We start from the raw sequence: 72,089 nt of genomic DNA on the forward strand, positions 1-72,089 counted from the left end.
ATAATATTTACAATATTTACAATAAGGTTTATACAGAATTTTTGAATTTAGAATATAATAATAATAATAATAATAATAATAATAATAATAATAATAATAATAATAATAATAATAATAATAATTTTTTTTTTTTTTTTATAAACGACTTATTTATTTTTACAATGAAAATGATAAGGTTTACTATCACACAGAGTATCTGCACACACACAATGAAAAACATATTATCTTTTATGTACAGCACGAAAATTCGATATACAAAATGCAGAGTACATTTTATAAATATGAATATACATTTTTTTAAACTAGCTAAATATGGATTGGCACCAATGTGCACACAATTCACGATACAATGCAGTAATGCAACATACACACACAATTCAATAATAATAATAATAATTTTTTTTTACATTTTATTATGTCTCAGTATAAGTTACATACAATAATAATATTTACAGTATTTACAATAAGGATTATACATATTTTTTTTTTTTGTCTCAGATGAATTGCATACATAGTTGCTGCAGTAATTATATGTATATAATATTTATAATGCATTACAAGTGTGTATAACAGATACTTGCAAGTTAGTAATTTTCTTCCTCGAAGCTTAGCAGAGCTTATCTGAGGAAGATAATAGATGACAGAGGGTGGTGGTTTCATGGTTGTGTTCCTATAGTGGTCACAAGCCAGGTGTTGATTTTACTGTTTGTTGGTACGTGCTTGAAAGACTTCGACTGCTATTACAGTTTAACTTTTTTTTTTTTTTTTTGTGCAAATAGGGATGGATTTAGACATGGTGTGTTTGTTTCTTTGTGTTCTTGTAGTGATAGTTTTTTAGGAGGGGGGGTTGTCGTAGGTTTGTGTGAGTGTGTATGTGTGGTGGGGGAGAGAGAAACAGGAATTGCTCTAATTTTCATTCTCGCTATAATATTTATATAGTGCCTGTTTCAGCTCTCTGTATGTTCCTAGGTTTCTGTTGTCGAACGGCAGTTTGTTTATCATGTCAGGTACGTAGAAGTTTCGGGTGGCTTTGCCGTTTTGATTGTTGTACTTATATGTTATGTAGTTTGTTGACTGTGGTCTTGTTATTTGATATGTTGTTCTGGTTACTCTATATGTTGGGCTGTAGTAGTGTTTTAACATGACTGTGTAGTGGCGTAAGTGTTTCACCTTAAATATTTTGTGTTTTGCCATGCTTCCTGCATAAGAGTGGGTTGTTCCCAGAATATCAGTTTTATCATTTTATCTTGCAACCATTGTAGCCTGTTAAGTCTGTAGTCTGCGCAGAATGCGTATGATGTGATTGCATATCTTAAAATGTTTTCACATAATGCTTTATAGATTAGTATTTTTATGTGGGTTGGGGCAATATCTTTTAATCTGTATAGTTTGCTTGCTATTATCCTAAGATTGGTATGTAGGTAGTTTGTATGGCTATTCCAACTTTGATCTGCATCGAAGTGAACTCCAAGGTAGCGTGTTGTTTTCACCTGTGTGATGGTTGTGATTTTAGGTTCTGCACTTTGTGTATAGGAGGATGAATGTTTGATAGTGAGATATTTAGTTTCTATGGGCAGGGTTTGGGGGTTTTTGAATATCATTAGCTTTGTTTTTCCAGGGTTTATATATATGCCGTTTTCGGTTAACCAGTTAGTGATTTGATTGATGTCGTGTTGCATATTTTTGTAAGCGATTTTTGCAGTGTTGTGAATGGATACTATGGCAGTGTCGTCTGCATACTGGAAGATTTTACTTTTTAGGGGGAGTTGGCTTATGTCGTGTGTGTATATGTTAAATAGAATGGGAGATAGGACAGCTCCTTGCGGTACTCCACAGGTTACATGTATCTCTTGGCTGTGTGCTGATCCTATACGTGTGATGTGCTTTCTGTTTTTCGTGTATGCTTTAAACCACTGGAGTAGACGACCTCCAATTCCGATATGGGTAAGTTTCGTTAACAAGGTTTTATGTGTTAGTGTGTCAAATGCTTTTGTTAGGTCAATGAATACCACTAATGTTATTCTGTTTTTATCCAATGCAGCGTTTATTAGATCTGTGAAATCTTCCAGGAGTGTTGCTGTTCCTTTATTTTTTTGAAAGCCATATTGTGTTTTGGGTATGATTTGAAATTTTTCAACGTATGTGGAGAGTTTCTGATGTACAATGCGCTCCATGATTTGGTTGATTACAGGCAGCGTGGCGATAGATCTGTAATTACTTGTTATGTTTCTTTTTCCCTGTTTGTGTATGGGTGTGATTAATGCAGTCTTCAGTGTTTCAGGTATGTGTCCCGTTTCGAAGATTTTATTTAACAGTTTTTGTATAACTGGAAGTAGGTCGGTTGAGTGTTTTTTGATGTATTTTGGTCTGATTCCGTCTATCCCCGGTCCTTTGTTAGTATTAATTTGTTGAATAGCCAGTGATAGTTCATCTTTTGTTACTGTGGGGAACCACATCGACTGGGTTGCTCATGGACCTAGTGGAGAATGTTCGTATGTGTGAGGAAAGGTTGTTTCTTGTAGCTTTTGGACAGAGTTCACGAAGTGCTGATTGAAGTTGTTTGCCAACTGTTTGAGGAATTTGGGGTCGCAGGCAAAGCTGTGTTTTATTGTTTCTGTGGCAGTGGTTCTGTGTATATTGTCCAGCATTTCATTAATCAGGTGCCAGGTTTCCTTTATGTCATTCTGTGCTGTTGTTAATTTGTTGCTGTAATAGTTTCGTTTTGCCGTTCGAATCTGGGTTGTTAAGAGATTCCGTTTTCTTTTGTATTCAGCTTTTAAAGCGATATTGTTCGGTGACTTCTTAAGTTGTTTCCATAGGGCATCTTTTCTTTGTATGTCTGTTAGTATGTTGTCTGTTATCCATGGATTTTGTTTCGTTTGGGGGCGTATTTTTATTTTTGTTAATGCTTTGTTGTATATTTTGTTAAATGCAAGTTTAAGATTATTATATATAGCTTCAGCAGAGTCTAAAGATGCTATCTGCATCCAGTCTGTTTTTCTGATTTCATCATTCACTATTGCTTCGTTTACAATGCTATGATACTGTTTTGTAGTCTCAGTGATTTTTATGGGTTCTGGTTCAGTGTGTAACAGCAATGCTGTGAAATAATGGTCTGCTAGTTTGCATGTTATGACGGCTGCTGTGTGGCTGTTAGGAGGGGCCCTTATATTTATATGATCAATGCAGGTTGAGGTTGTTGTGTTTCCGACTATCTCTTCTCGTGTATACGACTGTATGGATGGGGTTATGTTATATGCCGATAATAGGTCTAGGTATTGTTCTGTGTTGTTATTTATGTTTCTAATGTTTATATTAATGTCTCCTATTATTATCAAGTATTTTGAGGTGCCTACTTTCGTGGCTGAAAGCCATCTTTTAGTTCTTCTAGGAATTTTGTGGTGCTTAAGTTGGGTGGTCTGTATATTGCGTTTAATATCAGGGAGTTTTCTTGTTTGATGTTTTTAATTTCGATGCATATGTTTTCTGCGTATTCTAATTTATAGTTTATTTCTGTTACTTCTAGTTTATGTTTGGTAAATATTATTATACTACCGCCTCGTTTTGTTTGTCTGCAGTGTTTGTGTTGTTGGAAGTGTGGCATTTGGTAGGAGGATGCCTCTTCGTTTGTCGTAGATACTTCAGTCAGTATTAAAATGTCTATTTCATCTATATCTTCCTTCAGATAAGCTTGCAGGGTCAGCCAGTATTTTTGAATGCTTCTGATGTTGATGTGGAGAATAGATAGTCCTTTTTTGGGGATTGTCAGTTGTTTCCATTCTGATATTGATTTCAGAATGTGGCAGTTATCATGTTCCAGGGTGATTACGTCTGCTTGATGGTGTGCGTTCATGTTGGTTGGGGTGCTGGTCCTTCTTTAAGGGTTGTCAATATTCCTTTCAATGTGTCAGCCTGTTGAGGTCATCTACGGATTTTATTTCGATTGATTTTGAGTCTTGTGTCTTTCTAAGGAATATTTTGCTGTCTCTTATCCATATAAACTGGTAATTGTTTTCTGTTTTTACTTTCCTTGCTTGGTAGAATATTTTCTGATAGTGTGGAGTAAGGTATTCAGACAAGTATATTGGGGTGTTGTCGTGGTCTCCTTTCAGATCCTTTACTACTGGATTTTTAATCCTGCTAGCTTTTATAAGTGTAGTTTTTGTTAGGCTGTTGGTGAGTCGCACTACGACGCGAGAAGGACGGGTATTATTTTCTCTTTTCCTTTTTTGTGGTAACCGATGCACTGACTGGATGTCTCTTGGTTCAATGGGGGAGCCGATTTTTTGGCTTAGTTGTATTACAATAATAATAATAATAATAATAATAATAATAATAATAATAATAATAATAATAATAATAATAATAATAATAATAATAATTTTATTAGTAATAGTAATTTAATTAATTAGTAATAGTAATTTATTGATTGCTAAAATATTTACACATACAATAGACATCTTGATTGACGTTGCAACTTATAATTTTACAGAATTCAGCTCTAAGTGCTGTATTTTCTACATCGATTTCAACTAAAATTTTAATAGTATTTTTTGCCTCTATATTATGTATTTACAACACATGTTCTTCCAATGTTAACAATGAAAATTATTCAGAATTCTTGTATAATAATTTTTAATGATAAGAATAATTTATTACATTATTTTTTCATGTTACATAAGAGCATTATATTAATGATATTATCACATAATAATCAGTATCTTCAGTATCTTCTTTATTGTTCTATACGTTACTAACCGTTTTATTACATAATCTGTTTCTTTGGTTATAAGGATTACATGTGGTTGAGTGAGACGAGTTAATCCCACCTACTTTGAAGCTTGGGTTAGCTTTTGTGAAGAGAGGCGATATAGTCTTCACTATTTATCTTGCTGCTCCTGTTAATGTATGGGATGATGGCATTGGATGTTGGTGATTTGTGATGTGTATATTAGTGTTGATGGTTTCTTAACTTTGTTGGTATATTTTCCAGAGTTCGTGTTTTAATGTTCTGTACTTATCTATGTGTTTTAAATTTCTTGATTGGTTATTGAGTTGCGTGGGTATCTGATGTGATCTCGCAAAAGAACCGTATGAATTGTAGAAGGGTGTAGGGATGTAGAGAGTTGTTGTAGGTCGTGTTATAATATGTTTATTATGTTATATTAAAATTTTATTATGTTATATGAAAACATTTATTATGTTATAATAAAATGATGGTGAAGAAGTCACGCCACGTCTGGCTGCCTGGCAAATGGTGCATCAATTGAACGGGAAAAAATTGTATATCATGGAGATAGATGGCTTGGAAATAGAATGTTTGATTTCTTTTCTTATTACTAAACCAGTTGATAGTGATAACCGCGCAGGACATTACATAAATTACACATAAAATAGTAAATAATGATCAGTAATATTAAAAACAATCTTAATGAGAAAAAATCCTTGTCTGCTGCTACCAATTTATTGATATTTGGCTCTGTCAGCAGCATTATAAAATCACCGCGATCAGCTATTTGCAGTCTGTTTCGTTTTTAGACAAAAAGATTTGTGACTGCACTGACCACACGTTTCATTAAATATGATGTTGAAATTGCGATTAGAAACATTTTTACTACAGCCCACAATCCAGGATAAAGTATGGGCATCTGCTTTTGTAACAAGAACTGTTGGTACGCGTTTAGGAATTTTAATTTCAATTACTCATTTGTTGTTACTTTTATTAGTTCTTCTTGTAATTGAAAAGCTTCGTCTGTGTTTGTACTTGAAAATGGGTCCAAAACCCAATCGGGTATTTTCATTTCAAGAATATCTTTAAATCGTTGGTTGAAATCACAATGGAGAGCTTCCAAGTACTGACAATAGCTAAGCATGTCTTCGTCATATTTTTCCACTGTGAAGATTCGAAAAATGACTGAATTTTCCTCGTCCTAAGTTTCGTTTGTATAGGAGACGTTTAGACACAAACGCAGAAATAACAGCTTTTGCTTTTATTAAATTCAGCTCATCTTCTTTGGAGTTGTAGATTTGTTTCATTAAATTTGTTAAGCAAGTCGGTCAAATAAGCTATGTCACTTTTGAAAATAATCAAGTTAGCTTGTAAAGAATGATCTCTGTTTTCTAAAACAGTAGCACTGCGTCAAAGAGTTTATAAAATCGATTCCAACAGGCACCCTTTGAAGCCAAAGAACCTGTATGGAGCAGAAAGTGATTGAATTGTTCATCGTTTTGAATACAAAGTTGTTCAAACAATCTGTAATTCAGTGAATGACTTTTGATTTCGTTGATGTTGTAATTACATAATGTAATGACTTGTGTACGCGATCACTCGGGTATTTGGCAACTAAATGTTTACGATGAATCACACAGTTTACATTGAACATATTGGGCATCGCCTCTTTGAAATATGGAATAAAACTGCAATAGCGCTCCACCATCGCAGGAGCACCATCAATAGCAACTGAAAAGATACGATTCAGAGGGATTTCTTTTAATTTAAAAAGGAACTCTTCCAATGCATGAAACATCGATTCTCCTTTAGTATCAGTTAGCAAATTTTTAGCGAATAATAATTTCTGACAACTTTTTTCTTCTGTTATGTATCGTACATATGCTAAAATTAAGGCTGCATTTCCTGGTAAAATAGACTCATCAAGTTGTATAGAGAGCTGGGTTGTTTCTAAATACTCACATGAGTCTTCATCATCCTGGGCAATTCTTCGTTGCATTCTTCTGTATTATTGCTCAAAGGAATTTTCTTGGTAATATCAGAGGCTGGCTTGTGCAGTGTACACTACGTATATGACCTCACTAACAACTGGTAGGATTAGTTCTTCAATATTATGGAGTTTTCCCGATTTAGCAATCAGTAAGGAAATGTCGTAGAGGCACCCAATCCATCATCATCTAGTTTGGATGCTGCTGAAAACACCTGCCAATGTTGGTTGCAACAAATATTTTTCTTTAAGCGGTTGAAAATACAATAAATCTTTTTATATCAGCATGAACTTTTGCCAAATGTTCTTCTAGTCTGAAAGTCTTCATAGATTCATTTGAAAAAAAAAACTTAGTGGGAAATCAGGCACATTGTAATGTTTTGTTTGTAGCTGACTGAATAAAGTCGTATCTCAAATATTCGATATTATATTGCGTAAATTTCTTCTTGAGTTCAGCCAGGATATAATCTGTTAAAAAAGTTAAATTTACAAAATTGCTAGAATGTAATTTCTCACGTACCTAAACCAAATTATTTTTACAAGAAAATGTATAAAAATACTCATGTGAAACCTGTTGTTTTAGTGGAACAACAGACATTTGCTTTGTGTGTAATCCGTGAAAGTGAGCTACCGACAAGGTATCGAATATGCACTAAAACTTTTTATGCACTACATCGATTGCTAACTGCTTGTTACACAATTCAGAAACAATCTAAAACTGATTTCGTATGTCTAACGTATTTATAGTATTATACAGTGCCAAGTCATAACATGCACATGTTCCTGCCGATTCGTATTGGAATTGTAAAATTCCGATCACTTGAAAGTGCGCGCCCGCCAACACTTTGCTTGTTAAAACCTGTCGTCGGACTTCAACGCGGATCGTCTGTAACTTGCATTTTGCACGTTTACTTGTAAAATAAAGCAACCATTACGACCTTTACTTACGTTATCCAACAGTTATATCATCAAAAGTTTTGATGATAAAATGTTTCCAGCGCTTAATTTTTTTTCTTTGTGCTTTCAACGCCCCCCTTGACTTCAATTTGACGACCCTGTTGCTCATGAGGCCATTCCCGCCCCACTAGATCGTTAAAATTAGGAATACTCTTTGCCTGTGGTGAAATTTGATTTCTTTTACAAAATGACACCCCTACTCCCCATGGGGAATAAAATGCGTTAGCGGATATATTTTTTATTTGCTATATATATATACATACCAAAACCCGTATCCAAATTCTGTAGAATCGCTGCTGGTGTACTTTTTTTATGATATTTTGTCCTTGATGGGTTTTACGAATGTTGTGCATCATGCTTCTATACCTTCAAACTAATTAATAGCGTTCAAGTTTTTCTAATCATAGATTCTTGTTAACATTATATATATATATATATATATATATATAATGTTAACAAGAATCTAAGTAATGATTATATAAAAGACAATTTCTAGAATTATTGTCTGAAGATACACTAGAACCAGATGGTATATACTATATACCACCTAGTTCTAGAGTATCTACAGACAATAATTCTCTATATTGTTATTATAATTACGGATATTATAGACTGTTTTTGTTTTGGAGTGTCTTGTTTAGTAGTAGATAGGGGCGGTGGACGTTGATTGAATTTTCATCGCATTTTATGGCAATAGTTTCGGATATTCTAAGCATTGTTTCGTTGTCTTGTTTGTCTATGATTATGGCTTTATCGATTTGGGGATATGTTTCAATTCAAGGGCGTCAGCTGCAATTTATGTCTTCCCTGTACTTTGTGTTTTATTTTTCTTTTTCATGTTGTGATGTTTTTTTGTGTTCAGATATTCCTGAATGGGAATATTCCAATCCTTGATGGGCTCTTGTAGTGTAGTCCATAAAGACCTAATTTTAGAGGCAGTGTAGGTGATATCACAGTCTTTTTGACAAGGAAATTTGTAGACTACGTTGTGGTGTTCGAATATTTCTTTGTGTGTGAGAGATTTAGTGGGTTTTAGGAGAGTTGCTAATTTTTGGTTCGTAGTGAATACTTAGCTTATAGTCCGTGTGTGTGTGAAAACGTATTTGTAGGCTTCGTATGTGTTTTGGATGTATAGCAATTTGATGACCATACGTGTAGTGCAGTCTGTTTTGGTTGTATTATGCTTATGACGGGATTTTGCCGTACAGTTCGCGTAACTTATTAAATGTGTGGGGTAGTTGCGATTTTTGAACACCTGTGTTAAATACTTCAATTCCGTATTAGGATAATTACTGTTGGTTGAGAATTTGTAAGCATTGATAAATTGTGATAGGATGATTGATTTGTTAACAGAATAGAATATGGGTGGCATGAATTGAAATAGAGGTAGTTTCCGATATGTGTGGGTTTGTGGAATATCTTCGTGGCTATTTTGTTATTGATTCTGATTAATGTCAGGTTTAAGAAATTGATAGATTTCTGGTAGCGTGGTTAATATAGATCTTTGTAATATCCCCATGCTTTCTCATCTATTTGTCGTAAAGTGAGGATCTGATCCTGACAGCCTCTATTTGGCCTGAGTCCAGTTTGTTCTTCGCCAAGCTTTTCTTCCACAATTTTTGTCAACCGTTTCTCACGTATATTTGCACAAATCATGCGAGGAACACTCAGTAGGGAAATACCTCTGTAATTCCCACAATCAGTTTTATTTCCCTTTTTATATATGGGTACTATGAGAGGTCTACTCCATTCATAGGGAATTCGTCCCTCTGTCCATGCTTTCTGAACTATGCAGTGCAACCACTGTAAGACTTTTATACCACCATACTTCAGCATTTCTGGTCGAATATCATCTACACCTGCTGCCTTTCCACATTTCAAGTCTTTGATGACTTTTTCTACTTCAAGCATTCCTGACTGTACGCCTGTTGAGTGTTTTTTACCACTGTGCTTTTACTGCTTGTTTAAAAACCTTTTTAAAGGTTTTTCAGCCTAAACTTATTTAGTCGGTAAAATAAGGAAATAATAGTTCCGTGCGCATCGGAAACTTGTGTTTTCATTTAACAAGGAAGTAGGAGAATATACGCAGTTAACAGACAAACGATTAAATCCTAGAGCCTTGGTTACTTTGGCCGTAATTTTAACTTTTACTCCAAACCGAAATCAGTAGATGTTCATAAACAAGACTACCTTACAAACTCAGTCATTTCTAATTCGATTTCAGATAGCAATGCAAGTTTAAAGTTATTACCTTTTGAAATCTAAATCTTCTTGAATACGTAGATCAGCGACTACAAACCTCGCGATAATTTTTCTTCGGTTATAGTTAATTAGGTGCAGATGAATTATGCTATTTAGCGTGTTTTTATTAAATATTGTGGTATTGTTGTAAATTTATACAATTTCTTAAATATATAAAGAAAGTTTATTTACTTTAATAAAATATAACTCTTTCACTACTTTATTTTTCTTTTTATTATTTTTTAAGTAACATATATTATTTATATAAATACTTGTATTTAGTCTATTGAAATTTCTCTCCTTTTTTTTTTACTTTTTCTTTGATATTTCAGAAACCAGAAATATCAGAGGTCCCCGTGTAGTCCTCTAGAAATGGAGGGTTTGCTTCCATAGCGCTAGACCACCAATAAAAAAACCTTTCATTCTAGTTGCCAAACTAGTGGAACTTTTCAAGGAATTTTTTCTAACAGGTTCTCGAGTTTGTTAATCTGCGGAAAGTAGGTTTTCGCAAGCAAGTAAACTCGTTTTTCTTATCTCGCAAATGAAAAAAATCGATCATAGATCGTACACTATTTGATGGAATCATACACAGTATTAGGGTTAGAGACTATGATATGGCACCAGTTATCTTCTCTCCACTCTGCTGATGTCTTTGAGAGAAAAAAAAAAGCATTCACTTTATGACCGCTTAAGCTATCTGAAACACAAAAGGGTACAGGATTGTTTACTTACTAGTCTTTAAAAAAAGTTAGTTACTGCTAAACATCCTGGAAAACCCTCTGAAAATAAAAGGCATGAGATTTATATATTTTCAGAAATATTAAAATTCTGCGATAATTCCAACATGGTGTATCAAATATTTCATTAACGACTTTTTACATATGAAGGCAGTTCTTAAAATATTCTTCTTTCATTCTTTATAAACCAGGAATACACCAGTCTGACTTTACTTAACAGATATCATCATGTTTAGTATGCGACTAGAAAAACAATAACACGTTTTCTTGATATTCTATTGCCAAGAAAGGGAGTTTCTGTTAAATTAAATACAAACAGGAAAATGTATTAACATAGAGATTTCTAATTTTATAATTATTAGACAGTATCGAATGAATTTAAACTAGATGTTTAATTTACCATCGAGATGTCAGGATGCTTGGCTTGTTGTTGTGCAGATTGACTCTTCCCATAGTGTAATTTATTAATATTGAAATGATATATACTCTCATTTCATCAGCTGCGAACATAGCTGTTGGATTCTATTATTTTATATTTCACTATTTGTATTTAATCTGAAGATATCCACGAGGATATACAATACTAGAAATTAAATATTTTTCTTTTTATTTATAAGCTGAGGGTTGCTGTTGCGTCAAAAAAAAATAAACAAAAAAAAAAGTAAAATAAAATAGGGCTATTTCATGCAACAGGAAACCTCATCTAATTGAGTTCTGTTGATACATAATATACATTCTTTACAAGAAGAGAGCTCCTCACTATGGGAAGAATAAATTCGGCGGCGAGGCAAGTATTGAATTTATTGCTAATGGCTTTATTATGCAGATTAAAATGTTTACCATTTTACCTACTTGAGAATATTTGAGTTTAAAAATTACCCTTAGCAACGAATTTTTAAGCTACCCAGATTCTGTCATTACGAGAGAGTGGAATGATGCCAAGCATGTTTATTCCACTGCATTTTAAATTTAAGGAAACAATTTATTATTATTATTATTATTATTATTATTATTATTATTATAAGAAATTAGATAAAATAATTATCATTAATATTTTTATAAATGGTTAATATTCCTTTAAACTAATAAAACTTAAAAAAAACATGCAATATTATTTTATTCATAATTGTATTTTTTTAATAATTTATGGAAATATATTGGAATAACAGAGCGCTTTCACGTTGGATTTACAAATCTTCAATTAACATTCAAACAACGGAAGTAAGTGAAGCTTTATGTTAAACGTATTCAAAATATGTGATGTATTTCTTATTGTTAATATCAGTCATAAGATATGCTTTTTAATGCTGGATTCAGGAATATTATCCTAAACTTAATTTGCTAAACGTTTTTTCATTTCAATGGAACTGTATTAAGAACAGAAAAGGCGACCAAAAGTGTCGAAAACATTTATTGCAATAAATCAATCTTGAATGCGCGCAACCTGTAATAAAAGTTGGAATTTAGGATGTACACAACGGAATTCAGTTTCTCTTTGAGTTGAAGATTTTTTCCCGACTGAATAGCATTAAATGAATATTCAGCATTTAGAAATTAATTAAAAAAATAATAAATTTATATGGTCAAATACCACGTTATTATTCCAGGAAAAGCAGCCGCCAGCCATCATGGAAGTCATGAAATAAACAACGAGATTGTTTTGGTGAACAATTACTAACTAGCTTAACTATAATTAATGCATTTCAATGATGTCTGCAATTTCTCCGAATTATAACCAATTATTCATTAACGGATACCAAATGACAGAGGGAGACTGATATTAAATCATCATATACATCATCAGAACCGCTAAATCACGATCTTTGAACTCAGGTAACTTTAGAAATTCTACACGGAGAGCTACGGCGCTCTCTTCTATCGTATTTGCTGCCACAAAGAACACGAACCACACGCTCATTCAGATTACGGGAATAATGTCTGAATAAAACGAAATATCAGAAAATTATAAACTTATTTTAAAAAACAAGACTTCTTCTATAAAAATGCCTATGACACAATTTTTATAAAATGTTATATACACCGTCTGATCAAAATTATCAGGACACCTACTCGAAACGGTAATCAGACTTTCCCTGTCACTTTCCAGTAGTGGACATTAATATTGGGTGGGTTCACCCTTTGCACTAACTCTTCCGGGGAGACTTTCTACCAGATGTAGGAACGTCTCTGGAGGAATGGCAGCCCATTCTTCCTGAAGAGCTGGAGCCAGAACAGTTCGTCATGTGGGTCATTGGGGTCAAGAGTAAAGTCGGCGTTCTAATTCATCTCAAAGGTGTTCTATGGGATTCTGGCCAGGGCTCTGGACCCCCAGTCTATTTTTGGAACGTTATTGCCCACAAACCATTCCCTCACAGACCTTGCTTTCTGGTAGGTAGCATTGTCATGCTTCGGTGAGACAATAGTCATCACCGAATTGATCTTCTACCGTAGATATTACGCAGCGGGTTAAAATGTAGTTGAACCCTTCTGCCTTTAGATTTCCGTGTAGTGTTACGAGAAGGCCAAGTCAATTCCAATAAAAACACCCCTACACTGTAACTGTACCTCCTCTAATTTTCACTGTTGGCATTACAGACACTTACAGAAATCGTTCTTCAGGCATTCGCCACACCCAGATCCTTCCATAAGCACCGCCCTGTAGTGGTATAAAGAGTGACGTCACTGGACAGTGGACAACTGGAAACGTGTGACGAATAGCGTTCACAGGAGAAATGTTTGGTTTATGGGCAGCTACTTGACCATGGAACCCGCTCCTCGTAACTCTCGACGCACAGTCATGGTGCTGGCTGGACACCTAGTAACACTGTGGAACTCACAGGTGACTGTTTCACTTGATGTCCAGCGATTTTCACGAACACCACCTTCTTCAACGCTCGATGGTCCTTGTCTGTCATTAAAGGCGGTCTACCCGACTGTGGGTTTGTTGTGGTTGGGTCTTCACGTTTCCACTTCATAATCACGTCACCAACTGTTGACTTGGGCAACTTGAGGAGGGTTGAAATGTCTCTGACAGATTCTTATTGATGTCGCAGGCAATAACTAGTCCACGTTAGAAGTAACTGAGCTCCCTTGACCTACCCATTCTGCTCGTACTTCTTATCACTGAACAATACACTGCTCCGTGCTTCCTTTTATAACTGAGGTCGTAGTGATATCTAGACGTCAGTTTACGAATTACAGAGGGTGTGTCCTGATACTTTTGTTCAGATAGTATATATATTAAAATAAGAATCTTGATATCTAAGTATTGAAAAATCGTCTGCCATTTTGAAAACAATATTCTGATCTTTGAAAATCGTCATCAGACTATTGGGGAAGTATTTGAAGAGACAAAATGATATTTCTTTTAATATGACTCAACGTATGCAGTATATAAATAATTTGATAAAAAACGGATCAGAAAAAATGAGAGTAAAAGTAAACAAATGAATAAGAATCGCATGAGATAATACAAAAGTTAAAACAGAAAACGTAACTGGAACCTCAGTAAAAGAAAGAAAAAGAAATGCGTTTTACGAAAAATACGAACTGTCAAGAAAGAAATAAAGACCGGGAAGCCTAAGGGTCAAAGCTGTATTACTTAGAGGAGACCTCCACATAAAATTTAAAGCAGTGCGGAGGACCTACCAGGGGTTCTGACCTAATGTCCAGTCCTCACCTTCTTGTGGTGAGTACTGGACATTAGGAGATCCACTATCTACTTGGATATTGAACGAATAGGAACAAGGATTGAAAGAAATAAAGATCAAAGAAAATTGTGACAAGCATCGTCCTACACAATAGCAAAAATGAAGATAGTATATATCGGGGGAGGAGGGGCAGATTCATCATTAAATAAAGTATGCTGAAGATAAAACACCAATTAAGGTGGTATGGCAAGATCATGAAATAATTAATAAATTAAATTATTGTTAAATAATTGTAGACGACACATTTGAATGGATGAAATTCTTGAGAACTAGAGAAAGTTAATGACGCCCGAAAACACATAACAAGAATCAAAGATTGTTAAAAACGCATTCAATTCTGGTTATAAAAATGAATGATACCTTAATAACATCATATTAAGCTTTTACGTAGATAATTATCCTCTGGTCTTATAACTTTATTTAGTTAAGAATATATATATATATATATATATTATAATTTTCTTTAAATTACAAATGAAATTCCGTTCATTGTCTAAATTCATATTATGTTTTTTACTTTAATTGTGAAGAGCCAAAGATATATTAAGATATTTATATGAAAATAACTTGATGAGATGCTGATGTCACAGGCAAATCAAGAAGTAATTTTTCCCTAAGGCATTTGATAGGATTTCACATTAAACTAGAGAATAGGGATTGGAATAGAAACTTGAATTAGTGAGTCTCTCAGGGAGGGGTATCAGAAAGTTGCACAATGAGGGGCATGAATGCGTCAGATTCTATTTAACTAATGCTGCATCCTCAGTCCTTGGACTATTGTTGTTTAATCTATACAATAACGATCTAAAACAGGAGATGTTCAATTGTCGCGATGGCGGAGTTCTATGGGATTGCAATCGAATGTTTCTTAAAGCAGGATAATGAGTTATACCATGCTGGTGTACAACACGAAGGTGGTTCTCAGAGATTAGCATTAATAGGTTGCCTTTTCCGGAGTATTGTCCCGATTTGGACCTGACTGAAATGATGTGGGATATTCTGGGGCGCCGCATATGCCTGTGGAAGACACCTGTAATCAACACCATCATCAATTGTTAGAGCGTATGAAGGCCCAATGGCAACTTATCCCACCAGAAAAGGGTCAGAAACTTGTAGACAGTATTTCACAACGCATTACAGCGATTATTGCTGCAAAGGATGTACGAATATCTTATTGACTGTATCCATCATGTATGGCCTGCTAGAGAAGTGTCGTCCGGATACTTTTGGCAAAGAAGTGTATAATGCAGTCACTCAGTAGTTTCCATACTTAATCGTTTACCGATAGGGTATATATTACCACTAGAGTCAAGCTTCCACATGCCGTCTCTAAGTGCAAAATTGTAGAGTAGCCTTTACATATTCCAGTGGAAAATTATAAACGAACTAGCACACGAATGGTATATACTGGAAATTATACCAAAAATGGGGGCGCTTATAAATCATTTAATTGTTTATTCAATCTCAAGAATTCAAGGAAATAATTTTGTATAAAACGCACAAAATATATTAATACGAAGATGCTTTCCTTCAAACACCAACAAACATATTTCAAGCAACAGATAACCAACGTGTGGCAAACGCGTAATATAGGGAAATAAAATTAAAGAAATTATGTAAAACAATCTGTTTTAATTAACAATACTTTTAACATAGCGCATTTAAAACTATCTGTGAAAATTTACTAACTAAATATATGTATAATTACTTTATATAAAACTTTAAATGTTGACTCTAAATGTACAATAACTGATGAAATATCTTGAACAGTACAGGTTTACGACTAACTGATATTATTATTCCTATAATTTATCAATGAAATGCTAACGTTATTAATTAAATAAAGTTAATACAGGGTGTCCCAAAATTCTCGCAAGAAGTAATTTTGATAAAAAACACAGGTTTTTATTTAAACATTGTAATTTCTTATTGATTCATAAAGTATACAGTATAGGGTTATGCATGGAATAGCATATCGGGTAAATGGCCTCCACGGCTTTGCTGGCACATACGCACTCTTTTGTCGAAATTTTCCATGACCGTTTTGCATAAATATGGCTGAATTTCGTTGATACAGCGCTCAATTTCCTCCTTCAATGCGTGTGTGGTCGTGGGCTTGTTGGCATAAACCTTAGACTTCAAAAAACTCCAAAGAAAAAAGTCCAACGGCGTTAAGGCACATGATCTGGGCGGCCAATTCTGATCACTAAAACGGGAAATTACACGACCAGGAAATGACACATGCAGTAATTGAATTGTTTCTCGGGCTGTGTGGCATGTGGCACCGTCTTGTTGAAACCACATGTCGTCCACATCCATATCTTGCAATTCAGGCACAAAAAACTGGATTATCATGTCGCGATAGCGAGCACCATTAACTGTTATTGCCTTACCAGCCGCATTTTCGAAGAAGAATGGACCGATGATGCCTCCAGCCCAAAATCCGCACCAAACAGTGACCCGTTGTGGATGCATTTGTTTCTCAACAATCACTCGTGGATTTTCTGAACCCCAAATGGGGTTCAGAAACGAAGTCGATTAACGAAGCCATCAAGATGAAAATGAGCCTCATCGCTGAAGATGATTTGGTTCGAATAATCTTCATTATTTTTAAAATATTGCTCAACAATGAAAATGCGTTGTTCTTTCGTGTAGCGCTCCATTTTTAATAACCCTGAATTGTCAGCTGTCACGCTGTCTTTTTTTTTTCTCTCTTTGGCAGCACTTTACCGCACAAATGGCGCTAAATTTAAATCTTGCGTGAAATTTGGGACTACCTGTACATTACGTCATTATTATTTATATTATAATATAATATTTATAAATATTATAATTTATATTATAATCGAGCAAGGCTGCTGGCGATGATGAAATTCGGCCCGAAATGCTAAAACCCTTAAATCGAGATGGTGTTCTCTGGCTGACTCGAGTGTGTCAGGCTGCTTGGATATCTGGGCGAGCACCAAAGCAATGGCAGACTGGCATAATAATACCAGTCTCCAAAAGGGAGACCAGAAGGATTGTAGTAACTATCGTGGCATCTCTCTCTGCTCAACTTGCCTGGGAAAGTCTATGTTAGGTGCTTGAAAAGACGGTGCAGGAGCATAGTTGAGTCAAAGTTCCAGGAAGAACAATGTCGCTTTCGTCCTGGTAGTAGAAGCACAACCGACCATATCTTCACTTTAAAGCAAATCTTTGAGAAATCTTGGGAATATGCCAAGAATGCCTACACATGTTTTGTGGACTTGGAGATGGCATATGACTGCGTTCCTCGGGATAAGCTTTGGCATGTAGTACAGGAGTATGGAGTGGATGGCCAACTATTAGTTGCCATCAATTCCCTGTATGAATGCACAGAGTTTTCAGTCAGGGTAAACAGCACAAACTCTGAACCTTTCACAGTCTCCGTTGGCCTCCGCAAAGGGTATGTTCGATCAACCCTCCTTTTCATATTATTTATGGACTGGATTGATAGGCACAGCCGAGGCAGTGAGTGTGTCAGAATTAGAAGTTGTAGCATTGGACGTCTGATTTTTGCAGATCACCTAGTTCTGCTTAGCTCTTCCACAGATGACCTCCAGCAGACCCTGGATAGGTTTGTAGCTGTTTGTGCAGATGCCGGAATGAAGATCAGTGTGGCCCAAACTGAAACCTTTGTGGTCTCAAGACAACATCCCAGTGCACTCTACATGTAAGTGGAGTCCCAATGAGGCAGGTGGAGAAGTTTAAATACCTTGGGTCCATATTCAAGAATGATGGAAAATGGGACGTAGAGCTAGATACTCGATTTGGCTTAGCAAGCTCAATATTGCGGGTATTTTGCCGTTCGGTAGTATTGAAGCGGGAGTTGAGCCAGAAGGCAAAGCTAGCTCTCTTCAATACAATCTATGTTCCCATCCTCACCTATGGTCATGACTGAAACAATGCGACACGAATCTAAGCGGCTGAAATGAGGTTCCTTCGAAGGGTTACAGAGCTGACAAGACTCGGCAGTCAGAAGCTCTGCAATTCGGGAAACCCTCAATACTCAACCGCTGTTTCTCCCTGTTGAGAGATAACAGTTACGTTGGTACGGGCACCTAGTCAGAATGACACAACAGATGCTCCCTCAGCAGGCCCTCTTTGCCAAGCCAGAGAGTGGGAGACCACGTGGAAGGCCAAGGACTCGCTGGATAGATTATATCCAAACCCTTGGGTGGACACGTTTGGAAATCCTACCAGAATACCTGAGCTTGGTGGCAGGATCGTGAACATTGGAAGTACCTCTTGCAGCTGTTTCCCCACAACCCAATTAGGAAAGGTGGGCCATGAAGATGTATGTATAATTTATAATATTATAAAATAATTTTATATGTCATATGCGAGATGATAAAAATGCGCGTATGTATGTATTTATTGGAGGACAGAAGTGTCTTGATAGAGTTCACTGCTAATTCTCTAGAGCAGTGTTTCCCAAACATACGGATTCCAAGGCTCCATTTGGAAAAATTAAAATATTTCACGGCCCGCAATGAAAAAAAAAATCTTAATATAGACATATATTCAAGATTTTGTGTTTGTAATCTTCTTTGTGTTTCTCATCAATCCCTTTGAAATGAAACTTATAGGGATAAGCATATATTTACTAATATTCATTAGTCACCGAAATACGTAAGAAGCATAATTTGTGAACCAACACCAATGTGTGATTTTTTCCATTAAAATATAAAAAAAGAACAAAAAAGGAATAATAAATAATAAAATTTAATACGTTTCTTTTAAGATTAAAATAAAATCTACTTAGTCTTAAAACATTTCAAATTTGTTTTAATTATTTTCCCCCCCTCAACAAAACTTACTGTCCCCAAGGGGGGGGGCGCGGCCCATAGTTTGGGAAGCGCTGCTCTAGAGCAGGAATTTCGGATTATCTGAATACTAGTGAATGTGATAGGTAAGCTTAGACATTGCACTCACAATAGGTTTATATAGTCTTTCACGGGGGATGCACAGAAGAAATTTATAGGTTATACGTAGAAACATGCAGAGATGATGCCGACCTACAGTATTATCCTGTACACTATTCCTAACCAGCAATCTGAATGCATATCACAATGAAGCTAGAAACTGATGGCTAAATTCGTTGAATATTTCATGCCGATTTTTCGGATTTTGGGATGAATATCACTGTTTTATGTGAGAATGATTAACAGGGACACAGCTGAAAGGAAACCATTTATTTTAGGGAAATTTCCTCATTCGCCTCACCGAAAATAATAGAAATTGATGACAAATGATCCGTAGCATGTGTTTTATTACCGTATTGGACAAATGCATTACATCCAAAAATGCAAATAGTGTGATATATGTTTACAGAGTTCTTATGGGAAATAATAACCGTATCGAAATTATCGCATCACTGAAAACCACTACTAAACTTCTCTGTAGGGAAGATGCTAATCTGTGTCATGTCTGCTCAAAATGCAACATCTCCAACAGAAAATATGAATTCGTACGAATATCATTCACGGAAGAGACAACTGATTTCGTGATGTGTGGTGATTTCGATACAACTGTGAATAAAAACGGATTAATTATTTTTTTGTTCAGCATCGTTTTCGAAGAATCGAAGTTAAGTTTGTTGTTCTAATATCATTGTAGACAGTAGTATACCGGACACTAAGAACAAGATCAAGATAAGATAAGAAATCGTGACGTGATTGGTTGTTGAGGTTATTACGTCATTGTGTGAGTGACGTCATGGGAAATTCTTTGTCAGAAAAGTTCATGCGTAGGCTCAACAAAATAGCAAACAGAAATGACACAGTTTAAGATAACACATATGAAAAATCTAAAGTGTGGGGGAAAAGAAATTCACACAATTTATTTATTGATTAGAATTAAATGTATTGGTTTAAAAAATGTTTGTGTGTTGTAGTGTTTTGTGTATCCCGTAGTGTTAAAAAAATTCATTTCACTTGTCAGAAGTCCATACTCTAACAGTACCCTGAATTCCAACAGGAAGTAACAGGTAGTACCCTCAACAAAAAGGCGTTTAGACTTCAACTGTATGATGTCATTTTGGAAAGAAAGCGTGCGAAAACCTAGCATGACCCACCGTACTAAGGAATTAACGAATGTCAACTAGATTTTCTGGTTATTTACAGAAATATGGTTCTTTCAACTCATATGTTTTGTGTGTTTTTATGCTGTGAATGTATGTTAAAATCAACAATTTAGAATAAATAATGTTTTCAGAACAAGTTCCGAGATGTCCCATTCTGGAAAGTAAGTTAATCTTTTTTGTTTAACTTAAACATATCGTGTGATATTTGCAATTTCAATGACCAGTGATCATATGTTTTGGTATGTGCAATTCTAATACTGAATAGCTTTTTTTCCCCATAACATTAATCATAGGAGATGTACATTAGAGTATCACCATGGATACAATAGCGACTTTTCTTCTAAATGTTTGTAGTTGAGGGAAACCGGCATTTAATTAATTATTCAGAAATGTCTAAAGGTTGTAGTTATCTCTACTCTAAACTAAACATTTCAATACTCATTTATGGTCAAGAAAAAAATTTGTGTGTGTGTGTGTGATGGGGACACCACCATATAATTAATTATCCAGAAAAGGTCAAAACGCTGCTGCCATCTCGACTCTACTCTAAGAATTTCCATTCACATAACGTCAAGACTCCTTATCCCTAAAAAAATCCCACAATGCTATATGAACCAAACACACCACGTGATGTTCCTGACAGATTTATTGTGCCCGAGGGAAATTCCAAACATTGCAAACTCTACCTTATCACTATCCATCACCCACAATGCCAATGCAAACAATTTACTTATCTACATCTCATAACACCCACACCCACGACACGGACGTCACTTCCCCCATACCCCTATTTTGTTGATAGTGTCCCAGCAATCATTACATGAATCCTTATCCACTAGTATATCTTCCTTTTCGTTTCAAAAGAATAACATCACTTATTTACAACTAACAAATTACGTCACTCATCTTCATCTAATAACAACACACATCAAGTACTCGGACGGCGTTTCCCCCATTCACCCTACCCCTATTTTGTTCGTAGTGTCCAACCAATCACAACACGAATACTTATCTCGAACCACACCCACAATTCCATACGCGAACAAAACAAACAACGTGACGTCAAACACACAGATGTTCCCCAGAAAAATTCCAAACATTCCAAACCCATGACGTCACTCACACAATGACGTAATAATCTCAACAACCAATCACCTCACGATTTCTTATTTTATCTTGATCTTGATCTTGTTCTTAGTGTCCGGTATACTACTGGAGACGTATACAGTAATCAGCGTTTGAGGCATTGGGAAGCGGGCAGACATTAATAGGAAGGAAATAAAAAGAAAAAATAAAACCCTATAATAAACTAAAATTGGCTCTGTTATCGGTGAGAAATCTGAGAGAGAAGGAAACGTCATCCGGTTTACAAACTGAAAAAAATCAGAGGATCAAAGATTACAACTACTGCTATAGTTAATCATTATCGTTTTCAGCATATAAAAATCGAACTACCCAAAAATACGTCTACCTTTGTTTCAACGACAGCTCAAGGTTTTTTAGAGTAGTTTCGAGCACAACAGTCAGCCACATTCTGGTCACTATGGCGTTCATATAACAATATCTTTCTATGATGTGTACATCCACAATTAAAAAAAAAAAAATTCAAAATGGCTTTTGATAGAAAAGTGCCAAATTCTGCAACACAAAAAAATCAACTGAATACTATCGTCCTTGTAAGAAAACCTGTCAAAATATCGAAGAGAGAAATTTCTTCTGTTTATTTAATTATTATGTTTTGTTTTTTGTTAAATGAATCAAATATTCTAATATTGCATTCTTTATTCAGGTCAAAGTAACAGAGTCATTTAATAATTAGTGCAGTTTTACAGAAAACAGAAGCTCTCAATTATCTTCACATGTTACGAGGTCCAACTCAATCTTATCGAGCATCGCAAGTACAAATAGTATTACCAGTACCCCTGCAAGAGCCACCTGATCTTCCCCTTTCTTTGCAATAGTCATTGCATTCATGTTCGTGCTCAGGACAACCATGATCAGCATGAACAACAGCAGCTGAAATTAAACAAAAAATTTCCAACATATTACACAAATAGTACTATGGTTTGTCCGAGGAGGCTATTTCTTATGTTCAACACATTTATTTGCATAATGATTGTGGTATCCATTTATTAGCATGGAATTCTTTCTGATCATAATCTTCTCTGAAAACTTGGAATACGCTGAAAATTAAACGTGTTTATTTTTTTAATAGATATGCAATCACGCTACGTCCTATTTTGGTATATGTGTTTGTAAAGTGTACTCATTTTGACATACCACCACATTGCATACTGGAAGGATGAAATAGCTTTGCCAAAAACATGTTTGAACAATGGAATTGGTCAATATCAAGTATACTTGCATAAAGCTTAACAGGAACACTCGAATGTTCTTGTTAAGTAATCCTGACAGCCTCTGAATGTAAGTCTCACATTCAGAGGCTGTCAGGATCAGTTGTTCACTTTACAAGTTGTTGAGAAATCATTGGAATATAACAAAGATCTGAATTTAAGTTTTGTAGTTCTAGAAAAGGCATGTGACAAGGCGTCAAGAGAGAAAGCTATTGAAAACGCCACGATTGAATGGTGTTAATGGGGCATTACATCAAGCAATATTTAGTCTTTATTTGAGTTGCAAGTCAGCAGTTAGAATTAAAGGAAGTAGAGGAAGATGGTTTAATGTTCAATCTGGTGTCAGACAAGGATATACATTATCCCATGGGTTATTCATGGTGTATATGGTATATGGATTGCATTATGAAGGAAAGTGGTTTTAATCCTGATATCAAAATTTGCAGATGTTAATGTTATTTCTTTGCTTTATGCGGACGATGTTATACTTCTGAAAAAATTCACTACAAGCCTGCAGGACTTCCTGACTAAATTGAATAACTGTTGAAATAGATATGGTAGAAGGTCAACAATAACAAGACAAAAACAATGAAAATAAGCAGAAGCATTTAAAATATCAACCGCTTTGTGAATGGAGAACCCATAGAACAAGTAAAATATTTCAGCTAGTTATGCACGATTTTTAGTGAAGATGGTAAATTAAATATGGAAATAGACAACAGAATCAACAAAGTTGGTATGGTAAGAAGTCAATTGAATAAATGTATATGGAATAAGATAGAAATTAATCAAAACACTAAAGTACCTCTAAACAAGATAGTGTTCAAACCAATTTTAACTTGTGGATCTGAGAGCTGGGTTTAGAAATAAAACACTTCACCAAAGACTAGAGATCGCAGGTATGAGAGTCCTGAGAAAGATTAGTGGCGTGAATAGATGACATGAATAGCAATGTTATAGTAAACACTAGGATTTTAGGAAAGAACTTGACATTGTCAGCATCCAGGAATACGTTAGCAGAGCTAATCTTAGATGGTATAGTTATGGTCACACAAACAGAATGGGAGAGGAAAGATTAGCAAAACAAGTGTTCTCTGCCAGGTTGGCAGAAAAACCACACAGAGCAAGACCAAGATATAGGTGGATTGATATGGTAAAAGTTGTCTTAGAAGACAGCAATATAAGATCTGATAACTTTGGAATCTGTGCAGGAAACAAATTAATTCGGAGGAAATTTGTAGAGAGGAAGGTAGTAATGATGTGTATTTTTTCATGTGGTACTATCATAATATCCTGCACACACACCCTTGAGAGTACATGTCAGGAATTTGATGATGATGCATTAAGTTGACAACTAGAAGTACAAAACATAAGAAAAGGGATGCATTTTAGTGTCAGACAGCAAATTTAAATATCTTGAAAGGTTTCAAATCGGTGAGCACGTCCATAATACCAGGTTTTTAGACGGACAGTCTGGTTGTGAGTGCTGATTTATCCGTAGTCTCTTTAAAATTCACTTAACAAAATTTTCTACTTGTTAAATATTTATCTAGCTTAAAAGGGTACTGGAAGACTGAGCATTGCAACATTGAGGACTGTTAAAAAACTGCAGATGACTATTGGAATGAATTACCGTTCAAATGTTGTTGCTATGGGCAACAGTCTCATCCTTCTAATCTCATATCGTTATTACGCAATCTGTACAATTTCGATTCAAGAAATTAATCTACAACTACCATGATCATGGTTATTTTCTTGCCAGTTTCTGATAAGGGGATGCGTAAAAAACAACAACCAAATCAAATTCTAGGTTTAAATACGGAGTAATTACTTCGAAAAAAGTGCTAAATGAATCAAGCAATGACAGCACAGCGGTAAAAAAGTAGATAATGTAGAAAGAGCCATCGAAAGCCTGAAATATAGAAAGGCAGCTGCAGTAGTTGATATTCGACCAGCAATGATCAAGTATGGAGGTATAAAAGTCGTACAGAGGCTGCATTGCATAGCTAAGAAGGCTTGGACAGAGGAATGAATTCCAGATGATTGGAGTAGAGCTCTCACAGTACCTATACGTAAAAAGGGAAATAAAACTAAAACTGAAAGTGAGAATTACAGAGGTATTTCTCTATTGAGTGTTCATGGTTAGATATATGCAAGCATACTTGAAAAATGGTTGAGAAGGATTGTGGAAGCTTGGTTAAGGCCAAGCTATATTCAGGTCGAATATCATCTACTCCAGCTGCCTTTCTACATTTCAGGATTTTGATAGCTTTTTCTACATTTTGTACTTTTTTACTGTCACTGCTTGTTTCATTTAACAATTGTTCGACGTAATTACTCCACTCTTCAAGGATATCTTTTCCTCCAGTTTTACTGTCACGTTTATCATCTGTAACTCCTTTTACAGCACTCTTTCCTCCATTTCTGTGCTTTTTTTTCAACAGCCTCTAGAATATTTTGCCACGTTCCTGATATTTATTATCCATGTCCTTGCAAAGTCTTCCCATGACTTTTGTTTAGCCAGGTGCTTCGCTTTCTTACATTGTTCTCTGTATTCTCTAAGAGCACAAGCTGTTTTATCTGCCAGGAACTTTTGATTTGCGTTCTTCTTTTCCTTCACTGCCTGTTTAACTTTCTGTATTCACTATGGAGTTCTGATTTTTGTGTACTTGCAGACAACCTCATCACATGCCTCTGTAGCTGAATCAGTCAATGTTAATTTCAGGGTATTCCACTGAATTCCAAGTTTCGGTTCATGTTTTCAATCTCTTTCATTTTTTCGTCAGTAATGTTTGTGTATTTTTTCTATAATTCACATCTGAGAGCTGCTCAACTTTTATTCGCTTTAAAACTTTCTTGAATGTTCTTCTTTTCAATATGAATCGATTTTATCTTTCTCAAAACTAAATGGTGATCACATCCAATTTATTCCATTTTTATGTTGAACAATGTATTAGTAATAACTAGTCCCCGTTCTGAACATAAATTAAACATGTATTTGCCATTAATATTAACCTTTTCCGTTAATGTAAGAGACATACAAAAATATTTTTCTTTGTCTGACAATTCAAGGACTACCTTTTTATTTTTGTTGTGTCAGTTGCTTTCTCTAAAGCCTCAAAAAAAGTCTTCCACTTCTACCTTAGTAGGACTTTTTGTGGGACCATAGGCACACATAAGTCTCATTCCCCAGTTCCCTATTCTCATATTTGCTCACATCACTCTACTTGACACTGCCTGTGATTGAAGAAGCTATTTAGTGTTGAACACTATGGCTACTCCTTCTTTTTCTTGATTGTCATTGCCTGAATATAACATTTTGTATTCATTGCTCAGAAATATCTCAACCTTTTTTGTTGCAGTCACCCCTATTATGTCGATCTGGTACTTCTCGAATTCCTCAGCTAGCTTCATTTCTTTGCCATTCAGGCTTCTTACGTTGATAGTACCGATCTTGAACTATGGTGATGTTGAGCTGGGGGTGTGTTTTAGGATTTGTTCCAGTCGCTGACGTTTTGCTGTTTACCCTGGTTCTTGGCGAAAACAAAGGGGGGGCCTTTTTTTACAGGGCGACACCCCAGCCGTCATGAAATTCTGTCACGTTGTACCATCAGTTTTTGTGGATTAAGCCAATAAGAATACAATTTGGTTGGTTAAATCCCAAATTGCCAGCTCATCATCGTTCGTTGAGTATCCAGGTAGACACATAACAGGGTACATCACGAGAAGGTAAGGATTAGACATTAGGTTAGAAGCCTTGGTTCGTTCTCCGCATTCGTTTAAAGGCTACGTGGAGGTCTTCTCCTCTTAGTAATACAGCTTTGACCCTTAAGCACTCCGTTAACTTAAAGCGTATGTATTAAATGAGCAAACATTGTGAAATTACAATGTCTACGATAATTTGATACTTTGTTAACTACTCCGTATTTAACATTAGGATACGTGAATAGTTGGATTAACGAGAGATTGGCAAAAAAAAGCGAGCTTAGGTTTAAAAAAATCATTAAAACATCCACCTTCGTTAATTAAAGAGAACAGTTAAGTTGTAAATCACAAACCAGTAGAACACTTAGTTGAATTTAAGTTTTAGTAATGTTTAATTTTGAGAATGAATTTTCATGAAAGTTATAATACTCTATGCAGTTCATTAAAATTTCTTTTATATATCTTTTATTAATATAGAGTATAATTAAAATATGCTATGTACAATTTGAGTTTTTATTAATTTGCCGGCCTGATTGGCCGAATAGTTGACATACCTGCTCTTCAACCAAGGGATCGCAGGGTCGACTTCCGTCGTGGGCATGTACGTTTGTGAATGTCTTTCGTTGCGGAACGTATTTCATTGCTTGGTGCAAAACCACCACCGTTCTGCTTATTGTGGACCTGAAGTGACTTAAAAAGTTTCATGTTTGGTCTCTGTGTGAGATTTCGGTACTATGTAAAATATAAATTAAAAATATATATATATAAAAGTGAAAAATATGAGAAAACATCCTTATCCCACCCACGGTACAAATGTATTATAGTCGTACTAATAATCTTTCACTGGTGGTATTACCCCATAGAAATTGAGTGGACACCAAAAGGGTATAAGAAAGAAAAAAATACTAAAATGTGTAGCAATTTTTTGTGCAGCTCTACTTTAGTGGTGAAATGCATGCGAAACACTAATAAGTTGATTCAGAGTATCGAATTAGTTTTAAAGTTTACACTGCACTTCAATTCCCCTTTCTTAGATTTGATTAATAAACCTATTGATTAATATATTTAATTGTTATGCATTCAGCTTGGACACTATGGAGGGAGAGAATTCGGGCACGCGATTATTTGATTACTTACCCAGCAAGCACGCAGCCAGAATGAAAACGATCACTGCTTTCATGATTCTCTACAGAAAGATCTCACTGTTCTGAAATGTAAACGAATATTATTTAAGAATCATTCTACTTAACACTAAAAATGCTGTTTTGCCTGCTAACAATTCTTCTGGATAATAATTCTAAAAAATACATCAAAATAAATTGCATATCATTGGCAAGTAATATTAGTAATCAATCCTTATATAAGCTATTTATAATTTATTTTCTGCAAGAAGGTTCTGACTGCATTGAGCTCAAGGATAAATCTCAGCGCTGATTGTCTTTATATACTTTTCGAATTCTGCTATTTCTCTATTAAGTGTGTTCTATCAATCTTACCAGCTTTCTTCTTTCAACTCCAACCCACATTGTCCATGAACCGTTATACGCATCTTCTTAAATTTAGTGCCAGTCTCAATTACTTATCATGGAAAAGTGATTTGACTCCGTATTAAGCATGTCGTCGTATAATTATGTTCTGATTCGGTGTCTACACGTTTTGTTAGTTTTTTGGGATAAAAAAAATACTCGCAGTTTCCAAGAATAAAAACTTTGCTACCAAATGAGATCTGATTTATGCATTATGAGATCACATCATGCACAACGAAATGGAATCCTCATACAGTTATTTTTTTTAATCTGGAGAGTATTAGAACTCAATACATCTTTACATTAGAAGGGAATCGTGGGAAGTACATGCACTGAGATACGGAGGTTGTAATTCTTGTTCTGAATTACGAACAGATCAGCTACTGTTAGATTCTTCGAGAACTATAGGAATCATAGAGAACAGAACCCAGATCTTTCTAACCGAAGATAATTCATACCGACTGAACTAATAGAGACGTATGTGGAACATCCGAGGATTTCTGGTGTTATATTACATTATATTCTTATAAATAACCATACACCTGCGTTAGAAAAGAGTTGAGTGAGGCCATTAAATTTTTAATTTATATAAAGGTATTGGATGATGACAAGATAAATCTTTGTACAAATCAGCAAGCCTCTGTAGTTCACCCATATATCGAGGACATTGGTTTTTCATTCCGTGAAATGTGGATTTTTATCACACAAAAAGGGTAAATGGCCAAATAAGTGGATCAAATTTCAGATACAACATCCTCTTAAACCATTATCATTATTTTATTACTAATATTGTAATAGAATATACTTCGGAGTGTTCTCTGATACTAGAATAACATCCATCCGCGCGGTTAGCTTAGTGGCTGTGCGCTTCGCAACCATATGTCTGGGGAAGGCTTGTCCTAGGTTCGATTCTCTTCGGAGACGTGAAAAGCTCAAGGATCTTCATACCAAGTTAGCCGGACTTGAGGGCGGGCAGCGGGGTTTTTCTACCAGTTCAGCTGGGGCTTTTCCATCCTGAAAGCAGACAAATCGGGCCCGTGAACACACACGGACTACAGTCATGAATACCTCGAATAGGGATGCAGCAGAAGAGTGGTGTGCTGGCTGCATTATTTCACCATGACTCCTCATTAGGAGGAGACCCAACCCGTCTGAAGCAAATGGAAGGGAGAGATAGATAGATAATATAACATCCTAGTATTCTCTGATCCTATGTCAATCGAAAATAGTCTGCATACTTTATAGTGTTACTTAAGCTGCCAAAGGTGAACAGTTGTCGCAATATTTTAATTCATATTAAACTAATTTGATATAACATCTTAAAACCTTATAACTTACATATTCAATCAAACTGTAATAATTTCTTCTTTATTTTTCTTGTGTTATATCAGCTGCTATAATATCATTTTTGTTCTAGGTGTTTATCAGAACTTTCCAGATACCAATCAGATGTAGTAAATTCATGAAAGTCGAAGAAATATTTTTTTTGTGATAAGAATTTTTTACGAAGTTTCCTGAGTTAAAAATTCGGATTCTTGAAGATACATTGATTGTTGTTAGAAATATTACTAAAGGCAATTTTTAAATTAAGTGGCGCGTGTGTTAAATGATATTTTTGCAAAGAAAACAGTGAAATGATATATTTCTCTGAATTTCTATTTTTTTTTTTCGATTCAAGTGAAAGCAATAGGGGTTTGTATTTCTCTTCTACAGTATTTTATTTTATTTTATTTGTTTTGTTTTAACGAAACCTGTGGTGAGATCATGATTTAAAAAAAAAACACACGTATTAACACACAGTGAAAATGATTTAATTCTAAATATTTCTTCCTAAGTATCTTAGGACATCATCAGTACATGAGTTTAAACCATAATAGGTTTAAACTCATTTACTGATGAATTCTATTGTAATCATACAGTTAGGGCGCATGATTACAATAGAATCTCATTAAACGTGCGTAACGTGTTACAGAAGAAAAAAAAATTATTATTTAACACAATTTTGTATGACAATTTACTATACTTTAGGAATAGTAAGAACGTGTTGCGGTTTAAATTTGGTCTGTGAAGTAAGGCTTCAGCAGGTTCTTTGTATAAACGTTCATGTTTATATAAAGATCTATGTAAAAGTTATGACTTTTCCCAATGGATCCTATGGTTTGGATTTTCAATTCCGTGTTGAGAGAGGCCAGATTTCTGCGGGGTTTAAAAAGACGAATGTGGTCTTGATGTTCCGAGAGGATAGACCTACCAGTCTTTCCAAAGTGAGATAATTTGCATGATCATGGAATCACATAAACGCCAGACAACATCAAATGTGAGAGTTTGTCCTTAGGAGAAGGTAATAAGTTGTACATTTGGTTGATAGGTTTGTAAGTAGTGGCAAAATTGTATTTCTTCATAATTTTAGAAAGACGTTCCGCGATGCCTTTGACGTAAGATACGGGAATCCTATGGACTTCTTCCTGTCTGGTTTGATGTGTGGAAAAGTGACTGATGATTTTTTGAGTTGTTTTAGGATTACATTAATTTAGGATGGCTGTATTTTTGATTACTTCTAATTCTTGGTTTAAAGATTCTTCAGAGGAGCAGAATTTGTCTGCTCTGGAAACTAGTCATTTAATAATGCCAGATTTCTGAGATGGATGATGAGCGGAAGAATTGTGAATGTAGCGATCTGAGAAAGTAGGCTTGCGAAAGACAGACGTGGCGATGGAACTATATTCTTTTCTTTGGATGTGTAAATCCAAAAAAAAAAGATACTTTGTGGAGAATCTTTTTCTAATGTAAAGTTCATGCGATGATGAAGAAGGTTAATTTTATCTTTTTGGACATCCAAAGAAAAGAAGACGGTTCCACCGCCTCGTCTGTCTTTCGCAAGCCTACATTCTCAGGTCTCTACATTCACAATTCTTTCGCTCATCCTCCATCTCAGAAATCTGGCATTATTCAATCACTAGTTTACAGAACATACAAATTCTGCTCCTCTGAAGAATCGTTAAACCACGAATTAGAAATAATCAAAAATACAGCCATCCTAAATGGATATAATCCTAAAACAACTCAAAAATTCATCAGCCACTTTTCCACACATCAAACCAGACAGGAAGAAGTCGATAGGATTCCCATGCATTACGTCAAAGGCATCTCCGAACGTTTTTCTAAAATTGTGAAGAAATACAATCTTTACACTACTTACAAACCTATCAACCAAATTTACAACTTGTTATCTTCTCCTAAGGAGAAACTCTCACCTTTGATGATGCCTGGCGTTTGAGATTCCATGATCATGCCAATTGTCTTGCTTTGGATAGACTGGTAGGTCCGTCCTCTCGGAACATCAAGACAGACCACATTCGTCTTTTTAAACCGCAGAAATCTGGCCTCTCTCAACACGGAATTGAAACTCCAAGCCATAAGATCCATTGGGAAAAGTCAAAACTTTTACATAGATCTTTATATAAACATGAACGTTTATACAAAGAAAGTTCTGAAGCCCTACTACACAGACCAAATTTAAACCGCAACGACGTTCTTACTATTCCTAAAGTATGGGAAATTGTCATACAAAATTGTGTTAAATAATAATAATTATTATTTTGTTCTTCTGTAACACTTACGCAATGAGATTCTATTGTAATCATGCGCCCTAACTGTATTATTCCTATTATTGTTTAAAATACTGTACAGATGATGTCCTAAGATACGCAGGATGAAATATTTACAAATAAATAATTTTCACTGTGGTTAATACGTGTGTTTCTTTTAACTGATTCTTCTACAATATGCTTTATGATTTCTAGGACTGCATATTCTCATTTTGTTTCATTTGAATTGGAAATTGCTGATAGAAAGATATTGCTACATTTTGAAAAATGCATCAAAATAAATTGTATATCATTATTATTGGCAAGTAATATTTGTAATCAATCCAGATAAAAGTATCATGTACCACTCTTACCAGCTTTCCAATTTCAATTCCTATCCGCACTAGTGCATGTACTATTACGTGATTATCGTAATCTAGTAAACCCTATAAATAAACTTTTATGGATACGTTTTACTAGTGAGATTTACTAATCGATCTAAGTAGACTGAATTTCTAATGTTTTCCCGAAATAAGAAGGAGATTTTCATAACAATCTCCTTCTTATTTTTCATAACAATCTCCATAACAATCTCTGCAATCAACTTATTTTTTTAAGCAAAACAATAGTCACTTTGGAAAGTCAAGCACTTACCTATGAATCAGATCGCTTGGACAGATGAATTGTGGAATATTATGATCAAATGGAATATATATAGTCTGAAATTACGAAAAACAACAAATGTATTAGTATCACCATAAAGTGTAACTCCAAACCTGATTGGAGAAATGCCGAACATACGAGATGAAGGAGGAGTCACCAGCACAGCTGTATGGCTTCCTGTTATTCAGTACTGAATGATATTTGATCTTCATGGCGAATTTAAGAAGTGTTATGGAAAATATGGCTCATCTAGTTCCTATTGAATGTCAGCCCTACACACATACATAATAGTTTTTTCCCTTAAATGTATTTGTGCATGATACAAAATAAGAAACCGCATCGGAATATTTTATTGCAGCAATCACCTCTCTATACAATCAGAATAAGCATGAAAACTTTTGGCTTTAATTACAAATATCATTCTCGTAACACAAACTGAATAACAAATTAATACTTTCCCACTTCCATTTCAATATGCGAAATCCGACTGAATAATATTTAGATTCACTTGCCCGTGCACAACAACAACAACGCTACTGATAAAATGGGAGAAGTTTTTCATGTTCCCCTTTATCTGGGGAGAAAGTAATTTTGTTATGAGTAGTTTGTGAGCTTAAAGCTCACAAACTTTAACATACTCCCCTTTACCATACCCCCATATGCATGGGCTTTAACATACCCCACCCTTTGGGGGCTCTGAGATTAAGTGCAGTTTCTCTCAAGTAATAGTTTATTTCTTTTGCTGCGTCCGTTAATCATAGGGTAAGGTTGAGCAATTGATTTGGAGACTTTCGTACAGGTGAATAAGGCGTGACTAGTGGATCGCAGTCCTTTATTTAATTGTATACCTAGGTATTTTGTTTCTGATTGTCATGGGATTTTAGTGAATAACTGAATATCTAATTTGGGGATGCTAGTCTCCTGGTGATGACGGTACTGTTTTGTGAGTATCTGCATATGGAACCGAGGTGTTTGCCATAGGGTTTTGTGGGATATCTGATGTGTGTTGATTGAGAATAAATGCGGAGGCAATAAGAAGCCTTGTGGAACTCCAGATAATATTTTGAGCTGAGTAGAATTTATGCTACCAATATAGACCGGCATTTTTTTATCACTAAGATATGATTTAATCAAGCCTATCAAATATGAACTCAAATATGAGAGAACATCCGGAATTTAGAACGATATCAGATCATGAAATCGTATTGCCATCTTCCGTACAATTCCAGTAACTCGAAATGTCGAAATTTATTAGCCCATCGACAATCATTCAATCATTCTATTATAGTCAGGAGATAAATTTCGCTATCCTATGTGAGATATATAAATACAATTTTTTTATTATGTGAGATAAAAAAATTAATTATTATATCTATTAAGTACGAATGCGTGGAATAAACAGCAAATAAATATATACAGGTATACAATTAAAACTTTAGGAACATTAAATAAAATGAAAATAGAAACGGAAGACATATTTCATCTCACCGGAAGTACATTAAAACCATCTTTACGCATTTCCTGGCAAAACCGACTCCGAAATATAAGCTCTATGCTTCGAGCGAAAACAAGAATTAGACGTAATTTTTAATGCAGTGACGGAAGATAGTAAGAATAAAACCAGAATGAACTTGCAGATTTAACTATTCATATAATATGGCACATGCTAACTATGACACCTCGTAAAGTAAGTAACTAAATGTCCATTTATAATGAATTTAGGTTGTAATTTAATCCATACTGGTATACCCTTATAATGCGAATATACACTATAGTGCAAAAATTGTTGCTGTCAGCTTCTCGACTAATGTATCCTGTCGACATGTGCCAGTTATATGTATAAAATGTATATAAAAATAAAATTAAATGACTCTATACCAAGAAAGAAGAGTTTAATGTTAAAATACGACTAGAATAGTTGAATATAGAGAAATATCGCTTGATTCGTCTCATATTAATAACAGCCTTAGCTATAATATTTCTGATGCACTCACTGTCACTGTCCAATACTGGCGCACTCGTGTCAGCTCACGCACAGCTTCGGTTGGAACTCTAGCACGCATTCCTGTTTTTAAATGTACTTGTGTGTGTTTATACCAGATCTGTTAATGTATTTTATCATGTTTCTCTTATTTTTTATTTAATTCTTTGCCTGTAATACCTGAAGAAGTTGAATTTCAACGAAACTAATCGTATCTGATCATTAAACTCTTCTTTCTCGGTATAGAGTCATTTAAATTTATATATATATATATATATATATATATATATATATATATATATATATATATATATATATATATATATATATATATATATATTTAAAAGAATTGAATGACTAGAACCGAGATTTAAGTAAAAAGGTTTTAATATTAAAACACGACTAGTTTCCGCTTGTATATATATATATATATATATATATATATATACATGAAAAAATATATTAACAGATCTAGTATAAAACAAATACATTTAAAAAAAGAATGCGTGCCAGAGTTCCAACTGAAGTTGACTACGTGCGTGAGCTGGTATTAATGCGCCAGTATTGGACAGTGGCAACGTGCGCATCAGAAATATTAAAGCTAAGGCTGTTATTAATATGAGATGAATCAAGCGATATTTCTTTAGATTCAATTATTCTTCTTTCCAGTTCATCATAGCACACATGGATATTAGAGGTTTTTTGCCAGTCAACGATGTGTTGGCGGCCATCATCTGCGTTGATGGAGAAGAGAACGTGGCTAGAGAGAGCGCTGGCTCTGGTTCTTGTAAGAAATGTCTCTTTGATGTTCTTCCATGCGTAAAAGGATGGACTTAGCAGTTTGGCCGTAATATGGTTTGCCACAATCACACAAAATCTTATAGACTCCTGGATACTGAGTAGGAAGATGTTTCGTTTTTAGGTCTGCTTAGTATGGAGCGAAGTTTAGGGACCGTAGTGAAGCAAGTTCTAATGTTGAATTTCTGAAGCATTTTTGCCAGTTTCGGGGAGAGAGAGAGCTATGTATGGTAACGAAATAAAACCTCTTGATGGAGAAGAATCTTCAAGAGCAGTTGAGTGGGGGACAGAGAGAAATTTATTAATCTTTTTAAGAGAGAATCCATTGTTAACGAAAGACTTTTTAAAGAAAATTGAATTCATATTCAATTTCTGTTTCATCTGTTAATAAAGATCTGGCACGATGAGCCAGGGTTGAAATAATATCAAACTTTTGTGGAGGGTAGTGATGGGAAGAAGCATGTAGGTATCTGTCTATGTGAGTGGGTTTTCTAAAAATGGAGATTTTGATGTTCTCACCGCATCTCGTAAGTTTTAAGTCCAGAAAAGGAAGACATTCGTCGGATTCTAGTTCACAGGTGAAGTTGATTTTCTGATGAAACTTGTTGAGGTGGTCCAGGAAAAGGTTGAGGTTCTTGATACCGTGTTCCCAGATGAGAAATACATCGTCAATGTAACGATACCAAACTTTAGGTTTAAGAAGTGAGGAATTAATAGCATTTTCTTCAAAATCTTGAAGAAATATGTCAGCAAGAATCGGAGAGAGCGGGCTGCCCATAGCTAAACCTGAGTTTTGTTTATAAATCTTGTTATCGTATTTGAAGTATCCTGAGTTCACACAGTGAGAAAGTAAGGAGAAATATTTCTTGGATAGTTTCCTCTGGAGAAGGTCTAGAACATCTTGAGTAGGGACATTCGTGAAGAGGGAAACAATATCGAAACTTGCCATTAAATCGGATGTCGTGAGTTTGATATCTTTAATTTTTGAGACAAAATCAGCTGAATTTTTTATATGAGAAAAGGAAGTACCACAAAGGTTTTTTAAAAAGGATGCGAGGTATTTTGAGAAGTTGTAAGTAGGGGAGTTTATGCCTTCAACGATAGGTCTAAGAGGAGAGTTTAATTTATGGATCTTAGGGAGTCCATATAACCTACGGATTAGAGGATGAAACGACCTAAGGGAAAGACGGATGTTTCTTGGTAACTCTGAGGTGGTTTTCAGTAAATTGTTGGTCCTATTGTGCAGTTCTTTAGTAGGATCACTATTTAGTTCAGAGTAAGTGTCAGTGTTTAGTAGTACTAAAATTTTGTTATGATAATCTGATCTATTTAAGATGACAGTAGCATTCCCTTTGTTTGCAGGGAGAATAATGATGTCATTATTGTATCTCAAAATTTTAATGGCTGATCTCTCAGAATGAGAAATGTTATCAGAAGGTGGTCTTGCATGATTTATAGTGAAAATAGCTTCCATACGAAGAAGGTTTGCTTCTTGGATCGGTAATAGGGATGCTGCTTTTTCTATCTTTGTTAAGAATAGTTCTTTGGGTATTGAAGTAGGAGCTATAACAAAATTGAGACCTTTGGCAAATACACTTTCTTCTGCCGTTAAAATTGGATGGGAAGAATTATTAATTACAACTTTTTTTAAATATATATATATATATATATATATACATATCTGTTTGAATACTATAGTTTGTGCCGATTTCACAATTTGTGTCCTTATTGTCGGGCTTGTTTTGCCTTTATAATAATTTTACCAACAATATCAATATCCGGGTTAGAAAATACGAAAATAACTATTGAATTTCTTATTATGAAATTCTGACTCTTTTAAAAAAGAATACTTATAAAGTGTTGTTAGAAATTAAAAAAAAAAAAAACATGTTAACTGTTTTTGTATGAAATAAAATATACAAAAATTACAAACTTTTTTTAGAAATGTTTCGCACATTTTTTTTATCTTTAAACGTAGAATATTATGTATCTAAACATTGATCGAAATCGTATATTTTCACTGCCCACATTGGGCGAGCATATAGTTCACAAACACTCCATTCAAAGTTCTTGCATTACAGGACAAAGGGGAATATGAACAGCAAATTTGCTTCACCTGTCTAGCCAGAAATGTTATTGAAATCGTATACGTCGTAATAGTCCATGTGTTTTCACATTTGTTAACAAAGAAATTCTATACCTTCAACTAAAGAAGCATTAAAATCACGTATAATCCTATAGCGATTTTGTTACCGTAAAATCTGACCCTTCTAGTTTGATCAGAGATAGTGTGAGTTCTGCCTCTGAACAAACTTTATTAAAAACAGCAGAAACCATTCTACTGTCTTACGGTAGAGAAAAAATTGACTTAATTTTTCCTATTAATTAATTAATTCTAAATTAAATTATTTCAGTTTAAAAGCAAAAAAAAAAAAAACTAACAAGTAAAATATTATTAAATTACATAAACTTACCTTTTAAAATCACTCAGTCACTCACTAGACACAGAGGATAAACTAACCGGTCACTGTTTACAAATCAGAAAAAGATGAACTAAAAACAGGAACACGTGTTTTTTTGCTGCAATAAAACACGTGTTCTATGGCTACCCCACAGTGGGCCGAAAGAAGCCAATTAATACTAAAATTTTAAGACAGACATAGCATTTCCAGGTTCGAGGGTGTAAGATTACATATCTCAATAATCAATTTTACGATTATAATTTGTGGAATTTTTTAATCGATCCCGGGAGGAAGTTCCCCGTTTCTCTCATCCCTGGGGATGCCCATAACCATGTGATTGCATTTTATCGATGTATGAAAGTTTTGAGGGGCATAGTGCACAGCGCTCATCTTAATTGGTCCAATGCAATTAATTACAGGATAACATTGAATACTTCTACGTAGAGTGTGTGTGTGGGGGGGACAATCTGATTTAGGATTTATTAGAAAAAACAATGAAGGAGAATACTATATTTGTTTGGTATATTTGAAATACTCAAAGATGAAAATATGTGAAACATCATTTATAAGACATGTGAGAATAGGAAAGAATAAGTGTGAGTAGAAACACTTTCATTAATGGTAAAGAATAATTAATAATTATCATTTGTGATATGTGTCCTATAATTTGCTGGGTAGAGCGAATAGCACGATCCTATAAATTCTAAACATGAATAAGTGAATTTATGATGGCATAATTAAAAAAAAACTTATGAAGAGAGAAAGAGAGAGTATTGCAGGAATAAATATGGTTTGATGGAGCAGCAAATCATCTCGTAAAATTTTTTGCACATGTTATGTGTATTTTGCCAGCGTTTGTGTATATTTCGCTCCGTTTTTCAAGAAATTTGTTTATTGAGACTCAGTATACATAACAACCGATCATTATCAGAATTATCCACACTTTTGGGAATCCTAAATTCATTATTTTGTTTTATTTTATTTTTTTAAGTATCAGCGGTACTTCTGCCTTATCAATCTCATATATGCTGGTATTTTGTTGTAGATCAACAACGTCTTATAATACGTAGAATATTCATTTTTATTCAGGAATAGATATATTTTACTGTCTGTTGTTTCCTAAGACTAGAATAAAAATGTCTTTATATACCGTTAAAAAGTTTGCAATGTCAACAGATGCTACAATGCAGAAGCAAAAGAAAAAACAATTAGCTTTTTTCTCCTAACATCCACTTTCAAATTTTCAGTTCCAGAAAACATGTGTAACAGCTGTTTGTAATATAGCCATCGGATACAGAAAGTGCTCAACTCATGACAAGTGACAACGTTCAATTGGATTGGTTGACACAATAACCAATCACAGACGCTAGGTGCTAAGTGAGCTCAAAATATTTGCTCTCCCGGCGCCGCCTTAGCGGTTTAAAAATATTAGAAAGCTAAGAATTTGATCCATTGTACCCTCTTTACATCTTTTCGAAGGCTCAAAGGTGTATGCATTTCGCAAGCACACCAGGGCTATAAACGCGAATGTAACGCAATGTTTATGCTGCAAAAAGTGCATTCTTTATGAAGCACTAATGCTTCATTGTCCTGCTCACCTCGTGAACAGGACAATAAACATTAGTATACTGTGTTCATTTTTAGGAATCGCGCGAAGTTTGCAAACAAGTGGGGGAGTCTTTAACGGAATAAATACAAAAAATATAATATGGGTAATACTGATATTTCGTGGATGATCTTCGAACACCTAGTACACACGGAATATTCGCCCCTGATATATATATATATATATATATATATATTTTTTTTTTTTTGAATGCAGATCCATGTGTGTTCACTGGCCATATTCTGCCTGTTCTGAGGGAACGAAAACCTGAGTATACGGGCGAAAAAACCCTCCACCTCAGTATGAGACCGGCTAACTCACCTTTCGTCGAAATAGACCATATAAAGGTTACTTAGGTCATGGGTCTTTCCGAACAAATGACTTCGTCTATACTGAGCAATAGACGGCCTATTTTAGACCTGTAATTCAGCAAAGAGAAAGTGTAAAGAAGGGAATTTGCTAACTAGGAAATGACTATTTTCTGCTTCATTGGACTTATCTGTTCGTGAATCATCGTCAGGGAAATGCTAGTTCAAAAATGATGGGTCTTTACGTGAATGTTTCTAATAATTTTTTTCTGTTTCACATTAACATAAATCTTCCGAGGCTGATTACAATCTGTATACAGCAAGTTTTAATCATCCAACAGACTTTTTTCAATTTTATTTTCGTTAAAATATATATAAAGTCAAGAGGCGTTTAATGAACATAGTGAGAAAAAAAGAAAGAGAAAAAAAAACAAGAAAAAGGGAAAAAAAAAGGAAACCAATAAAATAATAAATAACAAAGCACGGACACAGATAAGTCAAGAAATAACGTAAATCAATCCGAATGTTTTCATCTTGTAACTTCATCCATATGTAACCATCCACTAGCGGGAGCAACTAGACCCGGTATAAATCGTACAAGAAAGCTGGTTTCAATTTCAAAATCCATTGTGTCCGATGTTGTTCCTGTGTTTAATGTCAGTACATTTTATGTTAAATTAAAATGCAACAGAGGTCCCTAAGATAAACACAGGCGATAAAATATTAAAGAAAAAAAAATCTCACACATTACAGGAACATATCCAGAAACGTGTATACCATAACACACCTATGATGTATATATGAATAATCTATAAAATATACATCTCAAGGGTATTTGTGCTTACATCTTAGAAACCTTAATGCAGATGTATACAAGCGTCACTTATGCAGTGTATATGCAAAACACTAAAGAATGCTGATGGTCTGTAATCGTCAATAATGTTGACTACAATAGGAAAAACAAAGCATCTTTCGTAGTTTGATAAAGGAATTGTTGTGGGTGTCTGGCTTGCTAGATCTGCAATTATTTTCAAAACTGCAGAGATGACTGCTTTCTCAAAAGTAAGATATTTCTAGAGTGACAAAAGCTTCCCCTGTTTGGGATCACAGTCCACCAGGGTCCCAAAGCGACTATTGTCCCGGAAGACTAAAACAGACTTTGCCAGCTTACATAACAACTCCGCTAGTCGGATATTATCAGGGATACGGAACAGAAAGACTTGGTACGATCACTTCTTCAACATCCTCCGTACCGACGTTACGGATCTAAGGATTGACAACAACATCCTCTTTGGCCACTTTTCCAAACATCGAGGCTACCCGTCGAGAAAGGACCTGGTGTGGAGGATAGCCTACGGCCATCTTCCAGTTGACATCAACATCTGGAGGATCCACAACCAGGAACCTCTTCTGTGACCTGCCGGGGCTTGAACACCGTAGCGCATGCCGTCTACGGGTGTCCTCTATCCAACAACATCTGGAGAAGGTTAAGTGACGTGCTCCGCATTCCCTCCTACTGCTGGAACAAAACATCCACCTGTAGTTTTCCCCACCAGCCACCAACAAGCAGAAGTTACTGGTATTCATCATTAATGAGATGAAATACCACATCTAGAAAGTAAGGAAGAAATTCCCTAACAATGCAAATCCTACCAGTCTGTTGCAACTCCCTCGAGTCTTCCTCTACAAGTTTTATAGCTCTCTGAGGAGGTTCCTACATCTACAAAGAGAGAGAGAGAGAGAGAGAGAGAGAGAGAGAGAGAGAGAGAGAGAGAGAGAGAGAGAGAGAGAGAGAGAGAGAGAGAGGCTTTGGGTGACACCAGATTTAACATACAGTGGTGTACAATCCTACCCTGTGCACTAACAGAAATAACACCATTAAGTTCTGTTTGCTGCTGCTGCTTTAACATCTTCATCTGCAGCAGCATCTCCACTTATAGCCATGTTTCCGATCTTCTCCATGAGGTCTACTTTGTTCCCTGGTCTCCAGCGGGGTAACTCGGAGGAAGAACCCGGCAGCGCAGGCCTACTCGAGGCGGTCTGCCCTGAAAGGGCACCGGTTACCTCCGTGGTCTTTTTGATCTTATGAGACAGACATCTGGTTCGGGTGAACAGTTATCATCTAATAGCATTGAGCTAGCAAGATGAGCATTATGAGCCGAGGCCTATTTTTCTTCTTCTTCCCTACTCCCCACCCGCCCTTCCCATCCTATTCCCTTTCCTCTCCTCCCCTCACCCCAGCATCCCACCTCAACCACTGTGTCACTTCCTTGTCTTTCTTTTTCTTCTCTTCGGGGACACTCTGACCCCATTTATTTTCAATAGGCCGATGATGGCATCTTTAATTTCTCACCCGAAACTGGTTTGGGTCTGGCTCCGAGAAGCTCTGCTTCGGAGTAGGTATAGCCTGTCTCTGAATGGGGCCACCGCTGACATTATGGCTCTGCTTGGTGGTGGGGGTGAGCCTGCCACTGGGGAGAGCCAATGCGAGAAGTTCTTCTTGGTGACGGGGTGAGCCTGTCACTGTGTGGAACAACGTTGAGTTGGGCGATCTTTCGGTATCGACTAATTTTTAGAGCCTGCTTCACCTATACAAAGGTCGAAACCGGTCTAGGTAGTGGCCTTTTCGTTTAATGCATAGCATCATACATCTCTGCAAGGGGATGTGCTTTGCATTAGGGGAGATACTAAGGGAAAGTGATCAGATCTTACTCCATCTTTGCCATAGTTGCCTCAGACCTGAACCGAATTCAGGCGCAAACCTGACTTACTTGTCTGTTTGCTTACTTGGGAAAAAGGATTAAAACTAAGTTTTTAAAATTGCTTGTATCTTTGACGTATAGTATACCCAAGGTAAAAAGCTTTCTACATAAAAAAATCTTTTTTGTATATATATATATATATATATACATACATACATATTTATACAGAAAAAAAAATTGACGGCTCTTACTTAGTTTCAAGGTTATAGGAAAAATGATGCACTACCAGTGGCGTATTTAGGTATAGGCCGTATAGACCCGGACCTAGAGTGGCAAATTTTGAGGGGCGGCGGAAATTTCCAGGCTCTCTTTGTACTGTAATTATAACATGTTCCTTATGTGCCGCATCTACTCACAAGTAGAGAAATATTTTTCTTTTCCTCATTGTAAGTTTAATCTGCAAGCGTATTGGCATGTAATCAGATTCTGCATAACTCTACAGACTGAGACACGTGCACGTAAAGCTACTGTATTGTTGTCGGTATATCAATTCTAATTAATTTTGTTTCGGTATTATTCTTACTAGTAACAACGTTTACTTCTTTATTATTTCGAATTCAAATTAAGATTATTGATTGTTGCCCTTCCTTCAACTCTTTAGTTCAGTATCCTGACATCTTTGTGGCAGTTAAGACGTGCTAAATCTGAAATTATTTTTAGAGTTTTCAGTGCCCTTGTCATATGTTGTCATCAGAGTGGAGGTAATGCTGTTTTGCTTTTAAAAAGTTATAAATTGTGTAAATCGTTCCGATACTTCCTGCTTGTTTTAAATTGCTATTTAAATTTTAAAACATGAATGACGGTAGAAAGCGACGTAGTGGTTGTGAATATAAGAAGAGGAGAAAAGAAACGGAAGCGAAAATTAACTAAGTAATATCAAAGAGAAGAAAACTGGACAGTTTTATGCGTCGGTATCTGCTAATAGTAATTGTGATTTGGAAAAAGAACAAGCAGTTGCGTAGCTGGAAATTGAATTTGTTTCAAATGACGTGCCTACAACAAATCCCAACAATTTGGCAGCATAGGTGATAGTGAGTTATGACCCAGCTGAGCGGATTCTAAATAACAATCGAGATTTAACTGTCTATATTTTGTGGAAACCCACAAAATTTAGACAATGATCTTTCAAAATCACAAAGAGCGTATCCTGACAAAGTAAGACATGTTTCTAAGAAACTCATTGAGAGGAATCTGATTAATGGCAAAAAAATAATAAGAGATTTTCTGGTTTTCTCTCCTAGTTCCGGAAAGATCTTCTATGTGCCTTGTCGCCTTTTTTGGTGCAGTGGGGGAGCTAACGATAGTCACTTTGTCGGTGGATTTAATGACTGGAAAAATGCAGAAGCACGAGTGAGTCATCACGAGAAAGCAACTTGTCACATGAGCTGTCTGATAGCTCTGAAACGAAGAGCAAATCTGGCAGGGAGAATTGACTTACAAATAACTCAGCAACTGAAAGAAGAAATTAAATACTGGAAGGCGGTGTTAAAACAAGTATCTGCAGTTGGAAAAAACATTGTTTTGACTTCACTAAACGAGCTTGGAATTGATGTAGCAAATTACAGAGGACAAGCATATGATAATGCCAGTAACATGTCAGGCAAGTACACAGGACTGCAATTAAAAATTCTTGAAATAAATGCATTGGCAGAATTCACACCGTGCGCTGGACATTCTATGTCTCTCTGAATGGTACTTGGCTGCCGAATCCTGTCGGTATACTTCCGCATTTTTTGATGTCCTTCAGAAACTGTGCGTATTTTTCACATCTTCAACACATCGGAGGAGTGTTCTAAGAAAGCACCTGGAAACTTCTGCAAAAGTAATCAAACATCCTTCGCCTACACGCTGGTCAGCTCGTGATGATGGCTGTCGGAGTCTTCGTGAGGGATAGAAGGAAGAAATAATGTCCACTTTGTTCGAAATTGAAAATGACACCATCCAGAAGAAAGTGACGCGATGTGAAGCAAGTAGGATTCTACGGCAACTTCAGTCACTGGAGGTTGGGATCACGACTTACCTATGGAGTGATATCCTCGCAAAAATGAATGCCACAAGCAAGAAATTATAGCGTGTAAACATTGATATTGCTGTGTGGACTGCACGGGTCCATCGAAGAATATTTCAAAGAACTAGAGTTATTCTATGTGAATCCTATGAAGAGCAGGGGAAGAAACTTGGTGGAGTTGACCTGTAAGAGGAAGAGAAAAAGAGAAAGAAAAATTCCACTAGGATTTTTGACGACAGCGCAGATGAAATTAACGAAAATGAAGACGAGTACAATCATTCAGTTTCAAAACTGATACTTAGGACACAATTTTGCACAGTCTCTCATTCGAAATGAATCGAAGAAAAGTGTCGCATATGAAAACCTCTCGAAGGAGTTTCGGATCCTCACAACGATGCATGTGATATGCGAAGACGTCATAAAAGGGGCAAAAAACTTCAAGAACGCTTTTCGACTGTTATTAAACCTGAATTTGTAAACGAATGTCTGCACTTCAGAGCGTACATGAAATCAAGTGGCCTAGAAATAAACACATTCCTACAACTTTCACAGAAAATTCGAAAGGAAGCCCTACAGTGTATACATCCCAATCTGGACACTGCTGTCACGATTTTTCTGTGTAAGATGACAACAAATTGCACAGTTAAATGATCGTTTTCCACCCTCAAAAGGTTGAAGGACTACCATAGAACAACTATGTCAGAAGAAAGGTTCAACTTGGAAGTTCTACAAATTGAGAGCGATATTACAAGGCTACTGTATATATATATATATATATATATATATATATATATATATATATATATATATATATATATATATATATATATATATATATATATATATATATATATATATATATATATATATATATATATATATATATATATATATATATATATATATATATATATGGGCGGGAAATAACTAAATACGCCACCGTGCACCACAAACATCTTTAAAACCCATCCCATCAAGAGTAAAATATAATAAAGAAAAATTACACCAGAATCGCCGCTTGAGAATTTGCGTACGGGTTTCGGTTTATATATACAGGTAGTCCTCGACATACGACGGCCAAAATTATTATTAAACATTCTCTAATTTAACTTTGCCGCCAGCATATACATACATACATCACATTACTTTTGTATACGCATTGCAGCGTCGCCATTAGTCGACAAGCAAAAGCCTATCACGAATACGCAATAGCCTCTGCTATGATTCACCCACTTTTAACTTATCACAGCCTTTAGCAGGTTAGTTGCTAATCAGCTGTCGAAGTGTCCGTTTCTCTCGTTGAAATTTTGTATCTCGTCGTAACTCTATCATGTCCAGTAAGAGAAATAATACTACTGATTAAAATTTCAACATAAAAAAGAATTCGAGGAAAGCTTTCGGTGTAGATGTTAAAATGAAGGTCATCAAAGCATATGACAAAGGAAAAAAAGCCGGTGAAATAGCACGAGAAGAAAAACTATCGCATTCAACTGTTTCAACAATCATAACAGATAAATCAAGAATAATGGAGGCAGCTAAACGGCAGTTAATATGAAATGTAAAATTTTAACGGAAAAAAAGATATTTCATGAATTCAGGACAATTCATGAAATGGAGAAGTATTTAATAATATGGATAGAAGATCAAATCAACAAGAATATTCCTCTCAGTTTGTTTACGATTCAAACAAAAGCACGCAGCCTATTTGACAATTTAAGGAAACAACAAGAAGATAAATACGGCGAGCATACATTTAATGCCAACAAACGTGGGTTTTTATCGATTTAAAAGCCCATTTAACTTACATAACATACAAATAACGAAAGACGCTGCTAGTTCCAATTTTGAAACTGCCGAAAGTTTCAAGAAAGATCCGAAAAAAAAAAAAAAACCTGAAATAAACAAATATAAAAAAAAAATGGTGATTTTTGTTGTGTTTATGTATTTTTTTCTTAAATTTTTCTTTCTTAATTTTGTATTTATTATTTATAATGTGCTAATGAATAATAACCGTTTTAAGTTAAATAGAAACCTAATTTATGAAAACATTATAACAGAAATCAAGCAAATCAAGAATTAACAAAAGTCCTGGACTTGCGTCAGAATCGACTTACGACGAAGACGTTGGAAAGTAACCCATCGTAAGTCGAGGACTACTTGTATATTGTTGAAATTTCATTCTGTATAATATGTCAAAAGAACCCGCTAGAGGGCTACACCGTCGGTAGTGTTTTCAGAGTGCTCCCGAAAGCTAAGTGTAATTTTGAGTGAAAATTAGAATATAAGTTTAAATCATAACGTAATATTGTCTAATTTTGGTAGCTTGTTGTGTCTGTGTGATTTTGGTGTAAATTCCGTAAATTAATTTGGTATTTAACGATACGTTTCACAGATTTGCACATAGCGACGTAAGATAATGGCGTCCAAAAATACGACGCCATTGTTCAAAAACTGTAATGTGAGAGAGTTTGTCCAATGTGATGTGTGTGGGATGTATCCATTCCCGAATGAGGCTGGAGTTCGGATTGAAAGTGATAGTGGTGGGAGAATGTGCAGAAAGTGTAAGCAAAGTGAGGAGTTGAAGTATGTGTCAGGTTGTGAGACAGTTATGGTTGAAGAAAGCCAGAATGTGAGTGAAAATAGTGACTTGATAGGGAATTGCGATGTTGTACAAGATGGCAGTGAGAGCGGTGATCAAAGAAAGAGTGAGAGCAACTATACAGAGAGAGGAAATGGTTTAAATGATTAAAAAAAAAAAAGAATTATTTGTAGGAAGTGAGATCGCTAGGTTGCGCGCAGTGATACAAAATGCGCAGTGGCAATTAGAGCACCTGCAAAACTCTTTCCAGAATGATTCGGCTAACATAAATAGACATGTGTTTGAAAGGAAAAATAAGCATAAGAGCGGGAGAGTTTCTGAAATGAAGGAAAGAGTGTTGTATGGCGACTCGTTATTAAGAGGAGTGATAGATGGGAGTTTAACTAAATCGTACTTACCGGGTGCGAAATTTAAGGATGTAAGTGAGAGTATTAGAGCGTAAAAACAGAGGGTGAAAGAATTGAGAGTTGTGGCGGGTAAGAATGAATTGAAAGGAGATAAATTTTTTATGAGAGAGGACTTGAAAGTATTGTTAAAGGTAGTGAAAGAAAAGAGTGAAAGTTAGAATGGTGAGTCTGTTTCCGCGGTATGACAGGGAGGAGTTTAGAAGGAGGGCCATAATCACAAATGACATTATGCGCAGGTTATGCAGACAGTGTGGTGCGGAATTCGTGGACGTGTGGAATGAGTTTGATGGGCAAAGGACTTATACAAGATGGATGGCCTGCATTTGAATGGATTTGGCGTGCGGAGACTGGAAAAAGTGTTGCTGAATGAAGTGAAAATCGATGTGCAGAACCAGGGAAACTAGAACTACCAAGGAGGGGGAGGGGGTGGATATGCGGACATCAGTGAGACAGTTGAGTGTTAGGATGTATATAATGTATCCAAGCCATTACTAAAGACAAAAAATTTGAATGGGATATTTAGAATAACGCATCAAGATAGAGGTGAGACAAAGGGATCACTGCATTTCATGTATACTAATACCAGGAGTATTACGAACCAAGAAGGAAGAATTTTTGGCCTTGATTGGCTCTTCCTGGCCACAGGTTATTGGCATTAGTGGAAGATGATATAGTTAGTGGGATAGAATGTGTAGGTTATAGGGTGTTTAAAAGGACAGAGAGAATAAAATGGGGGAGGGGTGTTATTGATGATAGCTGATGAACTGCAGCCAAGGAGAATTGAAATTGTATCGCAGGATAGTGAAAAGAGCTCATTTGAGGCTATTTAGTGTGAGATTGAGACTGGAAGAATAAAATATACAGTTGAGTGCTGCTATAGACCAGGTGATGGAATAGATTGTGGAGATAGTATGCATAAACAAATTGATGAAATGAGTGGAAGGAGGATAATTATTATGGGGGATTTCAACTACGGTAACATTGATTGGTAAGAGGAGAGGACACGGAAGGAAATGGATTTTATACAATTATTAAGGGATAACTATCTGAGACAGCATGTAATGGAAAATAATAGGGGTGTGAGAGTGCTTGACCTGGTAATAGCATCTCAGAATTTGACTGTAATGAATATGACCATGTTGCCACCTATTGTTGAGAGTGATCATAACGTCTTGACCTGGGAGGTGGTTAAAAGGGTGGAATTTTCGATTAAGACAGGGTATATGTGGAATTATCGTGCTGGCAGGTATGACAAGCTTAGGAGATTGCTTGGATCAGTGCCATGGCATTGATCTGGATGTCGATAGAGCATAGGAAGTGGTCAAGGAGCATATACAGGAGGTTATGGCTGATTGTATACCTAAGGTCCAAATAGCAAAACAAGTAGGGATTAAATGGATGAATAACACCATTAAGCTTGAGCTGCAAAAAAAGAAACAACCGTGGAGGGAATTTAAAGAAAGGAGCGACCTGCAGGCACACGAACGGTATAAAGTGCAGGCCAGAAGGGTAACGAGTGTGGTTAGAAAAGCAAAAGCGGATTATGAAAGGAAACTAGCTATGCAAGCTAAAGAGAATCCCAAACAGTTCTTTCAATATGCTGCAAGCAAGGAAAAAAAAACTGTACACGGCAAAAGGATTTTAAGGAATGACGATGGTAAGAAGGTAACTGAATCAGTCGATATAGTGAAGTTACTGAGCGAACACTTTGCAAAAGTATATTATCCAGGTGGTGACATTGAAAAAATGAAGGAACCATTAGTTTATACTGGAATTGTGATGAATGAAGTGGAGATGAATAGTCTATTACAGAACCCTAATGTGAATACATCTGTGGGATTGGATGGTATACCGGCACGGGTCTTGCGTGAAGCGGCTAAGGAATTATCAGTGCCCTTGACCATGTTGTTTAATCTGAGTCTCAGGTCTGGTTTAGTCCCGAAGGTATGGAAAGAGGGGAAAATAGTTTCACTGCATAAAGGAGGATCCAAGACTACGGTTGCAAATTACCGACCGATCAGCATATCAGGAGTCGTTGTCAAGGTCTTGGAAAAGTAGTCAAGGGAAAAATACAGGAATGGATTGATGAAAATGAGATACTGTACGGGGGAACAGCATGGCTTTGTGAAGGGTAGATCATGCTTCAGTAACTTGTTCAAGTTTTATAACAAGGTGACGGCTGAACTGGATAAGGGTAATGGGTTTACAGTGATACTGCTGGATACCACATGGAATTCTAATCCGAAAACTACAACATATGGGAATAGATATAGGGAATAGATATAGGTGGGTGGTTGATGGAGAGATATCAAAGAGTAGTTTATTCAGGAGTAGAGTCCAAAAGGCGGCCTGTGACTATTGGTGCCGCAGGGTTTTGTTCTTGGACCACTGCTGTTTAATCTGTTCATTAACGATATAGAGAAGGATCTAAGTGGAACAATTCATTTGTTCGCTGATGATGCAAAGTTGGGCAGGGCAATAGTGAATGCAGAAGATGTCAAAATCTTGCAGGACGACTTGGATAGATTGGAGTTCTGGGCTAAGGACTAATAAAACACGTTGTCCCTTCAAGGCGCCATATTGTACCCTCTTTATTCAACATATACATTAACGGTGTTCATAACCTGGCCATAAGAAGTTAAATATTTCAATACGCAGATGACACCGCACTACTAGCAATCCACACAGACATCAACACGGCTCTCTCCAAAGCACAACAAGACTTAAATGAAATCCCAACATATTTCTTCCAAAACAAAATTGTAATCAACGGCACCAAAACACAGGTGTTAATAATACACAACCCGAGAATCATTCGCCCCGCACCACTATCGATACACTGTGACACATTGCGCTGCATTAACAACAATAACAAATAAAACCTGTAGCACATGCAAAATACCTTGGTGTTTACATAGATTGGCACCTAAATGGACAAAACATATAGAATACCTACATACCAAACTCCGCGTCATTGCAGCAAAACTCTTCCAAGTAAAAGACTTAATTCCATCTAACATAAAAAAACAAGTCCTATATCACGGTATCTGCGAATCCTTACTCAGAAACGGTATAACAGTCTATGCAAACACATCAAACAGTCACCTAAAAAATTATAAATATTATATAGGAAAATTGTGTCATCAATGATTTGGACACCTTATATGCAACAGGCAATATCCGACCAGACCAGCACATGGCGATACACAGAAGCCTGAGCATTAAGAATCTGAAACACTACATATCATTACTAAGGAATTACTTCAACATCACCTGTTGAAACAATAGAGACACATATCGTAAAACACGCCTCACAACAACTCTCTAAATCCCTACACCCTTCACAACTCATACGGTTCTTTTGTGAGATAACAATAGATAACCACGGTACTCGACAACCTGAAATTTAAAACACATAGACAACTAAAGAACATTAAAACACGAACTCTGGAAAATATAAACAAAGTTCATATTTACATATAAATATGAACAAAGGTTTCCCATACCAACAAAGTTTTCCCAGAAATAATACCCATAAAAACAAAGTTAATATACCATTAACACTAATATACACATTACAAATCACCAGCATCCAATGCGTACATCCCATCCATAAACAGTAACAACAACATAAATAGTGAGGGCTAATTCCACTCTATTCATAAAAGCTAACCCAAGCTTCGAAGTAGGTGGGATTAATCCGCCCTCATTCATCTAAATCAAAGACTCCAAATTATGTAACAAAACAGTCAGTACGGTGTATAATAATAATGAAGATATTGATATAAAAAAGTGCATGAATCCAAAGAAAAAAATATTGAAAAGAAGTAATGTGCCTTACACTGCGTACAGAATATTGTACAGAGCATGAAGTGTAATATGCATCAATTGTAAACATGTAAATACTCTGTACGATGAAAATAGAAAAATTGTTATTTTATACATAATGTTTAAACATGCAAAATATGTCTGTAATAATCATCAATGTTAATATTATAATAATATTATAATATAATAATAATAATAATAAGTTATTATTATTATTTAAATAATAATAATAGATTAAATAATAATAATTGTAAACAATTATTATTATTTAAAAAATACTATGTACTGAACGTATCTGTTACGAACAATTGTATTCGTGTAATGTATTATTATTATTACTATTAATATATGTAGCAAGCAAGGAAGGCCAAAACAGAGAAAAACTACAAGTTCCTGTGGACAAAGAATTCCCAGATATTTTTGAGAAAGAATGAAAACGCTTGAGTATACATAATTACAAGTGAATCCGACTTACACAGCCTACCAATATAAAACACTAACTTTTCACATCCTTAAGAATAAGATTAGAACTCATTTAAAAACTACATAATGGAGATCTCAAACATAGGCGAACATATTCAGTCAGACAACATAAACTTCAAGGTCTTTGACTCTTTGAAGAAATGGTCAGACAACATTTCCACCAACACCAACTTCACTAACATACACACAAACATAAGAAGTATAAAAAACACTGACTTACATTGATAACACAGCTTAATTATACCATGATAAGCATAGATGCGCTAATACTGACCGAAGTTGCAATAAACGACACAGAAATTTACGCATACAACATAAATAACTATCAAACCTACAACTTATGTAGACCAAACAAAAGAGGAGGTGGCATTGTGGCATTTATCAAAGAAAAATACAATGTGACAGAAAAACAAACTCACTTCAAACATGCGGAAACACTAATTTTGAAACTCACAAATAGCCACAATAGTATTAAATGCACAATAAACACAATATACAGACCCCCAGATAATAATCCACTCAGTTTTCTTCACGAGTAAGAAACATGGCTAAGCGGCATCGAATCGCGTACAACACACAGGCCCATCCTAATAGGAGACATTAACATAAATACTCTTGACCACGTTTCTTCAACCACTAACACATATCTTGATATAATAAGTCAGTACAACACAAACCCTACCATTAACTCCCCAACAAGAGAAAAAATACTCAATAACTCACTAACACAATCATGCATTGATCATATCAACATACAGGCTCCCATCCATATATATACATCATCAGTAATTAACGTAAAAATTGCCGATCACTACTTTGTCTCAACTTCGTTTTATTACGTTTCCTACCCCCCCCCCTCCCACCACCACAGAAGTCGACAAAACTCGATCATACTAAGGAGCATTGTCGATAACCAAGTAAAAAATACAGACTAGAATTCCCTACTTAAAATAAATGATCCTGTAACATTATACGAGAATTTTCAACTAAAGTTCACAGAAATATACAAAAAAGCAACAAAACCTACACCAACGAGGCGACAAACAGACAACAATCCATGGATAAATGACGATATACTAAATACTATTACTGTAAAAGAAAATCTATGGAAAAAACTTAAAAAGTCACCCAGTAACACACATTTACAAACCTTATACAAAAACACAAGAAATAAACTAACAACAAAAATTCGTAGGGCAAAAAGATGCTACTACTTCCAAAAATTCATGGAATATAACGACAACATTAAGCAAACATGGGCTACACTCAACGAATTAGTAACCCGAAAAAAGAAAATTTCAGCACAACATTTTATTGCAAAAAGCTTCGGTCAGGACACAAACCAAGAGGAATTAGCAGACTCATTCAACCATGCTTTCACAAACAACATCACCGAACTCAAAAAAGACAAACTACCAACTATCAACAAAAAACTACCGACACAAAGTCAACAACAAACTGTATTTTCCACCCATAACAAAACAGGAACTGAAAGAAGCAATCCTACAATTAAAACCAAAGACCACTCCAGGAATAGACAAAATAAGACTCACATACCTTATAACACACTTTGAGCAAATAAACCCAATACTTTTGAAACTCGTGAACATAATATTCGACACAGGCATTATTCCACAATAACTAAAAACTGCAGTAATTATGCCAATATACAAACACGGCAAAAGAAACGATACTCAGAACTACAGACCAATAGCTACAATACCAGTCATCTCAAAAATTCTAGAAGAAATAACACACACCCGACTACAGAACTATTTACAGAAGTACAACATCATCTCACAAAACCAATATGGCTTTCAGAAAACAAAAAGCACCATTACTTTATTAGAAGACATCGCCGACACAATAAACAAAGCTCTCGACAAAAACAAGTACGCCGTCCTTATACTGCTGGACCTAACCAAAGCATTTGACATGACATACTACTCACCAAACTATACTCAATAGGTATAAGAGGAACACTACATACATGGTTCAAGAACTACCTCTCAAACAGAACACAGGTAACAAAAATAGGTACATGTCACAGTCGGTGTATACAAGTAAAACACGGTGTACCTCAAGGTACCATATTATCACTCACTGTATTCAACATATACATTAACGATGTTCATAACATATCCATAAGAAGTCAAATATTTCAATGCGCAGATGACACTGCACTACTTGAAATCCACACAGACATTAACACAGCTCTCTGCAAAGCACAACAAGACCTAAACGCAATTTTAATCCACCAAAACGCAATTATAATCAACGGCACCAAAGCACAGATGTTGATAATATACAACCCAAGAATCATACGCCCTGCATAACTATCGATACATTGTCACACATACCGCGGCATTAACAACAAAAATACCTGCCAATGTTCCGAAATCAAACCTGTAACACACGCAAAATACCTCGGTCTCTATATAGATTCCCACCTTAAATGGACAAAACATATAGAATACCTACACACCAAACTCCGGATCATCGCAGCAAAACTCTTCCAAGTTAAATACATTATTCCACCCAACATAAAAAACTCCTATATCACGGTATCTGCGAATCCCTGCTCAGGGATTCGCAGTAACAGTCTATGCAAATACATCAAACAGCCACCTAACAAAATTAGAAACACTACACAGGAAAATCGTGTCAACAGTGATCTGGACACCTTATACGCAACAACCAATATCCGACAAGCACATGGCGATACACAGAATTCTGAATATTAAAAACCTGAAACACTACATGACATTAACAAGGAATTACTTCAACATCACCTATCGAAACAATAGAGACACATATCGTATAACACGATCTACAACAACTCTCTACATCCCCACACCCTTCAACAACTCATACGGTTCTTTTGTGAGATCACATCAGATACCCACGCAACTCAACAACCTACCAAGAAAGTTACAGAACATTAAAAAACGAACTCTGGAAAATATACCAACAAAGTTAAGAAACCATTAACACTAATATACACATCACAAATCACTAGCATCCAATGCCTACATCCCATACATAAACAGTAGCAACAACACAAATAGTGAAGGCTAAATCTCACTCTCTTCATAAAAGCTAACCCAAGCTTCGAAGTAGGTGGGATTAACTTGAGTGAGGCAACTACAAGTAATCCTTATAAGCAAATGCAGAAATTTGTATATATAATCACTCTTTCTCAAACTTAAAAATAAAAATAAAATAAATAAAAATAAAAAATAAAATAAAAAATTATACAAAAAATTCTGTTTGCTCTTCATTGTTAATATTAGAAGAACATGTGTTGTAAATACATAATATAAAGGCAAAAAAGTATTGTTAAAAAGTTTAATTGAAATCCAATGTAGGAATTGCAGCACTTATTGCTGAACTCTGTAAAATTATAAGGTGCAATGTCACACAAGATGTTTATTATATGTATAAATATTTTAGCAATCAATAAATTATTATTATTATTTTTATATTATTATATTATTATTATATTTTTATATTTTTATATTATTATCTGAGACATTATCATATTATTATTATTATTATTGAAAAATCCCGTGTAATTGTAGAAAATGAATCACATGTGCAGCACTGAGTGCTGAATTTTGTAAAACGTACAAGCTGGAATGTTGTCACTAAAGACGATTATTGTAATTGTGTAAATATTTCAGAAATCAATTAAAAAAAATAAAAAAAAGGAAAAGGGCAACCATTAGTGTGAAAAACGCAAACGTGTTCTTACACAGGTTGAAGCCACGTGCTTATTAATATTTATAATTCATAATTAAAAGAATTTTGAGCATATCATATAAACATCTTGTGTAAATGCTCATTCCTAAATTTAATTAAATTTCTTCCACTCAGAGTAAAGTTACTTGCAGTGTATAATTTCAACACGTTTTACCTTTTCGTGTTGTCTAAACTGTCAGATTAAAACGAAAACTGGGCTCGCCAAATGAATTTTTTGTAAGGATAAGAATTAGAATAAGTTAATTAAATAACAAAACTAAACTTAATAGGTGCTCGTTCCTTTTGTTAAACACACCTAAAATAATAAAAAAAACTCCTAACCGAAATCAATCTTAAATACTATTTTAAGCATTTAATATTTTAGGTGATTTCACCTAGGCTTTTATTTTTACACATTTGCTAGATATTTCCATTTGCTAGATATATGTCTGATTCCTCTAAATTATTACTAAACAATTTCAAGATATTGTGGCGCCATTTTGAGGACTGAATAGGACCAAAGTAAATTAATGGGTGAATATTATTTTTTCATTGGATCTTATCTCTATCTTATAGGATCCCATACAATTGAAATAATAATCATCATCACAACGCTAATTACAGATATAGACCATATTATTCTGTTCCGGTCTCATTATCCATCCAATATCCGTTTTTGAGGTCTATTCTGCCTTCTCTTTCCAATTTTTTTTTTTTTTTAATGTTGAGCCCATACATAGGAGGTTTGTTGGTCAACCTATAGTGCATTTGGGAAAGGAGGAATTTCTTTACATTTGATTTGAATGACTTTAAATTGTATTCCACAGTGCAGCAGTTGCAGGGATGAAGGAAGAGGGAAAAAAACTTGTTCTATTTGTTTCTAGGTGAACTGTGAAGGGATGTTGTGCAGCAGTTGCACGTGTTCCAATGAGCTTAGTACTGAGCAGAGGAATTATTGATGATATTTCCGATGAGCATTTCCCATGGAAATATTTGTAGTATACACATACTGCAGAGTCCATAAATCTGTGTGAAAGAGGGAGCGAGGGAGTTGGTAAGGGATGGATCATTGATAACTCTAATTGCTCTCCTCTGTATTGAGTCGAGCATTTTGAGAGAGCTTTTTGGGGCCTCACCCCATATGTGAGAGCAGTATTCAATAATTGGGCGGATTTGTGACTTGTATAATGTTAATAGCTGTTCGGAGGTGAAGTAACCTCTTGAGCGAAAGAGAAATCCTATTTTTCTGAGGCTGAGGATGCAATGGTTCAGATATGTTTATGCCAGGAGAGGTTTGATGTGAGGGTGATTCCAAGAAGCGAGATCTCAAACTGTCCATAAAAATTGACCATAAAACTTACACCATTTGAGACAATCATATACACTATTATGGTTAAGGACCACGATATGGCAGCAGTTATCTGCTCAACTCTCCGATGATGTCTTTTTTTTTTTTAAAAAAGTATTAACTTTGTGATAACTCCTGCTATCTGTAACCAGTAATCTTATATAAGGATGCAGGATTATCTACGTAATAATCTTTAAAAAAGTTAGTTATTGCTAAACAGCCTCGAAAACCCTCTGAAAATAAAAGCTATGAGATTTTTATATTTCAAAAAATATTAAATTCAGAGATAATTCCAACATGGTACACTAAATAATTCCAACATGGACTTAAATGTATTTTATTACCAAGAAAGGGTGTTTCTGTTAAATGAAATACAGACAAGAAAATCAAAGGTATTAAGGAGATTTCTAATTTAATAACTGTTATACAATATCGAAATGAACTTAAACTAGGTGTTAAATATGCCATCGATATTACAGATGCTTGGTTTATTGTTGTGATGTGCTGAGTGATTTCTCCCATAGCGTAATTTATCAATACTGAGATCTTTGATATATGCTAACCAAACCTGGTTGACGATGAGATGTTGGTTTTCATGACATTGGGTTAGACATCGTATCATTTTGCTAGCTGCGAGCATAGTTGTTGGCTTCTGTTACTTTTTTTTCAATATTTGTATTTAATTTGAAGATGTCCACAACAGGATGTACGAAACTAGAACTTACAAATTTTTCTTTTTATTTATGAGCTATGTGCAGTTCTTGCGTGAAAAAAAAACTGGATATTTCAAGCTATGGAAAATCTTAATTAATTGAGTTAAGATTTTCCCTATTCTGTTGATACTTACATAATATACACTGTTTACAAGAGGAGTGAGAATTACTATGGGAAGAAAAAATTTACTCGCGAGGTATTTGTTCTATTTACTTTTTCCTAGTGGTTTTATTATGCAGATTAAAATGTTTAATATTTTACCTACTTCAAATGATCTGAGCTTAAACGTTCCTCGTGGCATCGAATCTTCAAGCTAAATTCCAGATCCTGTTATTACGAGAGAGGGGAATCATTCCAGTCATATCCATCCTTATCCTTATAGTCCTTATAAGGACTGGATTAAAGGGACGAAGTGGGTAACCGCAATAGCCGAGCCTCAGTTAGAACTTCATTGGTTACAGCGTTGCCATCCATTACCCTCCAAGGGTATTAATCACCGCATCTCACCCATATCCATCCTACTTTTTTTTTTATTTAAGGAAACAATGATATATTATTATTATTATGTATTAATTAGATAAAGTAATTATCATTAATATTGTTATAAATCCTTAATATTCCTTAAATTAATAAAACATGAAGAACATGCAATATTATTTTATTCATAATTATATATATTTTTTAATTTATCAAAATATATTCGAATCATAGAGCGCTTTCACGTTGTATTTACAAATCTTAAATTAACCTCAAAATAACGGAAGTAAGTGATAAACTTATTCAAATTATGTGATGTATTTCTTCTTGATAATATAAGTCATAATGTATGCTCTTCATTGTTGGAATTTGTTCTTGAGTGCCTAGCTTAAGCTGGATGGGGTTGTCTTCTGATGAAAGTTCTTCAATTGTTTCTAGTTTATATTGGTATGGATGTTTTTGAGAATAGCGATGTCCAGAACAGCTGAATTTCCTGTTGGGTTGTGATAAGTGGGCTCGCTGGGTCTAGCCACGATGGTAGAGTTGAGCATTCAACAGTTGTATAAAGTGTGTCCTTTAGTGTTGTTTGAAGAGCTGAACCAAGCCATGTGTTTGAAGTTGAGGTCTCTTGCTAAAATTATGGAGTCATTTGATCAGAGGAGGAAGTCCAAAGGTTAGATTAGATTGAGCCTGATTAGATTTTATTAAAGGTTTTTCGTGAATCTCATATTGCACTGGCGCTGACATAGTTTGATTCCTACTGGCTCCCCCTCTACATGATAAATGTACGAGGTCTGATGGCCGTGTAGACCCACCACCCGCAATGAGGGACCAGTGGTGAATTTATGGTTTTTTAGCGGGATAGGCTTTCATTCTGTGGGCAAGTTAATTTTCGACACTCCTTCCCCATTTATTAGGGTATTTTAAACTAAAGTATTGATTTGCTGGTATACACAATTGTGTGTCTACGGGATTTAGCTGGAAGAGCGTAAGATCTTCGGTATTTGCCAGTAGACCCTTCAAAATCTACAGGATTATCTATAGGCTCCGGAATACTCTTCAACAATATACGGCGAACAAAAATAGAAAACATAAGCGACCTTAAGGGCGCCATTCAAAATCTAAACAGAGATCTGACCTTCTTAAGTTTTTCTTAAAGAAATTTGAGGCAGAATGGCCCGTCTTCCTGAATATCTACACTCAGCTTAACGACACGGAATAAGGTGATGTGGACACTGAAGAGGACTTCACACCTGTTCCACTACCAAAGACTCTCTGACAATATGATTATTCTCAGGAGGAACAATCAAATAAAAGGCGAAGAACATCTGAAGATCATATGGAAGAGGATGTAGCAACACATGATACTCAAGACAGAAAAGAAAAGGACCCTGCAGTTATCCTCCGAGACAAAGAAAAAGAAAATTGGACCTCAGTCTCAAGGTCCCTAGGAGAACAAAACATTAACTTCTCCTGGACCAGAAATACGAAGGAGGGAGTAAAGATTCAGCCCGAAACTGTCACGGATTACGGCAAGATGACTAAAATATGCTGGATAGCTTTATGTTGCCTTTCCACACCTTCGCAATAGCTAGCGAAAAGAATCTCAAAGTGGTGCTTAGAAGGGTTAACGAAGGAATCACGACTGATGAGATCACTGCTGACCTCATCAATCAAGGCCTGACCCCAGTCAAAGTAAGTAAGATGATAAGATCAGACAGAAAACTGATGTCACTCGTATTGGTGGAAATTAGTTAACACCCAAAAAAGAATCTACGAACTAACAAAGGCAGGCTCAAAATTACGCTATGGAAAAAGTCATAGACAGGACAATGCTACCGTTGCCAGAAGTTTGGGCGCACGCACAAAAAGTGTAAAACTGCCTTCAGATGTTTAAATCGTGGCGAGGGACATCATACCAGCATCTGCATCAAACTGAAAACTACTCCAGCACGTTGTGGAAAATGTGGAGGACATCACCCCATAAATTATAAAGGGGTGCATTTTCCACCCAAAAAATCGTGAGTCAGAAGAACTAACCTTACCCCCCCCCCAACGAGTGAATAACTAGTCAAGCAAGTCACCTCTTAGCTCAAACCACCACAACAACAACACAGGAAGGAATGCGACCCACATTCATGACCAAAACATATGCTGCGGCTGCACAAATTAAGACTCCTACATCTAATGAGCAAGCAGGCTCTAGCCTAACCTCTATTTCATCTGCATCACTTGCCACCATGTGGAAGGAGTTCAGCAAAACGAGCCCTCACCATCTTCAAGAAAAAAAATTCCTACAAGGAACCCAATCTATATTGACAGCTTTCTGCCATGAATAAAAAATTCAAACCCAATTCACTTTTAGTAATAACATGGAATGCTACTGGATTAGCAAACAAAATCTTGGAATTCCAAGAATTTGCGTACAGATATAGTCCTGATATCATTTTAATTAACGAGAAGCACCTATGGCCAGCAAATAATCCAAGACTCCGAGGATTTTCCATGTACAGAAACGATCGACTTGGATCAAGAGGTGGAGTTACTGCCATCTGTATTAAAAGCTACCTGAACCACAATACTCTACCCTACCCCCAAACTACAAACTTGGAGATAACTGGGATGGAGCTACACACCAGCAACGCTGGTAATCTCCACATTTATGCAGCTTACAACCCTCCTAGCATCCCACTACTGCCATCTGCTTTAGACTTCCTCCTCTGATCAAATGACTCCATAATTTTAGCAAGAGACCTCAACTTCAAGCACATGGCTTGGTTCAGCTCTTCAAACAACACTAAACGACACACTTTATACAACTGTTGAATGCTCAACTCTACCATCGTGGCTAGACCCAGCGAGCCCACTTATCACAACCCAACAGGAAATTCAGCTGTTCTGGACATCGCTATTCTCAAAAACATCCATACCAATATAAACTAGAAACAATTGAAGAACTTTCATCAGACGACAACCCCATCCAGCTTAAGCTAGGCACTCAAGAACAAATCTCACCTCAGCATTCATTTATAGCTTGGGACAAACTCACCAAACTTCTCCCAGAGTACATCGGCCCACCGCCCATCATTTACAATAAAGAGGAGATAGACATAACTGTAAACAAACTAACAATCCAAATTCACAAAGCAATAGTTTCAGTTACACAAACCACCATCAACCATTCGACCAATCGGATCGCAGAAGAAATCATGGACCTAATCAAAACAAAAAACAAAGCTAGAAAGAGAGAGAGAGAGATATTACAATACAAGAGCCCCACAGGACAAAACAATATTAAATAGTCTCAATAGAAAAGTCAAAGAAGCTCTTCAAAACTATCGTAATCACGAATGGGAACCAAATTAGCCACAATCAACTCAGAAGACTCTGAGTTGGTTGTGAGACCCTCTGGAAATTCCTAAAAATCCTTCGAACCAAAAGACAATCTCTACTTCCCATACATAACATGCAAGGACTAGCTCGCACAGATAAGGAAAAGGCAGAAGTCCTTATAAATAATTTGGAGAGGCAGTGCAGCCCGTCGCACATAAACGTAAACATTGGCTTCATATATAAAATTCATCGACAGGTCAGAAAAGTTCTAAACCATCATATAGATAACTCAGGACCCATCTCTCCCACTACCCCAGCAGAAATAACAAACATCATAATCCATTTCAACAACTAAAAGGCTCCAGGCCCAGATGACATCACAGTAATAAAAATGCTACCAAGAAAAGCTATAATACACATAGTTAATATAACAAATGCAATAATCAGATTTCAGCACTTTTCAACAACTTGAAAAACAGCAGATATCATACCTATAAAACGCCATACAAGAACCCCAACTTCCTGAAAGTCATAGACCTATTAGTCTCATATCAAGCCTTGGAAAAGTCGAAGAAATGGTTATCCTTACAAGATTACAAGCAATTGCTGACAAGCTTGGAATAATTCCCAATGAACAATTCGCATTCTGTAAAGAACACGCTACAGTGCAACAGATACATCGGTTGGTAGACCATATTGCAGGTGAATTTAATTGGAACCTTTACACAGCCGCAGTCTTCACTGATATTGCGAAAGCCTTTGACAAAGTCTGGCATCAGGGCCTTCTCTACAAATTAATAGACTTCAAGATATCAATAAAATTAGTTAAACTAACCAAATCATATCTAAATGACAGATATATGCAAATCGAATTAAATGGTACTGTGTCATCCAGAGGCAAGATCCGTGCTGGTGTGCCAAAGGGCTCTCTTCTGGTACCACTTCTATTCTCGATCTACGTGGCCGATATTCTCCCAAACCCGAGAACGATTATCTCACCTCTATATGCGGACGATACTGCGATGCTATCTAGATCTCTCAGCCCCTAACTGGTAATAAGATGACTTCAAAGCAGTATAAATATACTAGAAACTAGGCTGACGGATTGGAGGATCTAAGTAAACCCTCTAAAAAGCTCATGAAGATGGTCCCCAGCAATTTGACGACATTCAGCTCAACGGAGTTCAGATCCCATGGGTGACAGAAGTAAAATATCTTGAAGTGAAAAGAGATAATAAACTCTCATTTAAAGTCACATCAAACTAATAGGATCGAAGATATCCAAAGTGATTGCACAACTTTACCCCCTCATCAACCGCAAAAGCAAATTAGATATACAAAACAAGATACATCTGTACAAAAACGGTAATTCACCCAGTTATCACCTACACTTCTCCAGCATGGAGTCATACATCTGAAACCACCAGATATACTGATAGGTCGGCAGTTAGACACATCACTTTTTGCACCATCCTTGTGCAATGGAACTATCATGCATTCCTTCCATTCCTGTGGTATCATTCCTGAGCTGAGACTCAAATTATACAAATGTGTGAAAGGCCTAGCCAATTCAGCTGAACATTCCTTTAACAAATGGGCAGATATTCCATCTGTCCCAACTGGCAAATTCTTATTCATGTTATTCAGCAGCTCTTCGATATTTTCATAAACACAAACTCTTCATCCAATGTAACGGTAGCACTGTTTACAATGTTACAATGTTTACACCTGGTTGATATATCTTAGCAAAGTGAGCACTCATTAATTTGAATAATGTCATTAGCTTCCAACACTCGCCTACCATCTGCATTCAATAAAGGCATTCTTTCACATTCATTATTTCTTTTGCATGCGGCATAACGATAACATTCTTTGAATTGCCCTCAGCTTGCATTGCCAATTTCGTTTCATACTCCGATTTAGCTTTTCTCATAATACTCGTTACTTTTCTGGCCTGAACTTTATATATTTCATAACTCCTCTTACTCTTATTCTCACGATATTCTTTCCACATCGTCATCTTCTTGTGGATCTCTTGCTTACTAAGGTTGCACATCCATTTCACTTCCAACCTATTTATTCTTGCAACACTAAGGATATATTTAGATACCCCTCATTCAAGCACTTTTTCCATACTTTTTCCACGCTTCGTTTTACGACCATCTGCACATACTTGTGATTTTCAATTACGACCGATGCCCATTTATACGACGCTGCATTCATTCATACGAGAATTTTTAGTGATATCACTCTGCCAAGAAACAGCCGATGCGCAGTATAAATAGCAGCAAGCTAAACTCACATCCCACCACTATTATTACACCTCTTTAAAACAAAGTTTCGGTGAACGCTCTAGTTAATGTTACAGTTATCCGAAAATGGGACAATCTTATTTCGAAATGGAAAAATATTTAACGACGTAGATTGAAGCCAAGCTATTCAGAATAACTTTTTGGTTTGCATATCTAGCTTAACTAAATGCTTTATATTTACATACTTGATGCTGTTAAAGCGTTATTAACCCACTATATGCATCTAAAAGTTTGTGTGTGTGGGGGGGACATTCACTACACGATTAGATTTGTAATACCACAATGATCTGGAAAACCTGAAGTGTCATATGCCTATAATATAGTATAATATAATATAATAATACAACACAGATTCCATTCAATGATGCATTATATGGTAGAATGTACATTAATGTTAATGTACATTCTACCATAAACAGTAGAAACAGGCTAGTGGTAATCAAAGTCCTATTACATGTCATCGAACATCATGGAAAAAAATACTGCATGACATCATTAACTTAACAAAGACATTCACATCCTTATAAGGACTGGCTTAAAGGGGCGAAGCAAGAATGCTTTTCATCTTCCCCGTTATCTGTAGAGGACAGTGTAGGGATAAGGTGTCATTGAGCTATTAAAGCTCTGATCATGGCAGGAGGGTAACAGCAATAACCGAACCTTAGTTAGACTTCATTGACTACAACATTGCCCTCCATTACCCTCCAAGGGAATTAATAATCACCGCATCTCACGGTCGATTTAGTTCCTGGATATTCACGTCATCCCTATCTTTCACTTATATATCGCATTCTTGCTATATGAATAAAGGTGCACTGAGTATATTAAATTTCATTAGCACTTGATCTAATGTATGTATATATATTTGTAAATAAGTTTTCAAAAGATAATAAAACACATAATATTTTAAATTAATTTCGAAAATAATTTACCTTAAATTCACTATCGAAGGCATGTGTACTATGTTATTGGTGTAAGAGAGATATTCTGCATTATATACAAAATATGATGTAAGAAAGAGAATTTAAATATTTAGGGCTTGTTCAGTTTAATAGTAATATTAGGCAAAGCCAAAGATAGTCTTTAACGATTCATCATTCCTGTTTGAAGTATTAATGCCACACTTCAGGTATTCGAGTTACACCTCATACTGGAAAAGGTTCGCGTTCCATTCTCGTCGTGATGGGTTTTCTCGATTGAAGGTGAGTCAGCAATCTGATATGATGGAACAGTTTTTTTTTTTTTTAACAGAAACTGAGCTTTTCATCTAGTTATTTGAACTGACCCCTCTTAATACAGATAAGCTTACAAGTAAGCTTAATACGTGTCCAGTGGTACTACGTAATCGTTTCCAACTTAACATCAGTTTTACGCCAGATTCTGAACATACGGAGGGCTTATGATCAATAACAATTCAGCTCATTTTCTCTTTCATTTTCATTTTCATTTTCTCATGTTCCTTTTCAATGAATAACACTTCAAAATTCAGGAAGAACCAAATTCAAGTCAGATATCGCACAGACCAACGTTCCTGTGCAAACGTTGGTTCTGAGATATCTGTGAGAGCATCTAACCATTTGGTTGAAAAAACCAGATAAAGGTTCTTTACGTCAGAAAATAGATTCCAACCAATGAGCTCGTCCAAACCTAGTTACGTATGCGTTCAAGACAGAAAAATAAAAGATTTCATCAGGGGAATAGAAGACACTCAGATGCTGAGCAATGCAAACACAGAATGAGGATTATATTAAAGGCCTCTAACTTTATTTTATGAAATGTTGTGAAGGCTATATTTCTGTGTGTTGTCGAAGGCCTCAATACTAAAGTTTAGAGTCCTTGGAAGTGAAAATAATTATCGTTTATTATTACTGCAATTTCTTTTTTTGCTCAGTAGATCCCTCAAATGTTGAACATTGCACAGTTATTAACACCTACGTCTGATTGTGGTGTAACTTGAATTTGTTAAGTAGTTTGAAATGAACATCTTTGGAATATGTTTATATGAAAACTACTGTACTATGAAAAGTTACTTTAGCTATATTGACAAAAAATTTACAAAGAGTCAAAAAAAGATTTGCACTGTGCCCAAACGGAAGGTCGTGCTTTGTGAACTCATGTCAGAATTACAGACTCTGTTTTCAGCATTGCTTCGACCTGTTCTATGATTCTATTACCGAAGCTGTCCGTGGGAAAAATCCAATCTTGCAGCTTATTATTTTTCCTATAATTGTTTCATAGGCGATGTTCGTAAATCCGAGAAAGAAAAAATCGGGAATTAGCGATTCACAAACTCCATCACCTTCGTATTGCATGTTGTATCTATGCAGATTTGCACTTGAACGACGTGAAAAACTGATTGTGTAATCTGTTTATCAATACGAAGCACGAAATTCTTTCATGCATAATCTTATGTAAAAACTTGACAAGTGCCAAGAATTCAAATTGTTTTTTTTAATAGATATGCAATCGCAGTATACCCTAATATGGTATATGTGTTTGTAAAGTGTACTGCTTTTGATAAACCACCAGGCAATACTGGAAAGATTGAAATAGCTTTGCAAGATTTTTTTTTTCTATTAGAATCTAGAATTTGGTTTGGTTTGTAGTTTATGCTTCTTCCTTTCTTACCACGAACTGACAAAGAAATAATCATGGACATTCCAATGGTGGATTCATTTCTTGCTACCGTTGTGTGCAGATTGCGTAATGATTATAAGAGGTGAGAAGGATGAGGCACTGTTGCCCATAGCAACAATATTTGATGGAAATTCATTCCATCAAATTCATTCATAGTCGCCAACAGTTTTTTACCAGTCGTCAATGGTATGGTGCTCACTTTTCCAGTATCCTTTTAAGATAGCTCAATATTTAACAAGCAGAACATTTCATTAACATATTTTAAACAGACAACGGATAGGTCAACAGTCACAACAATATTATCCGTCTAAACACTGCTATGCACAACATGTTCACCAGTTGGAAACTTTTCAATATACCGGGTGATTATAAAATAACGTCAAGTGTTCAGAGTCCTCTAGCGAGTAATGCATTAGACGAAACACATCAATATTCGGTAGACGCACACAGTGGAACATGGGGATTCGATTTAACGGAAAAAAGTACCAATAATCGCCAACAGGGGAAATTTTGGCGCTGCCAAAATAATTTTAGTAGGTGTGACTAATGAATGACTAAATGGCAAATGAGAGACAGCACACATCAATTTCATGACGTTTATTGTTAATTACAAATGAGGTTCAATATGACCACCATTCTGATGTTCCAGGAACTGCATACGGTGCACGACATTTTCCACAGTGGCTCACAACATATCGGAATTGATTTGTCTCACGTGTAACGTTATTCGATCTTTCAAAGTTGGAATATCGGGTACATGTCCTTGATACACAATGCTTTTAAGAAATCCCCACAGCCAAAAGTCACAAGGATTGAGATCAGGCGATCTCGGTGGCCATGGCGTGGGAAATGCACGACTAATGATTCTTCTGTCAGAGAAATGTTGTCGCAAAACACGCTCTACCTGAAGTCCCACATGGGGTGGTGCACCATCCTGCATGAAGATGGTCGAATCGTCACATCCTCTTTGCTGCAGTTGTGGAACCACAAAGTTCTGTAGCATATTGGCATACCTGTTAGCATTGACGGAACAGGTCAGTGGTCCATTTTGGCGATTTTCCTCGTAAAAGTATGGACCGATGATAAAAGATGCCTTAAATCCGCACCACACTGTGACTTTGGGCGAGTGGATAGGCATCTGCAGACACACGTGCGGATTAGTTGCAGCCCAAATGCGACAGTTGCGTGTGTTAATATCGCCTTTCAAATAAAAGTGCGCTTCGTCACTCCATAAAAATCTGCCACTACCATGCATCATTCACTTCCACGTACGCTAAGAATCTCAAAGATAAGTCGATTCGTATGGTCGCATCACCAGGGCGCAATTCTTGAACATGACTGATTTTCTAGGGGTAAAACTTCAACATCTGATGTAGGATTTTCCACACCGTTGTTTATGCAATATCCGTTTGCCCGGATATTGCTCGTGCACTGCTGGTACCCTGCACATTCGTCATCTCCTGTTCCACAATAGCAGTTGCAACTTGTTCAACTTGTTGGTGATTGATTGGTTTGCGTTCCCTGCCTACCTGCACTGCTAGAGTTCCAGTAGTTTCAAATCGCCGAATCAGTTTTCGTAAGTTTGTTACGCTAATCGGTCCTTTTCGTAAAGTTTTCATACGCCGAAAATCACGAACACAAGCACTGGCATTATTGTTCCGCTGATAATAGAGTTGACTAACAAAGCACGCTCACGTAAGGTAAGAGGCATCGAAAAGCAGTTCGTCTACGAATGATAAGAAATCTCACAGGCTTTCTTTTTATTGCATGATCGCTCACAAGAAACGCGATAATGCAAATTAATGCATTTTACTCGGTAAACAGCGCCAAAATTCCCCCTGTTGGCGACTTTTGGTACTATTTTTTTCGTTAAATCGAATCCCCCATGTTCCACTTCGCTAGAGGGCTCTGAACACTTGACGTTATTTTGTAATCACCCGGTATTTAAATTAGCTGCCTGACACTGAAACATTTCCCTTGACTAATGTTTGATACTTCGTGTTGTTAACTTGAAGCCTAAGTATTAAATATACAAACACCGTGAAATCACAATGTCTAGCATTCTTCGGTACTTTGTTAAATATTATATGTTTAACAGTATTATATCGTGAATGGTTGATTTAATGAAAGATTTCCCCCCTCCCCCCCCAAAAAAAGAGTTGAGATAGTTCTGTGTAAAATAAAAGTATTACGACATCTATCTTGGTTTATTTAAGAAAACAGTTAAGTACTAAATAATAAACCAGTAGAATACTTACTTGGATTTACGTTTTAGTAATGTTTAATTTATGGGAATGAATTTTCGTTAAATTTATGCTCCACGCAGTTCATTAAAAATTATTTTATATCTCTTTTATTAATCCAGAATATAATTAAAATATGTTATAAACCATTTGAGTTTATTTAATAAATTTAATAAATGCGACGGCCTGGTTGGTCAAGTGGTTAGCATACCCGCTTCAAGCAACAGGCCGCAGGTTCGAATTCGTCCCGAGCATGTACGTTTGTGATTGTGTTTAGGTGGAAGATGACTTTCGTAGTTTGGAGTAAGACCACCCCCCGCACTGCTTATTGTGGGACTGAAGTGGCTTAAAAAGTTTCATGTTTGGTCTCTGGACAAGGAATTCCGTGCTATGTAATATATAAATAAAAATTACACATATATATATAAGTGATAAATATGAGACATCCGTATCCCACACACGGTACAAAATGTATTATAGGTGTACTAATAATCTTTCGTGGGTGGCATTACCTCATAAAAATTTAAATACAAAGAAATATATTAATAAAACAGCGTAGCACCAAAACGAATATTGAGATATGAAGATTCTTTATGATTTCTCATATTTTGAAATATATATATATATATATAAGGATTAAAGTTCTCCAATACATATATATATATATTTTTTTTTCCCTTGTTTTTTGCAACCCTACTCTACTGGTGAAATGTATCTGAAAGAATAAGAAGTTGATGGAGCGTATCGAATTAGTTTTAAAGTTTACGCTGTGCTCCAACTCTCCTTGAGCAGATTTCTTTAATAAATATACTGATTAATATATTTAGCTGTTATATTTTCAGCTTGGATAGTATGGAGAAACAGAATTCTCTGACGTAATACTTACCCAGCAAACACGAAGCCAGGGTTATCACAAAGCCATGAAAACGATCACCGCTTTCATGATTCTGTACAGAAAAGATCTCACTGGTCTGAAATGTAAAATATAATTATTTAAGCATAGTTCAATTCAACACTAAAAATGCTGTTTGCCTAATAAAAATTCCTCTGGGTAATACATTCACAAAATGACATCAAAATAAATTGCATTATCGTTATTATTAGACAGGAATATTCCTAATCAATCCAGATAAATATTATTCTCTGCATGAAGGTTCTAATCTAACTGTACTGATTTAAAAAAAAAAATTCATCACTTTTCATCTTTATATAATTTTCGAAACCAAACTTTATTAAGTATGTTCTATCATTCTCACCACCTTTCTTCTTTCAACTCCAATCCGTACTAATATCATGAACCACTAATTTGGTGATGCCTTTTTAAATTAAGTACCGGTCTCAATTGCGTATCCAGGAAAAAGTAACTTGGCTCCGTATTAAGCAGGTTTTCAGATCACAATTAAATAAAGTTGTGTTTCCGTGTGACAAATGTTTTGGGAGTCGTTTGAGATAACAAAAAATATAAAAAAAAAATTCGTAGTTTCCATGAGTAAAACTTTGCTACCTCCAAATAACATCAAATAGTTTTTTCACATTTTACACAGAATTCGTACTCAATTAGAACAAAATATTTAATGAATTTAATTCAACATAAATATTTCCTTCAGAAAAGCTGCGATTTTATTTATATCTAAAACTGTACATGTTGGTAATCTATCTATCTCAAAATATCTGCCTTCTCCAAGAATTGAAGAGCCTTGGAGAAGGCAGAACGTGAGAACGTGGAAGCAGGTGTAACTTTAATAATTCACTGGAGAAGCATCAGTGTATTAAAATTTAAGATGTACCCTTAGTCCTTCAGGAAAGGTTGCTGCCTTTAAACTAGAGAAAATAAACTGTTAGTTCACTGAAAACTTAATTACATAAATGCTGTCCGAATTCCCTTCACACATACTGCAGGTTTCATAAGAAAGCTATTTAATAAATAAGTTCTTATTAGTGAAACTTGTTCTCATGAAACTGTGAAAGCCACAGTACATTAACGCTGTTCTGTTTGCCATAAGACACCAGCGTTCAAAGAATGAAGTATTTATTCTTTCTTATTTCAGATCTCTCACATTAGCAACACGTTCGTGGTCTTATCATATGAAATAAAAGAGTAATAATATCACATTTTTAATGAAGAGGTGGTGTCCGATACAACGCAGTGCTACTAATACACTTTGCGACTTAAGTGAATTCTGCAACTTAATAATCGAAGTGAAATGGCGAAATAAATTGGTTGTTTCTAAGTTGAAATTTTTGTTTTCTTTTATCTATGTCGATCAGGTCGGTCGAATGGAAAACATTTCTGTTGTACAAGAGATTCGGCTGTCACAAAGACATGTTTGTGGACATTTTGAGGATTCTTGGCATGGGTTTTTTGCATGCATTTCATTGTCGAAGTGAGAGCCACTCTGCTCAATGAAAGCTTCAAATACTTTCCCAAATTCCATATTTTGTGTCCACGTTCACCGTACTAGCAATCCTAGAGCAAATGGTTCAAAGGGATTTCAGTTTTTCAATCATTCTTAAGTAGGATTGACGTAAACGACCACAACACTAAGTGACAAAAAATCTGATGTAATAAAAATGAGCTACTCATCAAAAGGGATAATTAAAAAAAAAAACATACGCGTCACAATATTGTATGGGTACGGTTCACTTGTGAGATTTACTAATCGATCTAAGTAGTTTGGATGTCGTTCCTTGCTAATTTTTTCCCGAAATCTGAAATAAAAGTTAAGTTTTCAACACTGCAATCAACTTATATTTTTTGTCAGCAAAAGTTAAGTTACTTTGAAAAGTCAAGCACTTACCTATGAGTCAGATCACTCGGACAGATGAATTGTGGAATATTATGATCGAATGAAATATATATAGTCTGAAATTGAGGAAAACAGCAAATGTATTGGTATCACCATAAAGTGTAACTCCAAACCTGATTGGAGAAATGGCGAACATACGAGATGAAGGAGTCAGCAGCACAGATGTTTGTCTTCCTGTTATTCAGTACTGAATGATGTTTGATCTTCATGGCGAATTTAACAAGTGTTATGGAAAATATGGCTTATCTAGTTTCTACTGATTGTCAGCCGTCCATACATGAATAACGGTTTTCTCCCATAAAGGTATTCGTGCATCATACAAAATAAGAAACCGCATCGGATATTTTATTGCAGCAATCACCTCTCCATACAATCAGAATATGCCTGAAAAAGTTGGTATTTTGACTGTAATTCCATATTTTATTCTGATGCCACAAACTGAATAACAAATTATTGCTTTCCTACTTCCATTTCTACATGCGAAATCCGACTGAATAATATTTAGATTCGCTTGCCCGTCGACAACAACAAAAACAACACCGCTGCTGATATGATGGGTGAAGCGTACACTTTCACATTCTCCTTTATCTGTGGGGAAAGTAACAATTCCAATAACTCGAAATATCGAAATTTATTAACCGGTCCACTCATAACTCAGAACGTTACTGATTCCAAGGGTGAAGCTAATGCTTTTTATACGTCCCGCTATCTGAAAGGGATACAGTGAGGGAAAAAAATATACAAGCTGTTTACTTGCACTGAAAAGGGGCATGGAGATTATTTTCCAGTAATGCATCATTACTGGAAATTCATATGGTTTTTCGTGATTGAATAGATCCGTTTCCTCGTAGTTTACAGTTTGCTGAACCAGTTCATTGGGTTGAGTAGACGTCTTTAGAAAGAACTTTGTTGCTAGAGGTTGTAGTAAAGAATAGA

General features: G+C 35.6%; 2 protein-coding genes across 2 annotated transcripts; both read right to left on the minus strand.

The window, feature by feature from the left end:
• Positions 1-6,260: 6,260 nt before the first annotated feature.
• LOC150093851 (protein ZBED8-like) lies at positions 6,261-6,728 on the minus strand. Its single transcript, XM_090412537.1, has one exon. The coding sequence runs from the start codon at positions 6,726-6,728 to the stop codon at positions 6,261-6,263; it is 468 nt and encodes a 155-aa protein (XP_090268663.1).
• A 15,506-nt stretch (positions 6,729-22,234) lies between these two features.
• LOC150093852 (defensin BmKDfsin1-like) lies at positions 22,235-32,355 on the minus strand. The gene is made up of 3 exons (XM_090412570.1): positions 32,291-32,355; positions 27,661-27,730; positions 22,235-22,480 (listed from the first exon to the last, which is right to left on the minus strand). The coding sequence occupies exons 2-3, from the start codon at positions 27,701-27,703 to the stop codon at positions 22,347-22,349; spliced, it is 177 nt and encodes a 58-aa protein (XP_090268696.1). The 5' UTR covers positions 27,704-27,730; positions 32,291-32,355; the 3' UTR covers positions 22,235-22,346.
• Between the last annotated feature and the right edge of the window lie 39,734 nt (positions 32,356-72,089).

The sequence above is a fragment of the Typopeltis vanoorti genome, chromosome 23, assembly GCF_054136105.1.
Source record: "Typopeltis vanoorti isolate ZY-2024b chromosome 23, IOZ_Tvanoo_1.0, whole genome shotgun sequence".
NCBI classification, from domain to species: Eukaryota; Metazoa; Arthropoda; class Arachnida; order Uropygi; family Thelyphonidae; genus Typopeltis; species Typopeltis vanoorti.

Bases quoted from the DNA above. Each gene is read 5' to 3' on its own strand.
- LOC150093851 (XM_090412537.1), bottom strand. From the start codon at position 6,728: ATGCAACGAAGAATTGCCCAGGATGATGAAGACTCATGTGAGTATTTA.
- LOC150093852 (XM_090412570.1), bottom strand. From the start codon at position 27,703: ATGAAAGCAGTGATCGTTTTCATTCTGGCTGCGTGCTTGCTGG. The intron at 22,481-27,660 runs GTAAGTAATCAA...GTTTAATTTCAG, and splicing joins TCTGGCTGCGTGCTTGCTGG to CTGCTGTTGTTCATGCTGAT.